This window comes from Triticum aestivum, chromosome 6B (assembly GCF_018294505.1).
Source record: "Triticum aestivum cultivar Chinese Spring chromosome 6B, IWGSC CS RefSeq v2.1, whole genome shotgun sequence".
NCBI classification, from domain to species: Eukaryota; Viridiplantae; Streptophyta; class Magnoliopsida; order Poales; family Poaceae; genus Triticum; species Triticum aestivum.
In genome coordinates, this window is record NC_057810.1 from 109350683 (window position 1) to 109422771 (window position 72089).

General features: G+C 46.2%; 2 protein-coding genes across 7 annotated transcripts; one reads left to right on the forward strand and one right to left on the reverse strand.

The window, feature by feature from the left end:
- Nucleotides 1-37603: 37603 nt before the first annotated feature.
- Nucleotides 37604-51469, forward strand: LOC123136047 (cell division cycle 20.5, cofactor of APC complex). The gene is made up of 5 exons (XM_044555338.1): nt 37604-38036; nt 49235-49300; nt 49403-49681; nt 49780-50238; nt 50329-51469. Exons 1-5 carry the CDS (start codon nt 37962-37964, stop codon nt 50461-50463), a joined length of 1014 nt encoding a protein of 337 aa, XP_044411273.1. The 5' UTR covers nt 37604-37961; the 3' UTR covers nt 50464-51469.
- A 711-nt stretch (nt 51470-52180) lies between these two features.
- On the reverse strand, nt 52181-59710 carry LOC123136046 (disease resistance protein RGA5). Of its 6 annotated transcripts, XM_044555336.1 has the most exons (8): nt 59353-59710; nt 58192-58349; nt 56785-57659; nt 55077-56200; nt 54878-54983; nt 54176-54783; nt 53753-54036; nt 52181-53585 (listed from the first exon to the last, which is right to left on the reverse strand). In XM_044555336.1, exons 3-4 carry the CDS (start codon nt 57600-57602, stop codon nt 55612-55614), a joined length of 1407 nt encoding a protein of 468 aa, XP_044411271.1. In that variant the 5' UTR covers nt 57603-57659; nt 58192-58349; nt 59353-59710; the 3' UTR covers nt 52181-53585; nt 53753-54036; nt 54176-54783; nt 54878-54983; nt 55077-55611. The 6 variants fall into 6 exon arrangements, with proteins under 6 accessions (XP_044411271.1, XP_044411270.1, XP_044411269.1 ...); XM_044555335.1 differs by having other exon boundaries at nt 54176-54983; XM_044555334.1 differs by having other exon boundaries at nt 54176-55005.
- Nucleotides 59711-72089: the final 12379 nt, after the last annotated feature.

Genomic DNA, 72089 nt, shown 5'->3' on the forward strand with positions numbered 1-72089 from the left:
ATTTGGGAACATTTTTTTGTGACGAAAATGAAGCATAGCCTAACTATATGATTTTGTCGGGATGAACTTTCTTTAGCCATGTTATTTTTTAGAAGACGTGATTGCTTTTATTAGTATGCTTGAAGTATTACTATTTATTTTGTCAATATGAACTTTTATTTTGAATCATTTGGATCTGAACATTCATGCCACAATAAAGAAAATTACATTGAGAATTATGCTAGGTAGCATTCCACATCAAAAATTCTGTTTTTATCATTTACCTACTTGAGGACGAGCAGGGATTAAGCTTGGGGATGCTTGATACGTCTCCAACGTATCTATAATTTTTGATTGTTCCGTGCTATTATATTACCCGTTTTGGATGTTTATGGGCTTTACTTTGCACTTTTATATCATTTTTGGGACTAACCTACTAACCGGAGGCCCAACCCATATTGTTGTTTTCTTGCCTATTTCAGTGTTTCGAACAATAGGAATATCAAACAGAGTCAAAATGGAATAAAACCTTCGGGAGCGTAATTTTTGGAACGAACATGATCCGGGAGACTTGGAGAACAAGCCAGGGAAGCTTCGAGGAGGCCAAGAGATAGGCGGGCGTGCCCACCCCTCCTGGGCGCGCCCCCTGTCTCGTGGGCCCCTTGTGGCTCCCCCGACCGAGTTCTTTCACCTATATATTCCCATATACCCTAAAACCATCGAATAAGAAGATAGATCGTGAGTTCCGCCGCCACAAGCCTCTGTAGCCACCAAAAACCTCTCTAGAGCCTGTTCCGGCACCCTGCCGGAGGGGGGGATCCCTCACTGGTGGCCATCTTCATCATCCCGGCACTCTCCATGACGAGGAGGGAGTAGTTCACCCTTGGGGCTGAGGGTATGTACCAGTAGCTATGTGTTTAATCTCTCTCTCTCTCTCTCTCTCGTGTTCTCTCTATGGCACGATCTTGATGTATCGCGAGCTTTGCTATTATAGTTGAATCTTATGATGTTTCTCCCCCCTCTACTCCCTTGTGATGAATTGAGTTTTCCCTTTGAAATTATCTTATCGGATTGAGTCTTTAAGGATTTGAGAACACTTGATGTATGTCTTGTCGTGCTTATCTGTGGTGACAATGGGATATCACGTGATCCACTTGATGTATGTTTTGGTGATCAACTTGCGGGTTCCGCCCATGAACCTATGCATAGGGGTTGGCACACGTTTTCGTCTTGACTTTCCGGTAGAAACTTTGGGGCACTCTTTGAAGTACTTTGTGTTGGTTGAATGGATGAATCTGAGATTATGTGATGCATATCGTATAATCATGCCCACAGATACTTGAGGTGACAATGGAGTATCTAGGTGACATTAGGGTTTTGGTTGATTTTTGTCTTAAGGTGTTATTCTAGTATGAACTCTATGATAGATTGAACGGAAAGAATAGCTTCATGTTATTTTACTACGGACTCTTGAATATATAGAACAGAAAGGATAACTTTGAGGTGGTTTCATACCCTACCATAATCTCTTCATTTGTTCTTCGCTATTAGTGGCTTTGGAGTGACTCTTTGTTGCATGTTGAGGGATAGTTATGTGATCCAATTATGTTATTATTGTTGAGATAACTTGCACTAGTGAAAGTATGAACCTTAGGCCTTGTTTCCTACCATTGCAATACCGTTTACGCTCACTTTTATCATTAGTTACCTTGCTGTTTTTATATTTTCAGATTACAAAAACTTTTATCTACCATCCATATTGCACCTGTATCACCATCTCTTGGCCGAACTAGTGCACCTATACAATTTGCCATTGTATTTGGTGTGTTGGAGACACAAGAGAATCTTTGTTATTTGGTTGCAGGGTTGCTTGAGAGAGACCATCTTCATCCTACGCCTCCCATGGATTGATAAACTTAGGTCATCCACTTGAGGGAAATTTTCTACTGTCCTACAAACCTCTGCACTTGGAGGCCCAACAACATCTACAAGGAGAAGGTTGCGTAGTAGACATCATTGGCCCATGAGTAAACGGCCATGGAGGTCCTCGGCCCAATCCGACTGATCGGGAGACGACGTGGTGAGTACCCCATAGTCCAGGACACCGTCAGCCTCCTTCGTCAAGAAGGAGGACATCAAGAAGCTTCGGGAGGCCGGATACTTGTCCGCAGACATCGCGCATCGGCTTCCGGCCGAAGGGCAGATCATTCCTACCCCGAAGCCCCGAGAAAGGGCGGTGTTCCTACCCCATTTTGTCCGCGGGTTGGGATTCCCCCTCCACCCGTTCATTCGTGGACTAATGTTCTACTATGGGCTGGACTTCCATGATTTGGCCCCCAACCCCATTCTCAACATCTCGGCGTTTATCGTCATGTGCGAGGCCTTTCTCCGCATCACACCTCACTTCGGCCTATGGCTGAAGACCTTCAATGTGAAGCCAAAGGTGGTGAGCGGCCAACAAGCGGAGTGCGGAGGCGCCATGGTGGGCAAGATGCCCAATGTCACCTGGCCCGAAGGTTCTTTTGTGGAAACCGTGAAGGGGTGGCAATCAGGGTGGTTCTACATCACCGAGCCACGCGACGCCAACTGGGCGGCGACCCCCGAATTCTGATCCGGCGTCCCCATGCGGCTCACCTCCTGGAAAGAGAAGGGCGCAGCCTGGGGCTCAGCCAAAGAACTAATCGGACTTCATACGTGCGTCAAAAATATGATCAGCAAGAAAATCAAGCTGGTCAACATGGTCCAAGTTATGCTCTTCCGCTAGATTCTTCCGTGCCAGAGACGGACTTGCAATCTGTGGGAGTTCGACCCGGCCGTACACCGGACGCTGCGAGAGCTCTTCGACATGACGCACAAAGACGTCTGGAAGGTGTTGTTCAAGGCCAACGAGGTACCACCGCCCACAATCGAAGATCGCGGGCTCAACGCAAGATGCCAAGCCAATCCGGTAAGTTTACATATTCGCAAGATATGTCTTTTACTAGCACATCCGCGGGAGGAACCTAAGCCTCCATGCCAATATTTCAAGCCTGGGTAACGGTAGCGGAGCGGATTAACTGTCCGGCTCCGCTTCCAGAAGATCCAGAATCGCCTCTTCTAACGAAGATGTTGTTTCCGGCGCCCTGTGAGGTGCTGGAGAAGAAGGCCAAGAAGATGGCCGCGGGGACCAGAGACGGTCTCCGGCGCAAGGTGGTATCGGACACGACGTCCGAAGACACCATGTAACATCCCAAATTTTCAATTTGGAATGTTATTCAATAGATCATCATTGCATATCATATTTTATTGCATTTTGCCTTGATCCTAGAAATTCTACGCAACTCAAGGACCCACGGAGAGATTTGGGGATTTCGTTATTTTCATATTTAAGTTTTCTCAAATTTTGAAAATATGATCATTTGATTTTAATTATTTTATCTTCAAATATTTCTAATATAATAATAAGAGAGAGGGAATAAAATGACTTTCCCGAAATAAAGAAATATTGAGGATTTAATATAAAAAATCAAATAAGATTTTATTTTGGAGTTTATCGCTATTTTATTGAATTTAGGAAAAATGCGCGTTTTTCAAAATTGCATTTAGGCCCCAAATAAATGTCCATCATGTCCGACTTATTTTTAGAGGACGGGGAAATTTTATTTCAGGATTTTTGGAGTCCGTTTAGTATTTCTTTTATTTGTTTTTCTGCGCGTCCGAATTATTTAAAAAAAAGTTACCGACCTAACCAGGCCGTGTCCGACTAGGACTCCTGGCCCGGCCGGCCTTATAAGCCGGGAGGCCCGAGCCGCCAGCCCCCCCCCCCACCCCAAAACCCTAACCCCGGCCGATTCGCCGCCACCGCGAGTCGCCGCCGCCGCCGAGTCCCGCCTCCATCGCCGGAGCCCTGCTCCGCCAACCCTGCGCCGCCGAGCCCCGCCGCCGCCGGCCATCGCCGAAGCCGCCGCCATCCCGCCGCCGCCAGTCCCGCCGTCGAGGTAGCCGCCGGATCCTCCGCCGGTTTTCACCGGTTAACCGCCCAGTTTTTTTATAAAACCTCGGGTTTTTTTTATAGATCGGTTTTATTTTTTTCCCGGTTTAGTTTATTTTGCGGACGTTCGTTCGTACGTTCGTTTTAATGAACGGTTTTGGTCGTTTAGCCGCAGACAGCGAATGTTCGTTCGTTAGCCTGTCGTCCGTTTTTCTTTTTCTTGGATTTTTCCGCGATTATTTCTAATCGCAATTTCTGATCCAATTTTCGTTCTAGTATAACTTTTCGCTCGTTTATCAGAATCAGGTGATTCAAGCGCCTAGAGTTTCGTCTCAAAACCCTCTTTCCGTCTAACCAACTCAAACAAGTTTTTGCTACTGTAAAATTTGACTTAGGTCCAGATTAGTAAAAAAAGCTTGTTTCTTTCGCCGTTTGACTTTCGTTGCTTCGTTGGATTTGATTCTTTTTGCAAACCGGAGTTCTTATGTTGAACTTTCTGGTTAGCTCTCTTATTTGAGTTTTACCTGCGCATTAGATGAGTGCTTATTGTATGCTTGTTTGTTTGCGATAGAGTACCCAGAGTGCGCCGCTTGCTACTACGAGTCTCTAGGTTTCACGGATCATCAGCAAGGCAAGTAACACTTTGATCGTACCTCTTTACTACCCAGTTTTATTGCATTAGATCAATCCTCAAACAATTGCATGGTTAGGATGTAATTAATATGTGGGTTTTGGGAAGTAGATGAGGTAGTACCTATTACCTATTTTATTATCAAACCTTTGGGAGTTACTTTTATGTTTGCTTATATCGCTATGCTATGCTAGTAGACGTGGATTGGGTGAGTGTATCCATGACAGATGTGAGTAATTAATTAATGGTTCAACTTAAGGTGGCAACTTTAATACACACCTGGGTGGATTGAGGCACCTGGGGAACCCAATGTTGCCTGTATTTTTGGAAATCCCGGGGTACCGTGTGATTCTCCTATGGACCGCCACCCAGGCTCAAAGGGATCATAAGATTATTCATGCTAGAAACTTCCGTGTGCAGCCGCAAGCTACTATGGGCTCTAGCATAGTTGATTAAGTCGTGTGAACTCTTACGGTGGTAGACTAGTAGATGTAGAGGAAAGTAGGTGTAACTGTCTACCCATCGTAAGGTGCTAACACTTCTGAAAGACTATGTCTCGGCCACCCATTTCTCAAACATCATGTAGTGCGAGAAATTCAAAGGAGGAGATCAAGTCTTGTGGGGAAAAGTGCGCAAACCTCTGCAGAGTGTACAAACTAATCATGGTTAGCCGTGTCCCCGGTTATGGACGTTTTGAGTATCTAGTACCTGGATTATCATGTGAATCTCATCATGTTCTTTAATTTAATTTTTTGGGTTTAATGATTATACTTAATTGGGATTGAGTTGGGTGAACCTTCTCAATGTTTTACAACCACCATGATAGTTAAATAAAATTTATTCCTTCGTTGTAGGGAAAAATTGGCTTTATGCAAAAACTATAACTGTAGAACTTTACACCAGCCATATATGCATGTAGTATAGCATTATTCCGTTCATTACTCTCTATGTGTTACATTGCCAGCTTATTCCATGTGTTGACCAGTTTTCGGGCTACAATGTTCATGTTGCAGAGTTTCAGACGACGAGTAAGGTGCCTTAGGTCGTGGTCTTATACTCAATGATGCCGTTGGAGTTGATGGACTCGCTTATCTTCCCAGCCTTCCGTTGTTATCGTTATTAGATGGCCTTAAGCCATATTTATTGTAATAAGTTCTCTTTTGAGACATTCGATGTAATAAGTGTGTGATTACTACTCTGTTATAAATCCTTCAAGTACTGTGTGTGTCAGCATTACCGATCCAGGGATGACACTGACGCACAGAGATCAGACTATTTGAGGTCTGGTTGCTACACACCAAGTCACATTCCTCCTCCGAAGACGAGGAGGAGGAAGAGGAAATCCATGCCCCCCTACTGGGAGGAGAAATAAGAGGAAGGCCACCCCGCAGGGGAAGGCCAAGGTGTCCAAGAAGGGGAAAACCTTCCTTTCGGACCATTCCACCGCAGCCACTTATAGCGGCGAGGAGTGGGAACCCAGGGTCAAGCCCCTGGCCAAGTCGTAAGTATCTGAACACAATAGTACTTTCAATATGTTTGTTGTATCGCTTCTCATCATGCAAAACGTGCACCTGCAGTCCGGCCAAATCCAACATCGAGATATCCTCCTCTTTAGAGGGGTCTCTGGACCCGGCGGCGATGAACATCAATTCGCTCCCAACGGCCTCCTCTCCCAAGGCCACTGACGACACCGAGGTGTTGTCTTGAAGGATACCAAGCCAACGGGAGGCCGTTCCAGAGATGCCCCAGGCGAAATCCCGATCGCCGGGCACATGGGGAGAAAGACCCCCACAGACTCCAATAATGGGGGCCACAGCCAGTTTGGCCCCCGGTCGGATACGGCTTCGGAAACCCGAGTGGTTCTGGATTCAGGCAGGCAGCCTCTCCCTAAAGGAGGCGAGCCGCCTGTATCGATGACCTCTGTCCATCCAGAGGCATCGGACAGTTTGCTGGAAACGCTTCGTGGAGCTTCCATTGATGAAGAACACCGTACTCTTATGAGTACGGTGATTGAGAAAGTTTGGTCCGCCAAAAACGGATTGACCGAAGCCTACACTAGCCTTCTAACAGGCTTTGAGGTAAGTAATAAATTTGTGAGAAAATATCACAGTGTAAACAGTAGCCCCTGGTGCTCTGTTTGGGGTTCGGAAAGAAAAGCCGAACAGAGGATCAAATAATCAAGAGTCTAATCATAAGGTGTCTGTGTAAATAACCAGGCGTCACTGCTGGCCGCTGCCGCTCGTACTGCGGAGGTCTCTGGACTAAAGTAGGACATGGAGCGGACCGAGGGGGAGCTCGGCCTCGTGAAGAGGCAGCTCGAGGAAAGTCAAGGTACACTATACCTCATCTATATATTTATAAAGGATAGATGCTTTTTACTTAATAGAAGTGTCATGAACTTTTTATAGGGGCCACGACTGAAGTGGCGGCCCTGAAGAAGGCGCTTGCCGAGGCCGAAGACAAAGCGGCCAAGGAACGCACCGAGCGCGAGAAACAAGAGGCTCGGGTCAATGAGGTCCAGCAAGAGCTCTAGGATTTCGTCCAGAAGTACGAGTCCTTGGAGTGTGACTCTAAGACGCAAGAGTTCGAACTTGCTAAGGCCCTCCAGAGTGCACAAGGCGCCAAGGCCGAAGCCCAGAAGGCCCTCCAAGAGATCCAGGCGGCCAAGAAGATTACTGCGGGTAAGGCATTCATTATGCAAAGCAAGCATGTGAGGGAGACATTCCTTTTACTTACCCAAATTTGGAGTCCTCCAAGAGCATCGTGGATCTGTCGTGCAGCATATCTGATGCCGCGGAGTTCTACCGAGTCGAAGAAGGGAGCTCAACAGAGAAGTTGTTCTGGTCTCAATATATTGGGACGGAACATCCGATGCCCTTGAGCGACCAGTTGAAGAAACTGGTCGAGTTGCACAAGGCAGCCGAACTGGCCATGAAGGACCTCATAGTCCGGTTGTGGCCTGCCGAGCCAATGCCCAGCAGCTACTTCGGTCTCGTGAAGCGGCTCGTGAGTGCCTGCCCCCAACTGGAGGTCGTAAAGCAGTCGGTTTGCATTGAAGGTGCGCCGATGGACTTCGCCCATGCAAAAGTGCACTGGGTGAAGATGGATGCCCGAGAAGCTGATGACTGAGGGGCCATCGGAGGGCAAGTAGCACCGCCGACCCAAAAAATATTATGACCGCGTCCTAAAGGGGTCCCGCCTTGTGGAGGAGCAATCTACAAAGGATGTGATCTTCGAACGAATACATTCATTTTATCTTGTAATATGAAACAAGTTCATTTGTGCAATATAATGCTAGTTGATTTAAAATTTTACCTCATGTGCGGCCGTTTACAAAATCTGAGAGTTGGCAAGTCGTCAGCTTCTGCCCGCCATGTAACTAGCACAGGGGTGTTCGGGATAAATCTAAACACTCTTTATCCAAGTTTTTGGTCCTTTAAGGAGGTGTTTAGCACAACGAACAAGGCAATCGGACTTATAAAGCTTTATCACCCTCACTTAGCCATAGAAGTTCTTTAATTTCAAATTTTGGCATAGCCCCTTGTATTCGGAAGGCCGAACTTGGGGCGCTATACACGCCTAAACCAGACAAAGACCGATTCCTTGCATAAAGCGGAAAAAATCTTTAAGGATTTGTAACCTTTTGAACAGCGACCAGCTCTCGCCGCATCATGATAGTCAGTTTTCGGCTTTCTCTACTGAGGTGCTCGTCCGGGAGAACCGGGACACAATCACAGTAGTTCTCCTTGTGTCGCCTTAGCCGATATAGTGGAACGTAAGGTAGCAAAACATGGGAGCTGGGGAAACCCAACATTTGACCCAAGACATGATTCGGAGCTGATGCATATAATGCTATAAGTTTGGGGTGCAGCACTATCAAAAGTGTTTGGACTTTCCTGCCGTGTTATGGGGTACACTGAAGCCCCTGGCGAACTAAACATACCAGAATGTATGGGTGCAATTTTGTAATAAATAGATAGTCAAGGAAAATGAATGAAATAATAAGCTGATGCTGTAAATTGTTTTCAATTGTCATTTGAATGATACGTCAAGGCGTATGTATACAAGTAGTGCGATAAGCAAGTAGGGCTATTTGACATGCCTTTACCAAGAGCGAGCTGCATGTGGGTATGTAAAACAGGTATAACGATCGTTAGCAGAGATCACCTGGGGATTCCCTTGTATGTCAAAGCTCATTAATTCCTTCGTATATCCGTCCCACGATGGGTCCGATGATCAGGTTACCAGAAGAGCCTCACGAAGAGAAGAACCTGAAAGAGAGAAAAAGGTGAAAGAATGCAGATCCCGGGGCGGTTGAGCCGCATTGTGGACCGCTGTCTAGATGTGCCTCCGTCTGTGACCATGGTATTTTGAGTGCGTAATTATGTACGCGCAGCACAAACTTCACATCTTAACTGGGACTAGGACAGAGGCCGAATTGCTAGACAAGCTCTGCACGGGCCGGACGATCCTGTTGTAGAGTACTCCGGACTCACTTAACCGTGTTCGGGGGCTTTATCACCGAATTAGAGGTCTGCCTAAGGAGGCCGCTCTGTACTTCTCCTGCAAGGGCCGCAGTGTGCTCTTCCGTACGAAGAGAGCACTCTATATTTCCATTGACTGTTATAACACCACGGGGTCCGGGCATCTTGAGCTTGAGGTATGCGTAGTGTGGCACCGCATTGAATCGAGTGAATGCAGTTCGTCCTAGCAGTGCATGATAACCACTACGGAAGGGGACGATATAGAAGATTAACTCCTCGCTTCGGAAGTTATCCAGGGATCCGAAGACCACTTCCAGTGTGATTGAGCCTGTACAACAGGCCTCTACACCTGGTATGACACCTTTGAAGGTGGTTTTGGTGGGTTTGATCCTTGAGGGATCGATACCCATTTTACGCATTGTATCCTGATAAAGCAGGTTCAGGCTGCTGCCACCGTCCATAAGGACTCTTGTGAGGTGGAATCCGTTGATGATGGGGTCAAGGACTAGTGCGGCTGAGCCGCCGTGACGGATACTGGTCGGATGATCCCTGCGGTCAAAGGTGATCGGGCAGGAAGACCATGGGTTGAACTTCGGGGCGACTGGCTCCATCGCGTAGACATCCCTTAGTGCATGCTTCCGCTCCCGCTTGGGAATATGGGTGGCGTATATCATATTTACCATTTTCACTTGGGGAGGAAATTTCTTTTGTCCTCCTGTGTTCGGCGGCCGGGGCTCCTCGTCGTCATCACTATTCGACCCCTTTTCCTTGTTTTCGGCATTTAGCTTGTCGTCATGTTTAAATACCCAACATTCTCTGTTGGTGTGGTTGGCTGGTTTATCGGGGGTGCCGTGGATTTGGCATGAACGATCAAGTAGGCGGTCCAGACTGGACCGGCCCGGATTGTTTCTTTTAAATGATTTTTTCCGTTGATCGGATTTGGAGCCGCTGAATCTGGCATTGACGGTTGTGTCTTCGGTGTTATCGTTGTTATTGCGACGCTTATGTCTGTTGCATTGGGGCTTGCCGTTGCTATCTCTGGTGTCTGAGGTGCCAGGATGTCTTGATGTGTTGTTGCTACGAGCCAACGAGCTATCCTCGCCCGCACAAAAGCAGGTCATGAGTGTCGTGAGGGCTGCCATGGACTTCGGCTTCTCTTGACCGAGGTGTCGGGCGAGCCACTCATCATGGATGTTATGCTTAAAGGCCTCTAGGGCTTCAGCGTCCGGACAGTCGACAATTTGATTCTTTTTAGTTAAGAACCGAGTCCAGAATTTCCTGGCTGACTCTCCGGGCTATTGGGTTATGTGACTTAACTCGTCAGCATCCGATGGTCGCACATAAGTGCCCTGGAAGTTATCAAGGAATGCGTCTTCTAGGTTCTCCCAACTGCCAATGGAGTTTGCCGGTAGGCTATTCAGCCAATGTCGAGATGGTCCTTTGAGTTTTAGTGGGAGGTACTTGATGGCGTGTAGATCATCGCCGCGGGCCATGTGAATGTGGAGAAGGAAATCTTCGATCCACACCGTGGGGTCTGTTGTTCCATCATATGGTTCGATGTTTACGGGTTTAAACCCTTCTGGGAATTCATGTTCTATTACTTCATCAGTGAAACATAGGGGGTGTGCGGCGCCTCTTTGCCGGGCTACATCGCGATGCAGTTCGGATGAATCTGGTCTGCTGTATTCGGCCCGAATGGATTTGTATTTAGTATATCCGGCGTGGCGATCATCGTCACGCGTTAGGGTGCGCCCCCGCGATCCATAGATCGATCTTGACTGTCCTGCTTTGTTTTCTAGTTCGTCTCGCAGGTCATGCGTGTAGCCCCGGGCCCTGGAAATTTTAGTTGTTCGGCGACATGGTGCGGGCTGGTGTTCGGGCCGCATCCGTGCTGGTAGTATAGGCTCTAGTGCCTCATCCTCGAATTTAGGTAACAACCTGCGCCTCAAGTAGCTTTTGTTTGTGCACTCGAGTCCGCATTCCTCGGCTGCCAGGACTTCAGTCCATCTGTTAGTGAGCTGATCTTGATCAGCTTGAAGCTGCTGCTATTTTTTCTTCAGGCTCTTTGCAGTGGCTATAAGCTGGCGCTTGAAGTGCTTCTGCTCAACAGGATCCTCAGACACGATAAATTCTTTGTTGCCGAGGCTCACCTCGTCTTCGGAGAGGGGCATGTAATTGTCATCCTCTGAATCTTCATCCATTGCCTATTCATCGGGGCTAGCTTGCCTGTTCTCCCGTCCATTCTTCTCGAAGCTTGGTTCGGTGGGATTGTTTTCGTCTTCGGCATCATCCAGAGTGCTATTGTCTCTGGTGCCGGCATCGCTGTTTTTGCTATGGTGGGTTTAGAGCGGCACCGCTGACGCTGGCGCTTAGGTTGCTTCTCCAGAGGGTCACCCTCCGTTGCATCCTTTTGATCCTTGCCATCGTTTTCTTTGGGTGTGTCCACCATATATATGTTGTATGATGAGGTGGCTGTCTAGCGCCCTGTGGGTGGTGGTTCTTGTTCTTCTCCGGCATCGTCGTCCATACTATCGATGTCTTCGGAGTCGAAATCAAGCATGTCGGTTAAGTCCTCGACAGTGGCTATTAAGTGGGTGGTGGTTGGACAGTGAATTCCTTCGTCATCCGCTTCCCACTCAAGCCGGGCATACTTCGGCCAAGAGTCCTCTGATAGGGAGAGAGACTTTAATGATTTTAGCATGTCTCCCAAGAGCGAGTGCTGAAAGATATCCGCGAAGCTAAACTCCATAATCGGCGCCCAGTTAGGTACGATGGGCATGGATGTACACGGTTTTGAGCCTATGGCTGGAGACGAGTCCGAGGGTCCGATGACACAGACCTCCTTGGAAGTGGGATTGGTGTACGACTCTATCGCCACTGAGTGTGCGGCCTCCGTGGCGGGGTCCATCCACCCGTCCTCGGATGGCACGATCTGTTCCGGATTTAAAGCCGGGGCAGCTGCAGGTGTGATCTCCTGATCATCGCCCGATGGCAGATCTAAGTCATCGCAGCCGTAGGGTGCACCTGTCATGGGCTCGAATCCATCGAAGATCAAGTCTCCGCGGATGTCGGCAGTGTAGTTCAGGCTTCCAAACCTGACATGATGGCCAAGGGCGTAGCTATTGATCTTCTCCAGATGGCCAAGCGAGTTGGCCCGCAGTGCGAAGCCGCCGAATATGGAGATCTGTCTGAGGAGGAAAACCTCACCCTGGACCTCGACGTTGTGGACGATTGAAGGAGCCATCAAGCCTTATGGTGACGACACAGTGGAACTCTCAATGAAAGCACCAATGTCGGTGTCAAAACTGGCGGATCTCGGGTAGGGGGCCCCGAACTGTGCATCTAAGGCTAATGGTAACAGGAGGCAGGGGACATGATGTTTACCCAGGTTCGGGCCCTCTCTATGGAGGTAATACCCTACTTCCTGCTTGATTGATCTTGATGATATGAGTGTTACAAGAGTTGATCTACCACGAGATCGTAGAGGCTAAACCCTAGAAGCTAGCCTATGATTATGATTGTTGTTGACCTACGGACTAAACCCTCCAGTTTATATAGACACTGGAGGGGGCTAGGGTTACACAGAGTCGGTTACAGAGAAGGAAATCTACATATCCGAATCGCCAAGCTTGCCTTCCATGCAAAGGAGAGTCCCACCCGGACACAGGACGAAGTCTTCAATCTTGTATCTTCATAGTCCAATAGTCCGGCATAAGCATATAGTCCGGTTGTCCGAGGACCCCCTAATCCAGGACTCCCTCAGGGGTTATCACATATCAATTGGGGGGAGGAAAAAATAAAAAAGAAACAATGAAAGGGATGTTTTGGAATGTTAGAGGGATCAAGCAGGATATGAAAAGAAATTTTATTAGGGAAAGTATATGGAAAAACATTTGGATTTTGTGGGTTTACAAGAAACTATCAAAGGGGAATACTCAAAGAATGAACTCCATAACCTTTCTGGAGGAAACAATTTCCTATGGGAATTGATTGCTTCTAGGGGCAAATCTGTTGGTATACTTCTTGGGGTCAACAGTGACAACTTTGATTTGCTGCAAGTAGAAAAAGTTACTTACTTTGTAAGGGTGCTCTTATTTGACAGAAAAGCTAAATTTAGCTGGAATTTGGTGACTGTTTATGGTGATGCTCAAAAAAGGGGAAAGTTGCCTTTCTTGCTGAATTATCCAAATTATATCAAGATAATCCTCTTCCTTGTGTCATTGGAGGAGACTTCAATATCATTGAAATAGTTCAGAGAAAAGTAAACCAGGTGGGATTGATCATTTTAGTTTTGTTTTTAATGCTATAATAGAACATGCTGGGTTGGGAGACATTCCTATAAGTGGGAGAAAATACACTTGGGCAAATAATCTGCTAGAACTCACTTATGAGAAACTAGATAGAGTACTAATATGCCCAGATTGGGAAGATAGATATCCTATGACCATGGTTACTGCTTTAGAGAGAGAAATCTCTAATCACACCCCTTTGCTATTGGACTTGGGGGAACAAAAAACTGCTCCACCCATTTTTAGATTTGAAAATGCCTGGATGCATATGGGGGGATTTAAAGAATTTGTTGAAAAGAATTGGGAGGTTAACTGCAATGGGTCCAGTATGGACACCTGGCAAAAAAGCTTAGGAATATCAGATAGAAAATAAAAGGGTGGATCTTAAATGCAAATGCAATGTATAGAAAAAGGAAAAAAGAACTGCTGAGTATGTTAGATGTGATGGACAAAAATGTTGAATCTAGAGGTATTAATGCTTAGGAAAGAGACATTCAAAAAGAACTACGGAGAGAACTAAAAGAGATACTTAAGCTGGAAGAAAATTAGGTGGTTGCAAAGATATAAGGACAAGTAAATTAAAGATGGAGACTCTAACACTAGATATTATCATGCCAAAGTGAATGGGAGGAGAAGAAAAAATAGAATTATCAAATTAGAACAGGATGGGGAAGTGATTGAAGGGGAAAAAACTTATGGATTACATCACTGCATTCTATAAATTGGACAAGATGAGACTTCCAGTATAAATCTTAACATCCAAGGGGCTGAGGGGATTTCTCCTCAGACACAAGATGTAACATCCCAAATTTTCAATTTGGAATGTTATACCTTAGATCATCATTGCATATCATATTTTGTTGTATTTTGGCTCGATCCTAGAAATTCTACGCAACTCAAGGACCCGCGGAGAGAGTTGGGGATTTCGTTATTTTCATATTTGAGTTTTCTCAAATTTTGAAATAAGGATCATTTGGTTTTACTTATTTTTCTTTCCTAATATTTGAAAAATAAAAATATATGAAGGGAGATAATATGACTTCTCCAAAATAAATGAAATATTAGAGGAAAAAATTAAAATCAAATAAGTAGTTTTATTTGGATTTGCTTGCAATTTTATTTGAATTAGAAAAATTGCACGTTTTCAAAACTGCATTTTTAGGCCAAGAAAATGTTCATCTTGTTCTAAATATTTCATTTAGATGGTGAAAATTTGTTTTGACATTTGTAGGTTTTTATTTTATTTTTCTAGGATTTGTTTTCGGTGAAATCTTATTTAAAAAAAAATCTTCTGTTCAGACCGACCGGGCCGAAGCCCAGCCGGCCCAAGCCGCTCGCCGACTCCGAGCAGGAGTCCTGCCTCGCGCCGCCGCTTGCCATGGCCGAGCCGGCCCGCCCCACCGCCCAGCCTCCTCCCCCAAGCCGCCAGCCGCCCCCCTCCTTAAATAACGCCGGGCTGACCCCCACCACCACACCAACCCGCGCCGCCAACCCCGCCGCCTAGCGCCGCCGCTGCTGCTGCCTGCACCGTCGCCGCCGCTTCCCGCTGCCGCGCTGCCGTTGTCGTGCCTCGCCGGAGCGGCCGCCGATCCGATCCGGATCCGCCATTTTTTTTGGTTTAGGTAAAAACCGACCGGTTTTTATTTAAACACTAGTTTAGTTTTTTTAGAATAGATCGGTTTTAGTTTTTTATTCCCGATTTAACTATTTAGCGAACGCCCGTTCGTTCGTTCGTTTTAACAAACACTGTTCACTCGTTAGCCGCAGACAGCAAACGTTTGTTCGTTAGCCTGTTCATTAGTTTTTCTTTTTCCAGGGTTTTTCCACGATTATTTTGATCGTGATTTTAGCCCAGATCTTAGTTTTAGTTTATCTTTTCGCTCGTTTGCCGGAATCAGGCGATTCAAGCGCCTAGATCTTCGTTTAGAAGCCCTCTTTCTGTTTAACCAACTTGAACAAGATTTTGGTACTATAAAATTTTACTTTAGACCAGATTAGTAAATGGAGCTTGCTTCTTTCGCAGTTTGAGTTTCGTTGCTTCGTTTGATTTGATTCTTTTTGCAAACTGGAGTTCTTAAGTTGCTTTCTGGTTAGATCTCTTATTTGAGTTTTACCCGTGCTTCTAGTTGAGTGCTTATTGTATGCTTGTTTGTTTGCGATAGAGTACCTGGAGTGCAAAGCGTGCTACTACGAGTCTCTAGGTTTCACGGATCATCAGCAAGGCAAGTAACACTTTGATCATACCTCTTTACTACCCAGTTTTATTGCATTAGATCAATCCTCAAACAATTGCACGGTTAGGATCTATTTAACAAGTGGGTTTTGGGAAGTAGAAGAGGTAGTACCTATTTACCTATTTATTATCAAACCTTTAGGAGTTACTTCTACGTATTGCTTGTCATGCTATGCTATGCTAGTAGACGTGGATTGGGTGAGTGTATCCATGACAGATGTGATTATTGTTATTTAATGGTTAACTTAAGGTGTCTACTTAAATACACATCTGGGGTGGATTGAGGCACCTGGGGAACACAGTGTTGCCTATTTTTTTTGGGAAATCCCGGGGTTACCGTGTGATTATCCTATGGACTGCCACCCAGGCTCAGAGGAATCATAAGATTATTCATGCTAGAAACTTTCGTGTGCATCCACAAGCTATTATGGGCTCTAGCATAGTTGAGTAAGTTGCAAGACCTCTTTCAGTGGTGGGCTAGAAGATGTAGGGGAAAGTAGGTGGAACTGTCCACCCAGAGTAAAGAGTTATTGTTTTAGAAAGACTGTGTCTCGATTCTCCGATCATGGGTGTATTTGAGTCTTGTGGGGAAAAGTGTGCAAACCTCTGTAGAGTGTATAAACTAATCATGGTTAGCCGTGTCCCCAGTTATGGAAATCTTGAGTATCTAGTTCTTGGATTATCATGTTGATCTCATCACTCTTAATATAATTTGGTTGGGTTTAATGATGATGCTTAATTGGGATTGAGTTGGACAAACCTTCTCTATGTTTAACAACCACCATAATAGTTGAATAAAATTTTATTCCTTTGTTGTAGGGAAAAATTGGCTTTATGCAAAACAGTAACCATAGAGCTTTCCACCAGCCATATATGCATGTAGTGATAGAAATTATTATGTTCATTACTCTATGTGTTACATTGCCAGCATATTCCATGTGCTGACCCATTTTGGGCTGCAATGTTCCTGTTGTAGACTTTTCAGACGACGAGTAAGGTGCCTTAGGTCATGATCTTTCACTCAGTGATGTCGTTGGGGTTGATGGACTCACTTTATCTTCCAAGCCTTCCGCTGTTATCGATTTTAGATGGCCTTAAGCCATATTTATTGTAATAAGTTTTCTTTTGAGACTATTCGATGTAATAAGTGTGTGATTGCTACTCTGTTATAAATCCTCAAGTATTGTGCATGTCAGCATTACCGATCCAGGGATGACACTGATGCACAGAGATCAGACTATTTGAGGTCTGGTCGCTACAAGATGGTATCAGAGCACACGCTGACTGTAGGACACGACCACTAAGCTAAAGCCCTAGATCACTACTCTCTTCTCATTCCTGACTCCTCTCCCTTTTCTACTCTTTAGGATGGCGGATGCAAGGAACAAGTTCATGCAACCGGATGAAGATGCACCTTTTGGACGCCACTTGAAGGAAGTTACTAGGCACCTGAACATCGGAATACCAAGCTTCATCGGGACCTACATCGCCACTCTACCAGAGGATGAGCGTTGGATGATTCAAGTTCAAGTTCCAGGAAGGACGTTCATGCCAGTCACTGAGCCCATAGAGTTTTCCTTTGATGCACCAACCTGGAGTCTAGGAAAGAGCATGGCAGCTCACATCACCATGGGACGCATTGGAGAAGTTTACCACAAGGATCTCAAGGATACTATCTACCAGATTTGTGGCGCCGAGATGAGCAAAGGGAGATAATCAGCACCAGAAAGGATAGATCCATTGCAGCTTTCATCCAGGAGTTAAACCAACACATTCGTCGCTAGGAGACCAGATGTGTGCAGGCATGATGGATCTGAAGAAGGCAATGCCCAAGATCACGGAGCTGGAGGAAGAACTCAAGTCTACACGCGATGGATATGAGGAGGAAATGACGATACTCATGGAGAAGAATGACGATCTGATAAGGAAACTAGGAGTATTCATGGGAGACCCCGCGCTAGGAGGAGAAGACGACAATTCCATTCATTCATCGGAGGACTACATCATCATCGACGACACCGACTCAGACCCAGACGATAGTGATGATGACTATGTTGATGAAGCTGGAGCAGATATCATGGAGTCTTCCACCGATCAAGATTTCTAGTCGACCACCATAACAGTAGTAGCATTCCCCCATGTATATAGTATAGTCCAAGCACTTTTGTAACGATAGTTAGACCGATGTATGCCCTTGTTTGATTTGATTGAAGTTATTTGTTTGTGTTTGTCTCATGAGCATATGGGTAGTGTTTTCCCCTAGACCTCTTTCTGTTCTATTTTCTCATCTTTTCTAAACCCATCAGATGCCTCCGAGACGCGACAATGGTTTTGCTTTCCCACTGGAGCTCACTCAGTTGATCCAGTAGCAGAATACCCTGATGCAGCTACTAGTCCACTCAGAATCAGGGGAACAACAACAACAATAACCCGCCACCACCACCTTTTGATCACTTAGCCTGTTTCCTAAGGCTAAATCCGCCGGTGTTCTCCAGTAGCACTGAGCCGATAGTTTCAGATGATTGGCTCCACAAGATTGGAAGGGAGTTGACCACTACAGGATGCACAGATGCGGAGAGAGTGTGTTTTGCCGCACATCAGCTTGATGGACCCGCATCATCATGGTGGGAGAATTTCACAGCCACTTACCCTGTCGACACTGTCACATGGGATCAGTTTCAGCAGGCTTTCCGCACTGCCCATGTTTCAGCAGGACCTATGGCCATGAAGAAGCGCGAGTTTCACAACTTGCGCCAAGGAGGATGCTCAGTAGTCCAGTATGTGGATGATTTTAGTAAGTTAGCATGTTATGCCCCAAATGACGGATCTACGGATGCAGCAAAGCAGGAGAAGTTTTTGGAAGGACTGAATGATGAGCTGAGCATGCAGTTGATGGTGGCAACCTTCAACAACTACCAGGAGTTGGTAGATAGATCTCTCATGATTGAAGGGAAGCAGCAGCATATTGACAACCGCAAGAGGAAGTATGGACAAGGGAAGTACAATTCTGGAGCTCAGCAGAGGCCTCGTTTTACCCCGAACTCGGGGGGACCCCTTCACCATAACCATGGAGGTCACAATCACAATGGAGGGAGTTCGCACCACCATAGTGGCCCCAAGAATGGGAATGGGAATGGAGGAAGCAACGACCAGAGCCGTTCCAACCCAGCAACGCCCGCCAAGAAGGATCTAAGTCACATTACTTGCTACAAGTGCCAGAAGACTAGACATTATGCCAATGAATATCCTGAAGCTAAGAATGGAAACAATAATGGAAGCTCTGGGAAGAAGCCTAACCCTTTCAATAGGGGACAAGTGGACCACATTAACGTGGAGGAGGTTGAAGCACAGCCGAAGGCAGTAATAGGTAAGTTTTTGGTTAAGACATTTACTGCAATTGTTCTTTTTGATACTGGTGCATCACATTCATACATATCAAGGGGATTTGTGGATAAGTATAAACTGCCCACCAAAGTTCTTAGAACACCTATGTTAGTAAGCTCGCTAGGAGCGGAGCATATGGCAAGCCAAGGATGTTTTCAGATGCCATTGACCATAGGTAGGCATGTTTTCCTCTCAGACCTGATAATTCTGGAGTCGCAAGGTTTGGATGTGATTTTGGGTATGGATTGGCTATTGATGTATGGAGGAAACATAGATTTCCCCAGTAAGTCAATTATGCTTACCACCCCAGAAGGTAGGAGGATGAAGTATGTATCCCGGCATGTACCGAAGAGGACTCAAGTGAATTCCTTATCAGGAGTTGTACAGGAGGAAGTACCAGTGGTGAAGGATTTCCCTAATGTATTCCCAGAAGAGTTTCCAGGCATGCCACCGGATAGAGAATTGACTTTTTGATTGAGATTTTCCCAGGCACAGGGCCAATATCTAAGAGACGGTACAGGATGCCCGCAAAGGATTTGGAGGAAATTAAGAAGCAGATTAACGAGTTACTGGATAAAGGATATATTCACCCAAGTTCGTCACCTTGGGGATCACCAATACTTCTAGTGGAGAAGAAGGATGGGACGTTGAGGATGGTTGTTGATTATCGTGGATTGAATGAAGTAACAATCAAGAACAAGTACCCACTGCCAATGATCAATGATTTGTTTGACCAGTTACAAGGAGCTAAAGTATTTTCCAAGATCGATCTGCGATCAGGATACCACCAGCTGAAGATTCGAGAGCAGGATATACCTAAGATAGCTTTTACCACAAGGTACGGGCTATATGAGTATACCGTTATGTCATTTGGTATGATTAACGAACCTGCGTATTTCATGAATATGATGAACAAGGTGTTTATGGAGTTTTTGGATAAGTTTGTCGTGGTGTTCATTGATGATATTTTGGTCTACTCGAAGAATGAAGAGGAGCATAAGGAGCATTTGTGTTTGGTACTTGGAAAGCTCAAAGAACATCAGTTATATGCCAAATTCAGTAAGTGTGAGTTTTGGTTGAATGAAGTTGGATTCCTCGGACATGTTATATCCGGAGAGAAGGAATAGCAGTAGACCCCACCAAGGTTGTCACTGTGAAAAATTGGGAAGCACCCACGTCAGTTGGAGAGATCCGGAGTTTCCTTGGACTCGCAAGATACTACTGAAGGTTCATTGAGAATTTCTCAAAGATTGCAAAGCCCATGACGGAGTTGTTGAAGAAGGACACCAAGTTCTAATGGACTGAGGAATGTGAGTCCAATTTTCAGGAGTTGAAGAAACGTTTGGTTACAGCCCCAGTGTTGATTCTTCAAAATCAACGCAAGGATTATCAAGTGTGTTGCGATGCTTCTCGTTGAGGACTTGGAGCAGTACTTATGTAGGAGGGAAGGGTTGTTTCATATGTCTCACGACAGCTTAAACCCCATGAGTTAAATTATGCTACCCATGATTTGGAGTTAGCAGCAGTAGTGCATGCATTGAAGACTTGGAGACACTTTCTCATCGGAAACCATTGTGAGGTGTACACGGATCACAAGAGTTTGAAGTATATCTTCATGCAGAAGGAGTTGAATCTCAGGCAAAGGAGATGGTTGGAGCTCATCAAGGATTATGATATGAGATTTCATTATCATCCCGGAAATGCTAATGTAGTAGCTGATGTAGGGGAACGTTGCATAAAATAAAATTTTCCTACGTTCACCAAGATCAATCTATGAGTTCATTTAGCAACGAGAGAGAGAGATGCATCTACATACCACTTGTAGATCGCGTGCGGAAGCATTCAAGAGAACGGGGCTGAGGGAGTCGTTCTCGTCGTGATCCTATCACCGGAGATCCTAGCGCCGAACGGACGGCACCTCCGCGTTCAACACACGTACGGTCAGCATGACGTCTCCTCCGTCTTGATCCAGCAAGGGGGAAGGAGAGGTTGATGAAGATCCAGCAGCATGACAGCGTGGTGGTGGATGCAGCAGGACTCCGACAGGGCTTCGCCAAGCAACTGCGGGAGGAGGAAGAGGTGTAGCAGGGGGAGGGAGGCGCCCAGACTCAGGTGCGGCTGCCCTCCCTCCCCCCTCCTTTATATAGGCCCCCTGGGGGGGCGCCGGCCCTGGAGATGGGAATCTCCCAAGGGGGCGGCGGCCAGGGGGGTGGAGTGCCCCCCAAGGCCAGTGGTGCGCCCCCACCCTAGGGTTTCCAACCCTAGGCGCAGGGGGGGCCCAAGGGGGGCGCACCAGCCCACTAGGGGCTGGTTTCCCTCCCACCTCAGCCCACGGGGCCCTCCGGGATAGGTGGCCCCACCCGGTGGAACCCCGGGACCCTTCCGGTGGTCCCGGTACAATACCGGGTGACCCCGAAACTTTCCCGATGGCCGAAACAGCACTTCCTATATATAATTCTTTACCTCCGGACCATTCCAGAACTCCTCGTGACGTCCGGGATCTCATCCGGGACTCCGAACAACATTCGATTTGCTGCATACTCATATTCATACAACCCTAGCGTCACTGAACCTTAAGTGTGTAGACCCTACGGGTTCGGGAGACATGTAGACATGACCGAGACGGCTCTCTGGTCAATAACCAACAGCGGGATCTGGATACCCATGTTGGCTCCCACATACTCCTCGATGATCTCATCGGATGAACCACGATGTCGAGGATTCAAGCAACCCCGTATACTATTCCCTTTGTCAGACGGTATGTTACTTGCCCGAGATTCGATCGTCGGTATCCCAATACCTCGTTCAATCTCGTTGCCGGCAAGTCACTTTACTCATACCGTAATGCATGATCCCGTGACCAGACACTTGGTCACTTTGAGCTCATTATGATGATGCACTACCGAGTGGGCCCAGTGATACCTCTCCGTAATACGGAGTGACAAATCCCAGTCTCGATCCGTGTCAACCCAACAGACACTTTCGGAGATACCTGTAGTGCACCTTTATAGTCACCCAGTTACGTTGTGACGTTTGGTACACCCAAAGCACTCCTACGGTATCCGGGAGTTACACGATCTCATGGTCTAAGGAAGAGATACTTGACATTGGAAAAGCTCTAGCAAAACGAACTACACGATCTTGTGCTATGCTTAGGATTGGGTCTTGTCCATCACATCATTCTCCTAATGATGTGATCCCGTTATCAACGACATCCAATGTCCATAGTCAGGAAACCATGACTATCTGTTGATCAACGAGCTAGTCAACTAGAGGCTCACTAGGGACATGTTGTGGTCTAAGTATTCACACGTGTATTACGATTTCCGGATAATACAATTATAGCATGAATAAAAGACAACTATCATGAACAAAGAAATATAATAATAATCCTTTTATTATTGCCTCTAGGGCATATTTCCAACAGTCTCCCACTTGCACTAGAGTCAATAATCTAGTTACATTGTGATGAATCGAACACCCATAGAGTTCTGGTGTTGATCATGTTTTGCTCGCGGAAGAGGTTTAGTCAACGGATCTGCGACATTCAGATCCGTATGTACTTTGCAAATATCTATGTCTCCATCTTGAACATTTTCACGGATGGAGTTGAAACGACGCTTGATGTGCCTGGTCTTCTTGTGAAACCTGGGCTCCTTGGCAAGGGCAATAGCTCCAGTGTTGTCACAGAAGAGAGTGATTGGCCCCGACGCATTGGGTATGACTCCTAGGTCGGTGATGAACTCCTTCATCCATATTGCTTCATGCGCTGCCTCCGAGGCTGCCATGTACTCCGCTTCACATGTAGATCCCGCCACGACGCTCTGCTTGCAACTGCACCAGCTCACTGCTCCACGATTCAACATATACACGTATCCGGTTTGTGACTTAGAGTCATCCAGATCTGTGTCGAAGCTAGCGTCGACGTAACCCTTTACGACGAGCTCTTCGTCACCTCCATAAACGAGAAACATGTCCTTTGTCCTTTTCAGGTACTTCAGGATATTCTTGACCGCTGTCCAGTGTTCCTTGCCGGGATTACTTTGGTACCTTCCTACCAAACTTACGGCAAGGTTTACATCAGGTCTGGTACACAGCATGGCATACATAATAGATCCTATGGCTGAGGCATAGGGGATGACACTCATCTCTTCTTTATCTTTTGCCGTGGTCGGGCATTGAGCCGAGCTCAATCTCACACCTTGCAATACAGGCAAGAACCCTTTCTTGGACTGATCCATTTTGAACTTCTTCAAAATCTTATCAAGGTATGTGCTTTGTGAAAGACCTATGAGGCGTCTCGATCTATCCCTATAGATCTTGATGCCTAATATGTAAGCAGCTTCTCCAAGGTCCTTCATTGAAAAACACTTATTCAAGTAGGCCTTAATGCTGTCCAAGAATTCTATATCATTTCCCATCAAAAGTATGTCATCTACATATAATATGAGAAATGCTACAGAGCTCCCACTCACTTTCTTGTAAACGCAGGCTTCTCCATAAGTCTGCATAAACCCAAACGCTTTGATCATCTCATCAAAGCGAATGTTCCAACTCCGAGATGCTTGCACCAGCCCATAAATGGATCGCTGGAGCTTGCATACTTTGTTAGCATTCTTAGGATCGACAAAACCTTCCGGCTGCATCATATACAGCTCTTCCTTAAGATAACCGTTAAGGAATGCCGTTTTGACGTCCATCTGCCATATCTCATAATCATAGTATGCGGCAATTGCTAACATGATTCGGACGGACTTAAGCTTCGCTACGGGAGAGAAAGTCTCATCGTAGTCAACCCCTTGAACTTGTCGATAACCCTTAGCAACAAGTCGAGCTTTATAGATGGTGACATTACCATCCGCGTCCGTCTTCTTCTTAAAGATCCATTTGTTTTCTATCGCTCGCCGATCATCGGGCAAGTCAGTCAAAGTCCATACTTTGTTTTCATACATGGATTCTATCTCGGATTGCATGGCTTCTAGCCATTTGTTGGAATCTGGGCCCGCCATCGCTTCTTCATAGTTCGAAGGTTCACCGTTGTCTAACAACATGATTTCCAGGACAGGGTTGCCATACCACTCTGGTGTGGAACGTGTCCTCGTGGACCTACGAAGTTCAGTAGCAACTTGATCCGAAGTACCTTGATCATCATCATTAATTTCCTCTCCAGTCGGTGTAGGCACCACAGGAACATTTTCCTGAGCTGCACTACTTTCCGGTTCAAGAGGTAGTACTTCATCGAGTTCTACTTTCCTCCCACTTACTCCTTTCGAGAGAAACTCTTTTTCCAGAAAGGATCCGTTCTTGGCAACAAAGATCTTGCCTTCGGATCTAAGGTAGAAGGTATACCCAATGGTTTCCTTGGGGTATCCTATGAAGACGCATTTTTCCGACTTGGGTTCGAGCTTTTCAGGTTGAAGTTTCTTGACATAAGCATCGCATCCCCAAACTTTTAGAAACGACAGCTTAGGTTTCTTCCCAAACCATAATTCATACGGTGTCGTCTCAACGGATTTAGACGGTGCCCTATTTAAAGTGAATGTAGCTGTCTCTAGAGCGTATCCCCAAAATGATAGCGGTAAATCGGTAAGAGACATCATAGATCGCACCATATCCAATAGAGTGCGATTACGACGTTCGGACACACCGTTACGCTGAGGTGTTCCAGGCGGCGTGAGTTGTGAAACGATTCCACATTTTCTTAAGTGCGTACCAAATTCGTGACTTAAATATTCTCCTCCACGATCCGATCGTAAGAATTTTATCTTTCGGTCACGTTGATTCTCTACTTCATTCTGAAATTCCTTGAACTTTTCAAAGGTCTCAGACTTGTGTTTCATCAAGTAGACATACCCATATCTACTTAAGTCATCAGTGAGAGTGAGAACATAACGATATCCTCCGCGAGCCTCAACGCTCATTGGACCACACACATCAGTATGTATGATTTCCAATAAGTTGGTTGCTCGCTCCATTGTTCCGGAGAACGGAGTCTTGGTCATTTTGCCCATGAGGCATGGTTCGCATGTGTCAAATGATTCATAATCGAGAGACTCTAAAAGTCCATCAGCATGGAGCTTCTTCATGCGCTTGACACCAATGTGACCAAGGCGGCAGTGCCACAAGTATGTGGGACTATCGTTATCAACTTTACATCTTTTGGTATTCACACTATGAATATGTGTAACATTACGTTCGAGATTCATTAAGAATAAACCATTGACCATCGGGGCATGACCATAAAACATATCTCTCATATAAATAGAACAACCATTATTCTCGGATTTAAATGAGTAGCCATCTCGTATTAAACGAGATCCAGATACAATGTTCATGCTCAAACTTGGCACTAAATAACAATTATTGAGGTTTAAAACTAATCCCGTAGGTAAATGTAGAGGTAGCGTGCCGACGGCGATCACATCGACCTTGGAACCATTCCCGACGCGCATCGTCACCTCGTCCTTCGCCAGTCTCCGCTTATTCCGCAGCTCCTGCTGTGAGTTACAAATGTGAGCAACGGCACCGGTATCAAATACCCAGGAGTTACTACGAGTACTGGTAAGGTACACATCAATTACATGTATATCACATATACCTTTAGTGTTGCCGGCCTTCTTGTCCGCTAAGTATTTGGGGCAGTTCCGCTTCCAGTGACCCTTCCCTTTGCAATAAAAGCACTCAGTCTCAGGCTTGGGTCCATTCTTTGACTTCTTCCCGGCAACTGGCTTACCGGGCGCGGCAACATCTTTGCCGTCCTTCTTGAAGTTCTTCTTACCCTTGCCCTTCTTGAACTTAGTGGTCTTATTGACCATCAACACTTGATGTTCTTTCTTGATTTCAACCTCTGCTGACTTCAGCATTGAAAATACTTCAGGAATGGTCTTCACCATCCCCTGCATATTGTAGTTCATCACAAAGCTCTTGTAGCTCGGTGGGAGCGACTGAAGGATTCTGTCAATGACCGCCTCGTCCGGGAGGTTGATCTCCAGCTGGGACAGGCGGTTGTGCAACCCAGACATTTTGAGTATGTGCTCACTGACAGAACTGTTTTCCTCCATCTTACAACTATAGAACTTGTCGGAGACTTCATATCTCTCGACCCGGGCATGAGCTTGAAAAACCATTTTCAGCTCCTCGAACATCTCATATGCTCCGTGTTGCTCAAAACGCTTTTGGAGCCCCGGTTCTAAGCTGTAAAGCATGCCGCACTGAACGAGGGAGTAATCATCAGCACGTGACTGCCAAGCGTTCATAACGTCTTGGTTCTCTGGGATGGGTGCTTCACCTAGCGGTCCTTCTAGGACATATGCTTTCTTGGCTGCTATGAGGATGATCCTCAGGTTCCGGACCCAGTCCGAATAGTTGCTGCCATCATCTTTCAGCTTGGTTTTCTCTAGGAACGCGTTGAAGTTCATGTTGACATGAGCGTTGGCCATTTGATCTACAAGACATATTTTGCAAAGATTTTAGACTAAGTTCATGATAATTAAGTTCATCTAATCAAATTATTTAATGAACTCCCACTCAGATTTGACATCCCTCTAGTCATCTAAGTGTTACACGATCCGAGTCGACTAGGCCGTGTCCGATCATCACGTGAGACGGACTAGTCATCATCGGTGAACATCTCCATGTTGATCGTATCTTCCATACGACTCATGTTCGACCTTTCGGTCTCTTGTGTTCCGAGGCCATGTCTGTACATGCTAGGCTCGTCAAGTTAACCCTAAGTGTTTATGCATGTGTAAAACTGTCTTACACCCGTTGTATGTGAACGTAAGGATCTATCACACCCGATCATCACGTGGTGCTTCGAAACGACGAACTTTAGCAACGGTGCACAGTTAGGGGGAACACTTTCTTGAAATTATTATAAGGGATCATCTTATTTACTACCGCCGTTCTAAGTAAACAAGATGCATAAAACATAATAAACATCACATGCAATTATATAAAGTAGTGACATGATATGGCCAATATCATATAGCTCCTTCGATCTCCATCTTCGGGGCTCCATGATCATCTTCGTCACCGGCATGACACCATGATCTCCATCATCATGATCTCCATCATCGTGCCTCCATGAAGTTGCTCGCCAACTATTACTTCTACTACTATAGCTAACGGTTTAGCAATAAAGTAAAGTAATTACATGGCGTTAAATCATTGACACGCAGGTCATACAATAATTAAGACAACTCCTATGGCTCCTGCCGGTTGTCATACTCATCGACATGCAAGTCGTGATTCCTATTACAAGAACATGATCTCATACATCACAATATATCATTCATCATTCATCACAACTTCTGGCCATATCACATCACATGACAATTGCTGCAAAAACAAGTTAGACGTCCTCTAATTGTTGTTGCATCTTTTACGTGGCTGCAATTGGGTTCTAGCAAGAACGTTTTCTTACCTACGAATAACCACAACGTGATTTTGTCAACTTCTATTTACCCTTCATAAGGACCCTTTTCATCGAATCCGCTCCAACTAAAGTAGGAGAGACAGACACCCGCTAGCCACCTTATGCAACTAGTGCATGTCAGTCGGTGGAACCTGTCTCACGTAAGCGTACGTGTAAGGTCGGTCCGGGCCGCTTCATCCCACAATACCGCTGAAGCAAGAAAAGACTAGTAGTGGCAAGCAAGTTGACAAGATCTACGCCCACAACAGATTTGTGTTCTACTCGTGCAATAGAGAACTACGCATAGACCTAGCTCATGATGCCACTGTTGGGGAACGTTGCATAAAATAAAAATTTTCCTACGTTCACCAAGATCAATCTATGAGTTCATCTAGCAACGAGAGAGAGAGATGCATCTACATACCACTTGTAGATCGCGTGCGGAAGCGTTCAAGAGAACGGGGTTGAGGGAGTCGTTCTCGTCGTGATCCTATCACCGGAGATCCTAGCGCCGAACGGACGGCACCTCCGCGTTCAACACACGTACGGTCAGCGTGACGTCTCCTCCGTCTTGATCCAGCAAGGGGGAAGGAGAGGTTGATGAAGATCCAGCAGCACGACGGCGTGGTGGTGGATGCAGCAGGACTCCGGCAGGGCTTCGCCAAGCAACTGCGGGAGGAGGAAGAGGTGTAGCAGGGGGAGGGAGGCGCCAAGACTCAGGGTGCGGCTGCCCTCCCTCCCCCCTCCTTTATATAGGCCCCCAGGGGGGCGCCGGCCCTGGAGATCAAATCTCCCAAGGGGGGGGGGCGGCGGCCAGGGGGGTGGAGTGCCCCCCAAGGCAAGTGGTGCGCCCCCCCACCCTAGGGTTTCCAACCCTAGGCGCAGGGGGGCCCAAGGGGGGGCGCACCAGCCCACTAGGGGCTGGTTCCCTCCCACTTCAGCCCACGGGGCCCTCCGGGATAGGTGGCCCCACCCGGTGGACCCCCGGGACCCTTCCGGTGGTCCCGGTACAATACCGGGTGACCCCGAAACTTTCCCGATGGCCGAAACAGCACTTCCTATATATAATTCTTTACCTCCGGACCATTCCGGAACTCCTCGTGACGTCCGGGATCTCATCCGGGACTCCGAACAACATTCGGTTTGCTGCATACTCATATTCATACAACCCTAGCGTCACCGAACCTTAAGTGTGTAGACCCTACGGGTTCGGGAGACATGCAGACATGACCGAGACGGCTCTCCGGTCAATAACCAACAGCGGGATCTGGATACCCATGTTGGCTCCCACATACTCCTCGATGATCTCATCGGATGAACCACGATGTCGAGGATTCAAGCAACCCCGTATACTATTCCCTTTGTCAGACGGTATGTTACTTGCCCGAGATTCGATCGTCGGTATCCCAATACCTCGTTCAATCTCGTTGCCGGCAAGTCACTTTACTCGTACCGTAATGCATGATCCCGTGACCAGACACTTGGTCACTTTGAGCTCATTATGATGATGCACTACCGAGTGGGCCCAGTGACACCTCTCCGTAATACGGAGTGACAAATCCCAGTCTCGATCCGTGTCAACCCAACAGACACTTTCAGAGATACCTGTAGTGCACCTTTATAGTCACCCAGTTACGTTGTGACGTTTGGTACACCCAAAGCACTCCTACGGTATCCGGGAGTTACACGATCTCATGGTCTAAGGAAGATATACTTGACATTGGAAAAGCTCTAGCAAAATGAACTACACGATCTTTGTGCTATGCTTAGGATTGGGTCTTGTCCATCGCATCATTCTCCTAATGATGTGATCCCGTTATCAACGACACCCAATGTCCATAGTCAGGAAACCATGACTATCTGTTGATCAACGAGCTAGTCAACTAGAGGCTCGCTAGGGACGTGTTGTGGTCTAAGTATTCACACGTGTATTATGATTTCCGGATAATACAATTATAGCATGAATAAAAGACAACTATCATGAACAAAGAAATATAATAATAATCCTTTTATTATTGCCTCTAGGGCATATTTCCAACAGCTGATGCATTGAGTCACAAGAGACATGTCAATACATTAATGACCGGAGAGTTGCCCAAGGAGTTAGCAGAGGATCTTCGCAAGATAAGTTTGGAAATAGTTCCGAGAGGCTATGTAGCAGCATTGGAAATTCAGTCTACTTTGATGGATAAGATCAGGGAAGCTTAGAAGACGGACAAGGAGATCGCCAAGATAAAGGAAAGGATAAGCAAGGGAAAGGCCAAAGGATTTCTTGAGGATGAGAACGATACTTATGGTTTGAGGATCGAGTATATGTGCCTAATGACCCGAGATCAGGAAGTTGATTCTGCAAGGAGGCCCATGATTCACCGTATTCGATTCACCCAGGAAACACCAAGATGTATCTGGATTTGAAGGAAAGTTTTGGGAGGACCGGAATGAAGAAGGATATTGTGGAATATGTAGCAGTATGTGATGTATGTCAGAGAGTGAAGGCAGAGCATCAGAAGCCAGCATGATTATTACATCCATTGCCGATACCCGAATGGAAGTGGGACCAGCTAGGCATGGACTTTATCACGGGATTTCTAGGACTCGTTCAGGCTATGACTCGATATGGGTTGTAGTCGATCGTTTGACGAAGGTAGCTCATTTCATCCCAGTCAATACCACTTACACCAGTGCTCAGTTGGCAAAGATATACATGACCAGGATCATATGTCTGCATGGAGTTCCGAGGACCATTGTATCAGATAGAGGAACCTAGTTTACCCCAAAGTTCTGGAATCAGTTGCATGAAACCCTAGGTACCAGGCTAGAGTCCAGTACATCTTTTCATCCAAAGACAGATGGACAGACCAAGAGAGTCAATCAGATTCTGGAGGACATGTTGAGAGCTTGTGTGCTAGATTATGGATCTAGTTGGGACGACAATTTGCCGTATGCAGAGTTCTCTTACAACAACAGCTATCAAGCCAGTTTGAAGATGGTCCCTTTTGAAGCCCTATACGGAAGGAGGTGCGGGACACCATTATTGTGGGATGAAGTAGGAGATCGTCAGTTGTTTGGACCAGATTTGATTAAGGAATCAGAAGAGAAAGTTAAACTTATCCGCGACAGACTCAAAGTAGCCCAGTCCAGGCAGAAGAGCTATGCGGATTCTAAACGCAAGGAGACAATTACGAAGTTGGAGATAGAGTATATCATCGTGTGTCCCCACTTCGAGGAGTTAAACATTTTAGAGTTAAGGGAAAGTTAGCACCATGTTTTGTGGGACCATACAAAGTTTTGGAACGTATGGGAGAAGTTGCTTACAAATTGGAATTGCCCAAAGGATTGTTAGGAGTTCATGATGTGTTCCATGTTTCCTAGTTGAAGAAGTGCCACACAGAGATGGTTGATATCCCTCTGAGAGACACAGTGCCACTAGAAGCGATTCAGTTGGATAGTGATTTGACCTATGAGGAGAAACCAATGAAGATTTTCGAGTTTGCCAGCTGAGTCACACGCAGCAAGGTTATCAAGTTCTGCAAAGTTCAGTGCAGCCACCATATCAAAGATGAAGCCACCTGGGAACAAGAGGAAGCTACAGAAGGACCACCCTCACCTATTTTCTAGCCAACCCGAATCTCGGGCGAGATTCATCTTAAGGGGGGTAGGTTTTTAACATCCCAAATTTTCAATTTGGAATGTTATACCTTAGATCATCATTGCATATCATATTTTGTTGTATTTTGGCTAGATCCTAGAAATTCTACGCAATTCAAGGACCAGCGGAGAGATTGGGCATTTCATTATTTTCATATTTGAGTTTTCTCAAATTTTGAAATAAGGATCATTTGGTTTTACTTATTTTTCTTTCCTAATATTTCGAAAATAAAAATATATGAAGGGCGATAATATGACTTCTCCAAAATAAATGAAATATTAGAGGAAAAATATTAAAATCAAATAAGTAGTTTTATTTGGATTTGCTTCCAATTTTATTTGACTTAGAAAAATTGCACGTTTTGAAAACTGCATTTTTAGGCCAAGAAAATGTTCATCTTGTTCTAAATATTTCATTTAAACGGTTGAAATTTTGTTTTGGCATTTGTAGGTTTTTATTTTATTTTTCTAGGATTTGTTTTCGGCGGAATCTTATTTAAAAAAATCTTCCGTTCGGAATGACCGGGCCGAAGCCCAGCCGGCCCAAGCCGCTCGCCAAATCTGAGCAGGAGTCCTGCCCCGCGCCGCCGCTTGCCGTGGCTGAGCCGGCCAGCCTCGCCGCCCTGCCTCCTTCCCCAAGCCACCAGCCCCTCCTCCTTAAATAGCGCCGCCGCCGACCCCCACCACCACACGACCAACCCGCGCCGCCAGCCCCACAGCCTAGCGCTGCCGCTCGCCGCTGCGGCTGCCGTGTCTCGCCAGAGCCGCCGCCGATCCGATCCGGATCCGCCGATTTTTTTCGGTTTAGGTAAAAACCGACCGGTTTTTATTTAAACCCTAGTTTCTTTTTTTTCAGATTAGATCGAATTTTTTTCGGTTTAGTTATTTAGCGAATGCCTGTTCGTTCGTCCGTTTTAACGAATAGTGTTCACTCATTAGCCGTAGACAGCGAACGTTCGTTGGTTAGCATGTTCGTCAGTTTTTCTTTTTCCAGGGTTTTTCCGTGATTATTTTGATCACGATTTCAGCCCAGATCTTAGTTTTAGTTTATCTTTTCACTCATTTGTCGGAATTAGGCGATTCAAGTGCCTAGATCTTCGTCTCGAAGCCTTCTTTCTATACAACCAACTTCAACAAGATTTTGGTACTGTAAAATTTGACATTAGTCCAGATTAGTAATCATATCTTGTTTCTTTCGCAGTTTGAGTTTCGTTGCTCCGTTTGATTTGATTCTTTTTGCAAATCGAAGTTCTTCAGTTGAACTTTATGGTTAGATCTTCTTATTTGAGTTTTACCCATGCATTTAGTTGAGTACTTATGTATGATATTGCTTGATTGTGATAGAATTTCTGGAGTGCGAAGCATTCTATGACGAGTCTCTAGGTTTTGTGGATCATCAGCAAGGCAAGTAATACTTTGATCATACCCCTTTATTACCCAGTTTTTATGCATTAGTTTCAATCCTCAAACAAATTCATGATTAGGATCCGAATAACATGTGGGTTTGGGAAGTAGTTGATGAGGTAGAACCTATTGCCATGTTTATTATCAAACCTTTGGGAGTTACATCTATGTTATGCTTAGGATTGTCATCCTATGCTCGTAGACATGGATTGGGTGAGTGTATCCATGACAGATGTGAGTATTGTTATTTAATGGTTAACTTAAGGTGGCTACTTAAATACACATCTGGGTGGATTGAGGCACCTGGGGAACACAGTGTTGCCTTTTTTTGGAAATCCCGGGGTTACCGTGTGATTATCCTATGGACTGCCACCCAAGCTCAAAGGGATCATAAGATTATTCATGCTAGAAACTTCCGTGTGCAGCCACAAGCTATTATGGGCTCTAGCATAGTTAAGTAAGTTGCAAGACCTCTTTCAGTGGTGGGCTAGCAGATGTAGGGGAAAGTAGGTGTAACTGTCCAACCAGAGTAAAGAGTTATTGTTTCAGAAAGACTGTGTCTCGATTCTCCGATCATGGGTGTATTCGAGTCTTGTGGGGAAAAGTGCGCAAACCTCTATAGAGTGTATAAACTAATCATGGTTAGCCGTGTCCCTGGTTATGGACATCTTGAGTATCTAGTTCTTGGATTATCATGTTGATCTCATCACTCTTAATATAATTTGATTGGGTTTAATGATGATGCTTAATTGGGATTGAGTTGGAGAAACCTTCTCAATGTTTAACAACCACCATGATAGTTGAACAAAATTTTATTCCTTTGTTGTAGGGAAAATTGGCTTTATGCAAAACAGTAACCATAGAGCTTTCCACCAGCCATATATGCATGTAGTGATAGCAATTATTATGTTCATTACTCTAGGTGTTACATTGCCAGCATATTCAATGTGCTGACCCGTTTTGGGCTCCAATGTTCCTTTGCAGACTTTTCAAACGACGAGTAAGGTGCCTTAGGTCGTGATCTTTCACTCAGTGATGCCGTTGGAGTTGATGGACTCACTTTATCTTCCAAGCCTTTCGTTGTTATCGATTTTAGATGGCCTTAAGCCATATTTATTGTAATAAGTTTTCTTTTGAGACTATTCGATGTAATAAGTGTGTGATTGCTACTCTGTTATAAATCCTCAAGTACCGTGTGTGTAAGCATTATCGATCCAGGGATGACACTGATGCACATAGATCAGACTGTTTGAGGTCTAGTCACTACACAAGAAGAACTGATCAAAAACTTCTCTATGGACGAGATTAAAGAGGATGTCTTTTCCATGGAAAGGAATAAAAGTCCAGGGCCTGATGGGTTTGCTATTGAATTTTATCAGAACTTCTGGGATATGGTTAAAAATGATCTAAAAAGAATTCTAGATGATTTTCACAGGGGTGTGGTTGATTTAGCTATGCTTAACTATGGAATTATTACTCTGGTTCCTAAAGTTAAGGATGCTAAACAGATTAAAAATTCAGACCTATATGTGTGTTAAATGTTAGTTTCAAAATCATTACTAAAGTCTTAATGAACAAACTTAGTAAGGTAGTCAATCCTATAATATCACCCATTCAAACTGCCTTTGTTAAAGGTAGATATATCATGGAGGGAGTGGTTACTTTGCATGAGGCCTTGAATTCAATTCATACAAAAAACAGAATGCTATGCTGTTTAAAGTTGATTTTGAAAAAGCATATGACAAAATTAAGTGGCCTTTTGTCCACAAAATGCTCAAGTTGAAAAACTTCCCTGATAAGTGGTGTGACTGGGTGATGCACACCATGAGGGGGGTCAGGTGGGGTGAAAGTTAATGATAATGTGTGCCATTTTTTCAAAACTTTTAAAGGACTTAGGCAAGGGGATTCTCTCTCCCCTTCGTTGTTTGACCTAGCTCTGGATGCCCTAGCTATAATAATGGATAAGGCTAGAACAGAAGGTTGCATTAAAGGGGTACTTACTAAAATTCATGAGAATGGGGTTAATATGTTGCAATATGCTGATGATACTATATTCCTGATACAAGATGATGAGGAATCAGCCAGAAAAACTTAAAATTCATATTGACTGCCTTTGAACAAATGTCAGGGTTGACAATTAATTTTCATAAAAGTGACATTTACCTTTTTGGGGAAGCTAAAAGTAAGAGAAATTTATATCAAGAGATCTTCACATGTGCCCCGGGAGAAATGCCTTTGAAATATTTAGGTTTACCAATACATAATAAAAGAATTAGGAATAGTATGTGGAGAAATGTGACTGAAAATTTTGAAAAAAGATGTGCCTGCTGCCAGGGCAGATTGCTCAATATTGCTAGCAGAGTCACACTGGTGCAATCATGTTTAACAAATATTCCCATTTATATGATGCCTTTTTACCTACTCCCTGCTGGAGTTAGGAAAAAAGTTGACTTTTACAGAGCTAGATTAGTGTGGCAAGCAGAACAAGATAAAAAGAAGTATCATCTAGTTAACTGGAAAACTTGTTGTTTTGTAAAACAACAAGGTGGGCTGGGAATAACAAATCTTGAGACCTTTAATATTGCTTTGCTTACTAAATGGATTTGGAAACTTGAGGCTGAAAAAGGGCTCTGGCAAGATATTATTAAATCTAAATATCTCATAGACAAATGCCTTTCTGGAGTCAAAAACATAAAAGGAGATTCACAATTCTGGTCTAGCCTACTAAAAATTAGGGGGTTGCTCTTCCCTCATCAAGAAAAAACTTGGTGATGGTAGAAATTCAAGGTTCTGCGAAGACTGGTGGGTGGATGATAAACCTTTGAAGGAGGCTTATCCCTATATTCCATTAGTAATGATAGGGAAATTACTGTCAGAGGAGTGATAGATAAAGGTTGGGGGGTTATGTCTTTCAGAAGAACAATTTGTGGAGAATATGAAAATCTCTGGGATAGCTTAAAGAGGATATGTGAGGAAATAATAACGCATGGAGGGAGAGACAAACCCATGTGGATGCTGACTGCTAATAGGGAATTTTCTGTAAAATCTTTATATCTACATTTAGTTAAATCTGATGTTGGCTTTCCACATAAATTTCTGTGGAAAGTTAAAGTGCCTGCAAAAATCAAGTTTTTTCTTTGGCTCTTGAACAAGAAGAGTATTCTAACCAGAGATAACCTGTTGAAAAGGGGGTGGAAAGGAGACAAACACTGTGTGTTCTATGGAAAAGAAGAGAATATTGATCACTTGTTCTTTTCTTGCTCTGCTGCTAGACTTATTTGGAGTCTGGTAGGGTGTGCTTTTGACCTTAAAAAATTTCCAAAAGACATGGATAATTGTTTTGGAAACTAGTTAAACAATTTCAGCAAAAATGACAAGAAAATGGCCTTGATTGGTACATTTGCCCTCCTTTGGGTAATTTGGAATAGTAGGAATGATATTGTGTTTGGTAGAAAAAATATAAACGACCCGATTGGGATCGTTAAAAGAATGTGCAATTGGATCGCTGACTGGGCTATTTTGCAGAAAAAGGACCCAGGGGAAAGAACGCTGATGCTGGGGGCAAGGCTCATCGAACAGGTGGCAAGTGAAATTTATAAAGCTTCGCAGGGCTGGCGCTTCGGAGTTCCAAGGCTGCAAATGTGAAGCTTCGGGGAGAAGAATCTTCAGATTTTGTCATTTGTTGCATGTGTCTTCAGCTCGCCTCCTTTTGGATGGATTGTAATAAACTTTAGCGATGTCCTCGTAGTTGGTCTGGTCATTAGTTTATGTAGGGAGAGTTTACTCGCTGGCTAGGCTCTCTCCTCTATTTGCGTCATTTTATTTTGTTTGGCTTGTATCAGACTATTAGACTTGAATTTGGCTTTGGCTTGGTTTCTCTAACATTGTGTTTGGATGTCTATATTGGGGTCCTGAATTGGATTTCGTATTCCTCAACCACCAATTCGAGTGTTTGGCATGCCAGCGGAAATAATAGCCTGAAATCGATCCAATACAGCAATGAAATCAATCCCACGCGCCCAGGCCTCGCACGGTACTGAGCCCAACCCCTCCGATTTGGCTTGTACTCATGCCTCCCGCAAAAGAAAATGTTTCGCGGCCCGTCTTTTCTCCCCCGCTCGACTGAAGCAGCCACTCCCCACCCCGAGCGACGAGAGGAGGCGGCGCCGACAGGAAGCACCCGATGGCGGTCGTCCTCCTCACCCCCGCCGCAATTTCTCCTTCTCATGCCCTCCGCCGGCCCTTCTCCTCATCCCCTCGTCATCTCCTCTGCACATGGCTGCCACGACCTGGCTCTCCCCATCCGCCGCATCTCCTCTACCCATGGCTTCCACGGCCTGGCTCTCCCCATCCGCCACTGCTCCTTCTCCTCTTCCCGTGCTCCAGGGTGCGTCCCACTGGACCCCCTCTTCCTATGCCGCTGGTTCCCCATCTTCTTCGTGGTCAGCCGCCAATCGCGAGATCCCCTCGTCTGCCCTCTGTTCTTCCCCTCCCTGGGTCTTCCCTTGGGTCATTTTTTGCAGACTTTGCTTTACTGTAATCTTGTAAGTTTTTTCCGTTGTTGCGGTGTAATAGTTCTTGTAAATCCGAATCTTGTAAGTTTATCTGATAGTTACTTACTTGTAATCTGCCCTAGTAGAAAATTTCATGTATTTACAGCCATTCTTCTCATGAATTCTAGCCTTATGTAACAGTGTTATAATTTCTTCATGGAAGATAAATGTTAATGCTACATAATCAATTATACTCACACATTGTATAAATTTTGATTTGATGCATAATGAAAATGCAATTCCATAGCTTGCCATCCAAACCGAATTTGGTATTGAAACCTCCTTGTCATTCCATGAGCCAATTCCATGAGCATCCAAACAAGCGAATTCGTATTCGTGTCCATTACAATTTCCTCGTTGAATTGGAATTGAAATCAATTCAATACGGAGGTCTTCAATACAGACATCCAAACGCAACGTAATGGAAATTGGAGGGAAACCCTCTTTTGCTCAAAAATAATAATATTCCATTGGCCCAGAACGCTCTGTGAATAGGAAACCCGACACGATTCCCTAAAAAAAATCGATTCGCGTGCGCGTTACGCGGTGGCGGTGCTAGCGAGAGAAAACGCGGGAACGGGGTACCCAACGGCTATTTCTCGCGCCCTTTCTTCTTCTTCGCCTCCCTCACTCCTCCTTCCGTACCAGAATTTACTCTGCCGCCAAGCAATCCACATCCGCCCTCCGGTCTCGCGAGCCAACGGATCCAACGCCCGCTGGAACGCCGTCTCGATCGCCCGCGAAGCTCTCCGGGATCCGCCTCACGCTCAACGCCCGTTTGGTTGCTGGTACCCTGTCTCGTTTCTTGAATCTTGTCCGCGCGCGTGCTAGTCTCCAGGATCTCGTTTCTTGAATCGATTTGACTTACGGTTTCTTGTCGATTTCTGGTCGATTTCCGGGTGGAATTGAATCGCTCTGTTTGCCCTAATCCTGTTTTTAACAATACGATTGCTATTTCTTGCCGTTCTTGATGATGCTGACCGACATGTCGTCACCAGAGAGGAGCAGCGGGCGATGTTCACCACCGTGGCCGCCGCTCCAGGAGGCCGGTGTCGTGGTTCTAAGCCTGACAGTAGAGTGGGGGGTAGGTATGGAGAGGCAAGGTCCTAGCTATGGAGAGGTTGTAAGCACAAAGGATGTACGAGTTCAGGCCCTTCTCGGAAGAAGTAACAGCCCTACGTCTCGGAGCCCGGAGGCGGTCGAGTGGATTATGAATGTATGGATTACAAGGTGCCGAACCCTTCTGCCTGTGGAGGGGGGTGGCTTATATAGAGTGCGCCAGGACCCCAGCCAGCCCACGTAGGAGAGGGTTTAAGGTGAGTTAAGTCTGGGGCGTTACTGGTAACGCCCCACATAAAGTGCCTTTACTATCATAAAGTCTACTTAATTACAGACCGTTGCGGTGCAGAGTGCCTCTTGACCTCCTGGTGGTCGAGTGAGTCTTCGTGGTCGAGTCCTTCAGGCCAGTCGAGTGTGTCCTCGTTGGTCGACTGGAAGGCGACCTCTTCTAGGGATGTCCTAGGGTAAGTTACTTGGGACAGGTCCGTGACCCTACCCTAGGTACATAACCCCATCATTAGCCCCCGAATGGATTGAGGCTTCGAGTGAAGAAGGAGTTGATGTCGTTTCCGATTAACCTTTGCGCTCTAGTTGTGCGCTGTTCTGGATCAAAGAATCTCTTCGTTGACAGGGAGCAATCTGTCTTCGGTCGACTCGATCCGTTCTATTTTTGCGTCGAGTGATCTTTCGAGCTTCGTCGATCTCCGAGCGACGGATCGCCGGAATCACCGCGTCTGACAGGCTGATTTGTTGCTCGCGGATTCTGCGGGGTGCGAAATTTGGGGGCGCGCGCGAAGCGGGGCAGACCGCGGCGTTCGGATGGGACGGGGCGTAGACGCCTCGATCTCCGCGCCGCCTTTTTCGCCACGTATCCAGTCCTCATAACTGCTCACAGATATGATTAGATCGATCGGGCCCACATGTCAGCCACTCGGAAGGGACCTTATAAATGTGCCCGGCGAGGATTTCTGTGCTGCGCCTCAGCATTCTCCCTCTCTCCCTCTGCTTCCTTCCTCCCTGCTCAGCGTGCTCGCCCTCGCCCCCGCACCACTTCACTTCGTGCATCTCACCGGCGACCATGGCCAAGGAGAAGACGGCGGCGCTGGAGCGTGCCAAGAAGGCGTCGGCATCGGAGAAGGCGAAGGGGAGATCCACCAGCCGCAGAGGGTCCTCGTCCAGATCCCGCCTGCCGAAAGGCTGGGTCCAAGGAGACTGGATCCAGTCGACCATCACGGAGAAGGACCTCCTCGACATGGCCAACGAGGGCTTGATCCCTCACGGAGCTGCGAGGTTGCCGGGGAAGGAGTGGCAGCCACAAGCCAGAAGAGGGTGAGTGTGTGCTTCTGGCCACTCATGTTGACCGCGGGTTTTCCTTGCCGCCAAGCATTTTCTTCCGTGGCTTCTTGAATTTCTTTGGAGCGCAGCTCCACCACTTTACCCCAAACTCCATTGCCTATCTTGCTGCATTCGTGTCCATGTGTGAGGGTTTTTTGGGCTGTCGACCGCACTGGGGCTTGTTCAAACGTATCTTCACGTGTCGCTCTCAGACCGTGAAGAAGGCGAGCCCAGGTGACGAGAAGACCCGAGTCGTCCAAATGTGTGGGGGCCTGGGGATTCAGGTGAGGAATAATAGCACCTTCCCGCCCATGTCCTTTCCCGAGTCCGTCAGAGGCTGGCAGTCGACTTGGTTCTACTGCCAGGTCCAGTCGACGCCAGGGCAGTCGAGTGGACTCCCTCCGTTTACCATGGACCGAGTGAACAAGCCCTCCCCTCTGAAGCTGATTCCGGAGGAGAAAGCCGACGTGAAGATGTTGATGGAGCGCGTGGTGCAGCTGGTTCGGGAGGGTGTGACAGGCATGGACCTCTTGGAGGTTTTCCTCAAGCGTCGCATCCAGCCTCTCCAGTTCCGGAGCCACTGCATGTGGTTGTACTGTGGGCCCGAAGACGAGACTAGAGTCCATCCAGAAGAAGTCGACGACGCCACTCTGGAAAGGTGGATGGTAGCCGTTACTGGGAACAGGGACAACCCGCGCGGAGCCAGAAGGATTCCTCCACTCGACCACGACAGCGTCCCAAACAAGGTACACTTGCTCTGCTTTCCATTGTGTCCTTGTTGTATTCATTTCTGCTAACCCTGCCGACTGGTCGACTGACCCTTGTTTGGGCATCTGCTAGGCCTTCACCGAGCTGTACTCGATGCCCAATGGGGCGCAAGCTCCGACTGAAGAAGGCGAGGCGAGCGGGGGCGAGGCGAGCGGGGGCGAGGCGAGCGGGGGCGAGAGCCAGGAAGAGGAGGAATGGGACTCGGATGCTGCAGGGGATGACGACGACGATGATGATGAAGGTGATGAAGATGACATCGAGGACGAGGAAGAAGAGGAGGAGGAGGTCGTTCCACCGCGCTCAGAAAGGCGGTCGAAGCTTGTCCACGACCCCTCGACCGAACGTGGTAAGGGGGTTGCGACTGCCGCTCAGTCGACCAAGCGCCCTCGGACCACCTCTCCGGCGCCGACTGAAAAGGCGCCGAAGCAGCCCAGGGCGGCCTCCTCGAAGCCGACCAAGCTCCTGCCGAAGATGAAGGTGTCCATCCCCACCATATCAGGGTAATTGTGTTGCTCATATTTTCTTATCCTTGTGCGAACTTTATCTCTGGTCGACGCTGAGGTTAGTCGACTGATCCTTTGGAGTTGCAGTGCTGCTACTTCTGAGACCTCGGCCCGGGCCGATGACCACGAGATGGAGGATGCAGCAACTTCGAATCCAGGTACTGTGTTCTTAATACCATTCTTAGTCGACTGACTCGCTATCTCTGATCCTGACCCTTCTCCGCAGCTCCACCCAACACTGTTATCGATCTTCCTGATGATGATGAGGATGAAGAGCCGCTGAAGCACAGGAGGAGTCGAAAAGCGTCCGTCAGTAAGGTGTCTCAGGATGTGTCAGCGCCTGAAATTCTGACTGTGGAGGAAGAGAACACCACTCGACACACGGTGACCTTCGCGACCCCACTGACGAGTGCTCAGCAGCCCTCCCTCTTCACGACTCACCACGTCCCAGAGGACCAAGCTGGTGCAGCGAAGGAGGCAATACGCCAGGCGGGACTCATGATGGAGCAGCTGAAGACCATCCGGGATGCGAGCCAGGCAGCTTATGACGCCAGCTCTGCCCTCCAAAGCAATGTCCAGGTCAGTCGACTGCTGTTTGTTCTGTTGGATATGCTACCAAAAACTTTTCTTTTCCGGGATTTATATTAGTCACCCAGTGGGTGTGTCGAATAAACTCCGTGTTAGCGGGGGCACGCTGAGTGCACCCGCTGGGTGTAGTCCCCAAGGCTAAGGTCGACTGCTGGCAGTCGGCCTTAGGCTTTATAATGTCAATCTTTCTGTCAGTCGACTGGTCGACTGGATTTCGCAAACCAGTGGGGGCACGCTGAGTGCACCCACTGGGTGTAGTCCCCGAGACTGTGGTCGACTGCTTGCAGTTGATCACAGTCTTAGAGAATGCGTCTCGCACACTGTTTTTTTTTTGAGGTCGACTGGTCGACTTTGTCTTCAACAGGATTAGTGGGGGCACGCTGAGTGCACCCACTGGGTGTAGTCCCCGAGGCTACGGTCGAATGCTTGTATTCGGCTGTAGTCTTAGAAACTTGTGTTTTTCCCTTTTTCACTCGGAAGTGAGTTACATTTGACGTTTAGTCGATTGGTTCTTCGCAGAACTCCTGTGATCTCGTGGCTCGCTACTCAGAGCTGGAACAAAAACATACTCAAGTCGAGCTGAGCTTGAAGCTGGTTCAGGAGAAGCTGACAAAGGCAAAGGAGGAGACCGAAGGTATGTTTGGTGAGACCCTGACGACTGCTTTTCCCCTTGCTTGTTTCGGCATCTGATCTCGCTGTAACTTGCAGGTAAGGTAAGGGAGGCCCAGCAGAAGAAAGACCTTGAGCTAGCTGATAAGATCAAGCTTGCTGACGAAAAGTTGGCTTCAGTCACCAAGCTCGAACAAGACAATACCAATCTGAAAACTGCTCTTGGGATTGCCAACAAGGAAGTCAGTCGACTGAGAACTGACAAAGCTGCCTTGACCGACCAAGTCAGCAAATTGACTGAGAAGAAGACTGAACTGGAGGCTTTCCTGAGTGGCCTTGCCAAGAAGCTGTTTCTTATGCTTGAAGGTAAACCTCCATGTTTGGCAAATATTTCCAACTGTGGCTTCTTCCATTCGACTATTCCCTTGACTTAGTGATCACCCTTGCAGAATTTTGTCAAAACTTTGAAGAGGAAACCAGCCGACTGGAGCCGAACCTTGACCCCGTCAATTCTCCGGTGAACGACGAAGTTGCCATGGATGTTTTCCGACTGGAGTCTCGTGTCGCAGCTGTCGTGGACTATCTCGCAAGGCTGAAGGCCGCCACATCTCGCATCGACTCGACGCTCTGGCCTGAGGAGACACTTCAGAATGACCTTGAGTCGCTGATGGCCCGCTTGAACGCGATTCCTGGTCGAGTGCAGGAGTGGAAGAAGTCCTCGGCTCGGTGTGGTGCAGATGTCGCTCTGTGTCTGGCCCGAGTCCACTGCAAAGATGCACGAGAAGAGAAGCTGGCGGCCCTTCGGGTGGCCAATACCAAGAAGCATGACTTCAGGTCCTTTATGGAGACTTTCCTTGCAGCTGCCACTCGGATCGCCGACGGAATTGACCTTGATGAATTCGTTGCACCTTCCAGCCCTCCACAGGAGGGGTAAAAAACTTCTTCTGGCTCGACACTTTAAATTTGCCTCGGTATGCCGAGTGGAATTGTAACCGACAAACCTTAACAGGCTTGACGCCTGAGCACTTTCGGTTCCTTTAGATATCGATTCAAACTTGAATTTGGCGCTTGAATATGATTGCCTTCGGCTCAAAATGTCTTTTGCAGGTTCAAAGCAAGGTGCCTGTGCTTAGGCGAGCAGTTGGACTGCAGCTAAGCCTCCGAGTGAGAGGATCGCTCTTCACTCGGTAGGATTTTTGTAACTTAGGCGAGTGCTTGGACTGCAGCTAAGCCCCCGAGTGGAAGGCTGGCTTACCACTCGGTAGGATTTTGATAACTTAGGCGAGCACGAAGCTGCAGCTAAGCCCCCGAGTGAGAGGATTGCTCTTCACTCGGTAGGATTTTTATAAACTTAGGCGAGCACGAAGCTGCAGCTAAGCCCCCGAGTGAGAGGATTGCTCTTCACTCGGTAGGATTTTTATAACTTAGGCGAGTGCTTGGACTGCAGCTAAGCCTCCGAGTGGAAGGCTGGCTTACCACTCGGTAGGATTTTGATAAACTTAGGCGAGTGCTTGGACTGCAGCTAAGCCCCCGAGTGAGAGGATTGCTCTTCACTCGGTAGGATTTTTATAACTTAGGCGAGTGCTTGGACTGCAGCTAAGCCTCCGAGTGGAAGGCTGGCTTACCACTCGGTAGGATTTTGATAAACTTAGGCGAGTGCTTGGACTGCAGCTAAGCCCCCGAGTGAGAGGATTGCTCTTCACTCGGTAGGATTTTTATAACTTAGGCGAGTGCTTGGACTGCAGCTAAGCCCCCGAGTGAGAGGATTGCTCTTCACTCGGTAGGATTTTTATAACTTAGGCGAGTGCTTGGACTGCAGCTAAGCCTCCGAGTGGAAGGCTGGCTTACCACTCGGTAGGATTTTGATAAACTTAGGCGAGTGCTTGGACTGCAGCTAAGCCCCCGAGTGAGAGGATTGCTCTTCACTCGGTAGGATTTTTATAACTTAGGCGAGTGCTTGGACTGCAGCTAAGCCTCCGAGTGGAAGGCTGGCTTACCACTCGGTAGGATTTTGATAAACTTAGGCGAGTCCTTGGACTGCAGCTAAGCCCCCGAGTGAGAGGGTTGCTCTTCACTCAGTAGGATTTTGATAACTTAGGCGAAACGGATTCGCAGCTAAGCCTCCGAGTGGGAGTCTGGCTCACCACTCGGTGGGATTTTTATAACTTAGGCGAGTGCTTGGACTGCAGCTAAGCCTCCGAGTGGAAGGCTGGCTTACCACTCGGTAGGATTTTGATAAACTTAGGCGAGTCCTTGGACTGCAGCTAAGCCCCCGAGTGAGAGGGTTGCTCTTCACTCGGTAGGATTTTGATAACTTAGGCGAAACGGATTCGCAGTTAAGCCTCCGAGTGGGAGTCTGGCTCACCACTCGGTAGGATTTTTACAAACTTAGGCGAAACGGATTCGCGGCTAAGCCACCCACTGAGGGGGAGTTTTTATGTGGGCAAAAATAAAAAGTGATGACACAATTATTTCTAAACCCATGAACTACAGAAGTACTTTATTGCAACTCATCCGAGTGATAAAACTTAAGTGTAAAATGGGCGGAGTAGCTCCGCGTTCCAAGCTCGGGGCTCATCGATATTATGCTCGACGTTGTAAAGACGGTACGCCCCGTTGTGAAGAACCTTGGTGACGATGAAGGGGCCTTCCCAAGAAGGAGCAAGCTTGTGTGGTTTGTGCTGATCCACTCGGAGAACCAAATCCCCTTCCTGGAAGGCTCGACCTCTCACATTTCGGGCGTGGAAACGGCGCAGATCTTGTTGGTAGATGGTCGACCGGATCAGAGCCATCTCCCTTTCTTCCTCTAAAAGGTCGACTGCGTCCTGCCGCGCTTGTTCAGCTTCTGCTTCGTTGTAGATTTCGACTCGAGGAGCATTGTGGAGAAGATCACTCGGCAAGACTGCTTCGGCTCCATAGACCAAGAAGAATGGAGTTCTTCCGGTCGACCGATTGGGCGTGGTCCGCAGTCCCCAGAGTACAGATGGAAGTTCGTCGACCCAAGCTCCAGCCGCGTGTTTGAGATCACGCATTAGTCGCGGCTTCAGTCCCTTGAGAATCAGTCCATTAGCTCGCTCTGCTTGTCCATTCGACTGCGGATGGGCGACTGATGCGTAGTCGACCCGTGTGCCCTGGGAGTTGCAGAAGGTTCTGAATTCCTCTGAGTCAAAGTTCGACCCATTATCCGTAATGATGCTGTGCGGGACTCCATATCTGAATATTAGTTCCCTGACGAAGCTAACAGTAGTACCGGTGTCGAGGCTCTTGATTGGTTTAGCTTCGATCCACTTGGTGAACTTGTCGACTGCCACCAGTACATGCGTAAAGCCACTTCGTCCTGTTCTCAAAGGACCGATCATGTCCAGCCCCCAAACTGCAAAAGGCCAGACGAGTGGGATGGTCTTCAAAGCTGACGCAGGCTTGTGCGACATATTCGAGTAGAACTGACATCCCTCGCACTTATCCACTATCTCCTTTGCCATCTCATTCGCCTTGGGCCAGTAAAATCCGGCTCGGTATGCTTTGGCCACGATGGTCCGGGAGGACGCATGATGACCACAGGTCCCCGAGTGAATATCATTGAGGATGAGTCGACCTTCTTCTGGTGTTATGCACTTCTGACCGACTCCAGTCGTGCTCTCTCTGTATAATTGTCCTTTGATGACGGTAAAGGCCTTAGATCTACGGACGATCTGTCGAGCCTCTTCCTCATCCTCCGGAAGCTCTTTCCTCAAGATATATGCGACATACGGAATCGTCCAGTCGGGAATGACTACCAAAACCTCCATGATCAAGTCGACCACCGCTGGGACTTCAACTTCAGTCGGATCTGTGGCACTCTTGGGCTGCGGAGTTTCTTCGGTGAAAGGATCTTCTTTGACTGACGGAGTATGTATATGCTCCAAGAACACACCACTCGGAATGGCTTCTCTCTTGGAACCTATCTTTGCTAGGTCATCAGCTGCTTGATTTTTCAGTCGGGGTATATGATGGAGCTCCAACCCCTCGAACTTTTTCTCCAGCTTCCTCACTGCACTGCAGTATCCAGTCATGGCTGGGCTTCTCACGTCCCACTCTTTCATCACCTGATTGACCACTAAATCTGAGTCGCCGTAGACCATTAGGCGACGGACGCCGAGTGAAATGGCCATGCGCAACCCATACAGGAGGGCCTCATATTCTGCCTCATTGTTGGAGGAATCAAAGTGAATCTGGAGCACATATCTGAGCTTATCTCCTCTGGGGGAAACCAGGACAACCCCAGTACCGGAACCATTCAACATCTTAGAACCATCGAAAAACATGGTCCAATGCTCCGAGTGAACTTCAGTCGGCTGCTGTTGTTCGATCCACTCGGCGAGGAAATCTGCGATTGCCTGGGACTTAATGGCTTTCTTTGCCTCAAACTTGATATCAAGGGGAAGAAGTTCAATCGCCCATTTGGCCACTCGACCAGTTGCATCTCTGTTATGCAAAATCTCTGATAGTGGAGCGTCGCTGACGACTGTGATTGAATGGTCAGAGAAATAATGAGCAACCTTCTTTGTGGTCATGTATATTTCATACACAAGCTTCTGATAATGAGGATATCTCTGCTTGGATGGAGTCAAGACTTCAGACAAATAATACACTGGGCGCTGAACTTTGAGAGCTTTTCCTTCTTCTTCCCGCTCGACCGTTAGCACAGTACTGACGACTTGTCCTGTGGCTGCGATGTAGAGCAACAGAGGCTCTTTGCTGATTGGAGCAGCAAGCACCGGCTGGGTGGAGAGCAGAGCTTTTAGCTCGGCAAACGCTGCATCAGCTTCCGGAGTCCACTCGAACTTGTCAGCCTTCTTCATCAGTCGGTAAAGAGGCAATGCCTTTTCACCGAGTCGTGAGATGAATCGACTTAATGCGGCCAAGCATCCAGTAAGCTTCTGGACATCGTGCACTCGCACAGGGCGTTTCATTCGGAGAATAGTGCCAATCTTTTCTGGGTTGGCGTCGATTCCCCGTTCGGAAACGAGGAAACCGAGTAACTTGCCACCAGGAACTCCAAATGTGCACTTTGATGGATTGAGCTTGATATCATACCTTCTGAGGTTGGCAAATGTTTCGGCGAGGTCAGCGAGCAGGTCGGAACCTTTTCGTGACTTGACAACAATATCATCCATATAAGCTTCCACATTCCGACTGATTTGAGTGAGTAGACACTTCTGAATCATTCGCATAAACGTGGCTCCGGCATTCTTGAGGCCGAACGGCATGGTGATATAGCAGAAGCACCCGAATGGAGTGATGAAAGCTGTTTTTACTTCATCGGGTCCATACAGACGGATCTGGTGGTACCCGGAGTAAGCATCTAAAAAAGACAACCTCTCGCATCCCGTGGTCGAGTCAACAATTTGATCTATGCGAGGGAGAGGAAAGTGATCTTTCGGGCAGGCCCGGTTTATGTGCTTGAAATCAATGCACATTCGGAGCGACTTGTCCTTCTTAGGAACCATGACGACATTAGCGAGCCACTCGGAGTGGAATATCTCTCGGATAAATCCTGCCGCCAACAGTCGAGCCACTTCTTCACCAATGGCCTTTCTCTTCTGGACGGCGGACCGCCGAAGATGTTCTTTGACTGGCTTTGCAGACTTGTCGACTCTTAGGCGATGCTCAGCCAGTCCCCTGGGAACACCTGGCATGTCAGCGGGCTTCCATGCAAAAATGTCCCAGTTCTCACGGAGGAACTGGATGAGCGCTTCTTCCTATTTTGGGTCGAGTGTTGTGGAGATGCGGGTCGGAGCTGCTTCGGGGTCGGTCGGGTGAATGTGAACAGGCTTCGTCTCACCGGACGACTGGAATGCAGACTCTGTGGCGGGCTTCTTGGATCGCAGCAAGTCACTCGGATCTGCGTTTTGCTTGTATTCTTCGAACTCGACCGCTGTCACTTGGGAATCGGCAATTTTGGAGCCCTTCTGAAAGCACTCCTCTGCCTGCTTCTGACTGCGAAGGCTGAATGGACTCTGCTATACGGGTCGCAGCTGCTAAATTCTGAATTGGGGTTCGATATACCTGAGTCGGCGGGAAGAGTTGACGTCGACTGGTGTCGGGAACTCGTTGCCGCGCGCGCTCGTCGAGTGCTCGCTGAAGGTTCTCCAGTCGAGTGCGCTCGGCCAAATTGGCCAGACGCGCCTCCTCCAAGGCACGAGCCTCGGGGGTTTCTCCTGCGATGGGAATACGCAGGGGATCCTCGTTCCTGCGGCGAAGCTCTTCTCTTTGCAGAGAGTCGAGTGGCTCGGGCTGGTACTCTTCGTAGCCTCGAGCAGGGTCGCCGCCGTCACCTGCTCCACCACCGCGGGCGAAGCCAGGAGGGCTGTGGGGCCCGTCGACCATCAAGATTTCCGCCGCTGGATCACTGCTTCCGCACTCGGATGCAGTCTCTCCGGAGCCAGTCGACTGATCGAACAAGCCGTAGAGAGATTCGTTGGGCTCGATTGCCGCAACTTGTGTAGTGGTCGACTGGCGAGCCACCGCGTGACTCACCCATCGCTGAAGCCTCGACCGGCCTGAGCGCTTGCGCTGGCGGGAGACTGGGAGGGTGGAAGACGGAGGAGCCGACCGATACTGGGTCGATGGTTGCCGCAGCAGAACGCCGCGGACACATGCGCGAAAATGCGTCGCACCGCGGACGGGGAGCGCATCTACGTCGAGTGGAGCCTCTTGGAGCCATGCGGAGTCGTCAGCGATGAAGGTGAGAGTGCCGAGACGGATCTCTTGACCCTCGATCAAAACTCCAGCAGACACCATGATGAAAATAATCGGAAGAATCGCAACTTCTCCACAAAATCGCTAAAACACCTGCCCCATGGTGGGCGCCAACTGTCGTGGTTCTAAGCCTGACAGTAGAGTGGGGGGTAGGTATGGAGAGGCAAGGTCCTAGCTATGGAGAGGTTGTAAGCACAAAGGATGTACGAGTTCAGGCCCTTCTCGGAAGAAGTAACAGCCCTACGTCTCGGAGCCCGGAGGCGGTCGAGTGGATTATGAATGTATGGATTACAAGGTGCCGAACCCTTCTGCCTGTGGAGGGGGTGGCTTATATAGAGTGCGCCAGGACCCCAGCCAGCCCACGTAGGAGAGGGTTTAAGGTGAGTTAAGTCTGGGGCGTTACTGGTAACGCCCCAGATAAAGTGCCTTTACTATCATAAAGTCTACTTAATTACAGACCGTTGCGGTGCAGAGTGCCTCTTGACCTCCTGGTGGTCGAGTGAGTCTTCGTGGTCGAGTCCTTCAGGCCAGTCGAGTGTGTCCTCGTTGGTCGACTGGAAGGCGACCTCTTCTAGGGATGTCCTAGGGTAAGTTACTTGGGACAGGTCCGTGACCCTACCCTAGGTACATAACCCCATCAGCCGGCTCGAGCCCCTACATGCCGTCGCTCTGCTCGCCGTCCGGCAGCCCTGCCGTCAAGCGCTATGTGAGTTCTCCATCGCGTGCCCCCCCTTCGCCTGCGTCCTGTGCGTGGAGGCCGTTCGACGAAATGCCTGACTGAACGGGTTTAAATCTTCTTGCTTTCCAGGGCGACAGGTTCATCCCCAACAGGTCCGCGATGGACATGGACATGGCGCACTACCTTCTGACGGAGCCGAGGAAGGACAAGGAGAACGCGGCGATGGCGTCGCCGGCCAAGGAGGCGTATCGGAGACTGCTACCCGAGAAGCTGCTCAACAACCGCACCAGGATCCTCGCATTCCAGAACAGGCTGCCCGAGCCTGCGAACAGCTTCCTCGCAGAGCTGCATGCTGATGTGGCTTCCATCCAGGACAAACCGGTGAAGCCGCGTCGATACATCCCTCAGGTACGGCACGCTTTGTTCTGGTGGCGCTCATTGATGTTGGTGATATGGACGGCAAGATTGTGAACAATGATATGAGGATCAGGAACCATGCTGTGCAGACTTACAATGGGCACGAGCGGGAGGTGTGTGGACTTAAGTGGTCAGAATCAGGCCAGAAGCTGGCCAGCGGTGGGAATGACAACCTCCTCCACATATGGGATGTGTCTATGGCATCATCTGCACAGTCTACAGGTCGCACCCAATGGTTACACAGGCTTGACGACCACTTGGCTGCTGTGAAGGCGCTTGCATGGTGCCCATTCCAGAGCAACCTGCTGGCATCCGGCGCTGGCGTAAATGACCGATGCATCAAGTTTTGGAACACACAAACTGGCGCATGCCTTAACTCTGTCGACACTGGGTCACAAGTGTGTGCACTGCTCTGGAACAAGAATGACAGAGAGCTGTTGAGCTCGCATGGATTCATGCAGTATCAGCTCACCCTATGGAAGTATCCGTCGATGGTTAAGATGGCTGAACTCAATGGCCATACTTACCCTGTCCTCTACATGGCCCAGGTAATCTTTGCTCCCTATGCTTGTAGCTAAGTTGACACATATTGTGTGCACAGATGGCTTATTATGGTTGTCTTTTGTTGACCTTTGCAGAGCCCTGATGGTTGCACAGTGGCATCTGCTGCGACAGATGAGGAACTGCGGATCTGGAACGTTTTCGGGACTTCTGATGCTCCAAAGGCTACAGTCTACAGGGGAACAATTAATAGTTACAATCACATCCGCTAGAGAGAAGTCCATATCATAACTCTGAACTACCACCAAAGTCTAATATCCAAACCCCAAACTTCAAAACCGTCCACTTTAGTATGCTGGTAAATTATATTAGTTGCTACTTTTACATTGATCCAGATGAACGTCAAGACCAGTTTGATGTATTATACATATAGATGTCGGTGATATATAGTATTTTTTTGTAATGAATTGTGCAGGCATGTGCCGTCCGAGAGTATTCAAACTGTTGCCTCTCAAACTATCTTGTGATTTTCCTATTGACTCTGGTTTTGCTGTTGACATATGAGAGGCCTGGAGGCGCTTCTCTTTTGGTTGCCTTCTTTATGCAAGTTCAAGCCATCATGATCTGTGACCACTATTTGATTATGTTATTCTTTACAGGAAATACAACTTGCTTCTGCAATGGAACTTGGATATTTCCACCAGAAATCTAGCTCAGCAAAATTGGAGCAGAGCTTTACCTTCAGGTTAGATGTTTTCAGCTTCAAATGTTGGAGGATCTGATCTGATCAAGAACTCTGGCTGAACTGCCTCGAAGAAGTATGGATCTTGGGCTTTGTAGGAACTGAGCATGAAATCGCTCTTTTGAAACGGTTATTCAGTTGGGCAACAGTTCTAAAAAGGATGATGGTAACAGTCCATGGCTCCATCACTGAGAGCAAGGGCAAAGAGCTACGCCAGTTGTTACTAAGCTTGTCCAAATATATATGCATGTTAGCATGCAACGGTCCATCTTGACAAAGGTTTTATACTGTATGTTCTAAGACAAGGCACCAACTTTGTTCGCTTGCACTAGTTGTCAAGTGGAGCAACGGTAGTTTTGCGAGAGCAGACTCTTTTATTGCCTGATTGGATTGTCGTTTTCCACACTTTTTTACACCAGTAAAATATACAGACATCAATCCTTCATTTTTTTCCAGTTGGAAATCACATATTCTCCAAGCATGATTATTTTTTATTGAAAAATACAATTGACTCTCCAAGAATTAACACATATTATGATGGTAAGATCTCGATGAGCTCAGGCAATGTTCCCTTGCACTCCAGTTTGGGGGACAAGCTCCAGCAATGAACTCCAGTGCGTCTCACTTGCTTGATGTTCCTAGAGAAGGAACTGATGAAATTCCCCTCTTTCGCTCGTGATCAACATCATGTTGGAAGTTGGTACTCCTGTTTTTAGTGTGATCCACTATGAAAAGAAAAAGTTGTTTATGGTGTGTCCATTTTTTGATTGATATTCTGCCAGGTTGCTTAGGACAAATCTGCAAAGCATGTGGTTGTATTTTGTAGTTGTGTATTTTTTGCTTTAGTGATGGCTCAACTTGCAGATTGGTTACAAAATTGGTATCAATTCTTTAATGCTTCATGTTGCTCTACTTGGAGATGCATATCTGGGTTGGTGGGTCAAATGAACTCAGTATACTGTTATAGATCATGGGTATCAAACTCTGCACAACTATGAGTGATCTTGCTGCAACCAGTATAATAATATATGTAGGTAAACATTAAGTCCATGCAACATTACTTCGTTGAGTGGCTTATAATGTTATACTCCCACATGGTAATGAACATAACACGAGTGCAACTGTTACATCTTACTTTGCTATTTTGAAACATGTTCTGAAATCTTCGAAAAAGATTTAATAATCCTAAAAATAGAAAAGATTGCAAAATTTTGAAGTTCAAAATGTTGCAATATTTGGTGAGCCTGAACAGGTGAGACATACGCCAAATACCTTTTTAATGAGACATACAGCCAAATACAACTGTTACACAAATACCTTTTTAACGAGACATATGCCAAACATGTACTCGTAACAGGTGAGCCTGAACAGTTTTCTTCGTGTATGAGCAGAGAACTCCCATATTATTCATAAACCATGTCACAATATACAAACATCACTACGAACATATACACACCGACATTATTCATACACCGGGTCACAATACAAACATACACATATTGACACCTCACACCTCGCGAACATATCAGTATTTGGTTCACGTACAGAACTTCTTACACCAAGGAGAGATCCTGCCCAATGAGTATTTATGAGCCTCCATGGATTGGCGGGCAGTTTTGCTGAATCTCAGCTGCCACAAATGATGAACAAAAACAAGTAGCTAGAGTAATAACTTAATTTTAGGCATTAAAAATATCTTGTGTTTATGCAAAAACAGCAGCTTACGCCTGTTGACGCATCTGGATGGTCAGGATGCCACCAACAAAAACCAGTAATACAAGGAGGATCAGCATCAGCCAAACCAAGGCTGAATAGTTCTTTGCCATTGTCGCCTGCTGGCTAAGATGTCTGCTTCCTGGGGTATTTGGATTGGCAAACTAACTAGGAAGCCTGGGTATTTGGATTGGCAAACTAGCTAGGAAGCCTAACAGTTTGTGCAACGGGAGGGTGCTCAAATTTGCAATGCTAACTCAAGCACTTATATAGAGCGCGTAATTCTGAAAGTAGGTTAGGTGCGAATGTGGGAGAAGAGATGCTTTTGAGGGTATAAACCAAAGGGCGATGGCTTTCGCTACACCACAAGCCAGCAAGGGTATTGGTTAATTTGCGTGTGTGTGTGTGTGTGTCAATGACTAGGGGTTTTCGTCAAGTTCCTTCCAAAAAAACTTGTCACCCATGTACATGACCCGTCTATTTTCTTCTTCTATATGAAAAGGCAGTGCTCCTGCCGATTTCTCGTAGAAATAAAACCAGGCACTGGAACTTGGTACAGCGCAAATGTCCAAACAGCAACAATAAAGATTATAACGAAACATCAGCAATCGAACGACAAGACGCCAACCTACTGTCGGAATACATTTGCATGGCCATTTTCAATGATCAGTGGAGGAAAGGTATAAGCATTAATTGGATGAACATTGTTGGGGGACCTAATTGAACACACGACTAGTGTAGCTGATTACCTGTTTACAAAGTGCAAATTAATACGGCCGATACAGACCTGTTCAACCAAAAAGAACACCAAACAAATCGGCTCACAGAAGGTGCAACTAAGAAGAGTAATCTCTCAGCACATATACTTATACGGGGCTTCGGTCCCCTCCAAACTATGAGTTCTCTAACCTCCAGCAAGTTGCCACACAAGAAAACCGCCTGAATCCGAGAGTGGTCATGAGGAGAAGAATCAGTAGCATCTTGTTAGTGACTGACATGGACAAAAGTGTCGTTTCTTTTTTAAGTGCAAAGCAAAATACTACAGCATGTTGAAACAATTGCAGGCAACAACTCAAGTGAGACAGGAAAACTTGGGGAATTAGTACCTGAAGTGGCAGTGTGCCCCGGACCTAGTGTGCACCCAACAAGCAACTCTGCTCATACAATGCTTATAACTAAGAGAGATGTTGTGTGGCCTGTACCGGGACTGTTGATGCCAGCCACAGAAGACTCCCCGCTAATATCGAGCAGAACCCCTCAACCACATCATGAAGTGCAGCAGCATATTCTTGAGTCCATTCAATGAGAGACTAGTGTGGCTGTCAAATATCAGCCAGGACACTGAAATAAATACCCAATCTGCTACCGAAACATCTTGAGGACGGTACCGCTGCAAATGATTGGGACAGTTAGAAGCTAAAAGACTTTATGAGCTATTTAGTTCAAGACAGAGATATGTAGGAGTACTCTGAACTTTCTGGTAAAGTATATATATTATAAAAAAATCTAGAGAAGGAGAAGATACAGACATGTACGCCTGGTCTTAATTCATGACTGAACAGGGCCATGCTCAAAGATCAGATTAAGGCGGTTGTTGGGATGCGTGCTGACTAATCTCTCCACGGAAGCCTTTACAGCGTCAGCATTGCTCCTTTTCGTACCAAAGCAACGTATGGCAAATTTGTAAGTACGGAGGCCAGGGAGGTTTTCAATCCCGAAATACAAAGCACCAGCACTCCTGTGAGACTCATCTGTAAAACTGCCGAGAAAGACAGTCTTCAGTTTTTCTAACTTGGGCATACATCTTGATGCAAAGATGAGATCCATCCTGTCTCCCTCCACGAAATAAGTAAACACTCTCAGGCATCGGAATCCAGCTTCACGACTGACTGCCAGCCTTCTATCTAAAGATTCATTCTCCCCATTCTCCTTGTTTTCGAGACACAAAATGAGCAGACTGGGTAATGCTCCAAGAATGCAGAGATCTTCATGCCGGATTCTCTTCACTTGCAACCGTAACTTCTGCAGGTTGACAAGATATCCTACCCAATCCGGAACCTTTGGAAGGACACAAGACCGGGTAGAAAGTTTCTGGATGTTAAGCGACGGAGAAGTGCACAATGTATTCAGTAAGATGCTGTCATTATCATTCCAAATAGTTAGAGAACAAAGATTCTGTGTGCATAGATTATGGAGAGAAGAAGCAATAACTTCTTTGTGTTCTTGCGCACCATCATGATTAAGGTCCAGCTTTCTTAGATTCTTAAGCTGTCCAAGCTCTTGCCAGAAGATATATGACTGCCAGGCACACCATTTCAACGTCTCGAGTGCTTGCATCTTTGTAATTCCAACCGGAAATCTAACACCTTGGTTAACAAGTAAATGTGCTAATTTTTGAAGATTGACAATACATGCTGGTAAATCTTTTACCTTGGTGGACCTTATGTCCAACATCTCTAGGCACCGTAGACATCCGATTTCTTCTGGGAGCTCGCTTACCTTTGTCCTTCTAATGTTGAGGTACCTTAGCTGAAACAGCCTCCCTACATTTGCAAGATGGTGGTTTTCCAATTGGTGGCATCCACCAAAGTCCATAATACGCAAATGTCTGAACTCCATCATTGAAGGGATTTCCACTGCAACCCCAAACACATTGAGTGATCGGACATGATATAATGTAAGGCTCAGCGGCACGATAGAGTTTCCTTCCCCTTCAACTTGCATTGAGAGCCGACGTACTTTGCTTTGTGTCCCAATAGTTAAGCTGGGGACACCAACGAAAGTAACAAAGTTCTCTTCAATGGACTTGGATACTATGATCAAGAATTGTGTCATGAACTCGGCAAGTAAGCACTTTAGCATATTTGTTCAGCTTCACAGGTTGGATCAAACTCCTATTGATGAGCTCATTAAAACACCTCTCTCCTAACTCATATGACGAATATATGCTATCTTTCTGAATGAATCATTCGGCAATCCATCTCCATATTAAGACTTTCTTCTGAATAATAGAATCCTCTGGAAATATACTGAGATACAGGAGACAGGTTTTCAGATGAGAAGGAAGATCAAAGTAACTAAGTGACAGTATCTTTATCATTCCTTCAATGCTAGGATTCCTTTCAAGTGCGCGGCCAATTGAATCTTTCACTTGGTTCCATAGTTGCTCTGATCTCTCTTTATTAGCCAACAAACTAGATATAGCAATGATTGCCAAAGGTAAACCATCACATTTTTTCAGAATTTCTTCAGAAATTTTCTCAAGGTGGGAAGGGAGGTCTTCTTTGGAGTCAAATAATCTTTTGTGAAATAGTTGCCTTGAGTGCACCATACTAAGCGGACTCATATTATAGATATGGCCACCAATTGATAAACAACATGAACAAGCGACATCACCCATACGAGTAGTGGTGATTATTATAAAGGGCAACCTGGTGCATGTAGCTCCCGCTTGCGCAGGGTCCAGGGAAGGGTCACAATTTGTCATGGGGAACACGTGCTTAATAACATCCCATGTTTTAGTGTCCCATATATCGTCAATCACTAGAAAATACCTGCACATGATTTATGAGTGATTAGTTTGTATGGCTTAAAATCACAGCAAAATAAAAAGAAAGAGAAACTTACAAATTCCCATTGATAGCATATAAAATGTAAATGGGAGCTCTATGCAACATAAAGAGGCCACCTGGCTAAAAAAAACAACAGAGGCATATGCATTTAAAAGGGTGCTAACAAAATTTTATTTCCTAGGTAGGTCATATAAGATGGTACATATTAATAGCATAGATGCTTGATTACAGAATCGATGATGCTAATTATTGTGATAAGGAAGGTTCCCTTTTGGTGCATGCATTCTGAGAAGCATGGACCAAAGGCCTATGCTAATTTTATGCTCTTACCACTTATACATGCCTTAAATTGCCCCCAAATGCAACAATCTAGTTAACTAGTTAAGTACTTACAAAGAAGGGTTTGCATACAATTGACCATTATATATTTTTTCTTCCCCAAAAAACATAAAATACCATTATGGGACTATTTTGGTGATAAATTTGTCGGTGTAGTTTTCATGTGACAAAAACTTAATAGTTATTTATACACAAAAGGTGAAAAGTAAATAAAAATACAATATTACCTTTTGTCCACTAGATAATCACTAATCTTGCTTATCAATTGTTGTATGCTTCCTGCTTCTGTATGAGCATAACCTTGGCAGCTTACTTCACTGAGAATGGTTCTCAATATATTTGTCATGTCTGGGTTTCGTGACACTGATACGAAAGCCTTACACTTGAATTTCTCTTTAAGCTCTTGATACACTAGGTTTGCAAGAGTTGTCTTGCCCAATCCTCCGGACCCAACAATGGACACCATTTTCGGTTGCACTTGTGTTGACGCACATCCATTCTCTTCGGTCAATAGTTTGATTAGTTCGGCCTTGGGTTCATCAATTCCAACAAGCTTTGATGCGTGCTCAAAGATAGCAAGAGCTCTAGGGTCAACAGTTCCATTTTTGGTGTTCGAGAAGACCTGACGAGTCTTGTACCTTTCACTCCTCTCGCCCACCTCAATGGCTCGTTTCTTCAAGTCTAGGAACATCTGATGGTGACGCTTCCTCTTTCCCCACATCCCCATCATGTGCATCATTTTCTTAATGAAGCCATCTGGCTTAGCGTCTTCGTCTTGCATGAAGTCGTCGATGGAGTCCTCTATATCATAGGACAGCTCACGCACCGCCGTCATCCAAACCATATCTTGCACATCAGGATCCTCAACCTCCGTCATTTTCAGGAGAAACGCATGCATGAACGTGAGTTCATCTGTGAGCAATTTGATCTCACTGCCCATCACCTTGCAAAGCTTGTACTCATCGACCACTAGAGTGGCCAGCTTCTCCAGGACGGAGTTCAGGGCCCCCATCGCTGCACTCACTGGAATACCTTCCATGGTCATGAACTAGAAGAACACACCAGAGGATTCGGTGCTACCTGTGCACCCGATCTCCTTAATCTGCTTTAGAAGCATGGAAAAAACACGAATTTTTGTAGGATGTAAGTATTGTAAGTATAATATATGTGCATCGTAGTTTAATTTTTTACTCCAATTCAGACTGATCTCAGGCCATTTTATTTATCATCGATGAATTTGTCATTTTTGTTTCTCGTGCTATGTTTCGAATATGAATCTAAAATTTTGTGGTATGGTAGATTCTTATTACTATTACAACATAATGCCTTTTCAGAATTTTCCAACATTAGTAAAAAGGATTATTTTTTTAACTGGGTGCACTGGTGGCACCAATTGGTTAGGTGCATTGGATACTTTAGTTCAGTATATAAGTCAATGAAGTGAGCCAGTAACAATAATAAACAGCTAGGTTTGTGTCGTCAATCTAATCTAAACCCTGAAAACATAATTAATCGAAGTACCGTGTTAGCCACTAAGCTAAAAACCGACCCTGTGGCAGCTCAAGCCACCACCCGGAGGTGGGACGGCAGGAGGAGATGGGGTTGTAACCCAGGGGTGGGGGGTGAGGTGGCACCTGGGTTTTCCTTCACTAGTGGCGGCTCAGACCCCACGTCGTTCGTAGCTCAATGGCTGGCACGAGCTCAACATCGTTCCTAGTAAACCGACAAGTTAGAGCAGTGTCGGGTTGATCTCGAACTCAACGCATTACATCATCATTGAGAATCTGCAAAACTGAAGCATTTGGGGAGAAATAAGGAAGCATACAATTAAGTGGCTGATGCAAATTCACTAAAAGAAGCAAAATGGTTGTATAATATAAATATACGAACAGAAGCAACACTCGCAATGGTTGAAGCAGACACTGATATCTGATAATGGTTGAAGCAAAAAAGTTTGTACATTAAAAGTAGCACACACTTACAATGGTTCAAGCAAAAATTCATTACCATGGAATCATATGGAAGAAACTAGAGAAAACATGGTTGACAGGAGGCAATAGCTTCATTTTCTCACAACATAAATATTTGATTGCTAGCATAATCAGATGCATAAAGTTGTGCTTCATGAATAAATTAAGATTTCAATTGTATGGAAAAAAGGTATCAGCAGCAAGAAGCTTATTTGTTAAACAAACTATGACAAATTTTAGGAAGCATAAAACATGTCAGTTAGAGAGTACAGTGCTATTCTTGGTTGGAAGATAAAACATTGATAATGGAAAAAAAACTAATATTGTGGCCAACAAAAGGATGCTTATCTTGTGTCGCATGCATACAACTTTAATCTATTTTCTGTTGTCCAGAGGATGCAATTATCTAGCCCAAAAGAAACAAAAATATTAAAATCTAGATGCATCATGGTAAGAAGCACAAAAAAGTGCACTCATATCATTAGTGTTACTTGGAACCTTGGAAATTAAAAAGCGGAAGAAAAGCTAAAATTGCTACCAACTAGGGGGGCATATTTGAGTGCTGTACATGCTCCCTCCGTCCGAAAATACTTGTCATCAAAATGGATAAAGTATTTTCGGACGGAGGTATTACCAATTTCACAGGAATTGAACGACAGACTTAGTGATCCAACAGTACGACACAAAATAAATTCACACTGACTAACAGGGAATAAATCAAAATATTAACATAGACAGATATCACATAAATCTCAGAAAGAAATTATGTTAGGAATCAACTAGCGACCAATGACTTAAAAAGCATCAAATGGAGATTATCCAAACCTAGATCTGACGAGGATGGGGCGGGGAATCCTGCGGTACTCCACTAGTGCTGGCCTCTTTCTCCAACCAAGACGGCGCTCCAGCAAGGTTCGTTCTCGGAGGCCAAATCTGCAGGTGTAGCAGGGCCCGGTCCTGGTGGAGATAGACACGACGGCGAGGGAGGTTACGAGCTCGTCGGTGAGCAGGTGGTGAGCAAGTCTCCACGCGGCCGCCGGATGGGATGGAGCACCGGAGAAGTACATGGGTGGCTCAGGAACTCATGTTGGGGGAGAGAGCAGAGGCGGCGAGGGGCATGGAGAGATCGACACTGAGCACGAGCGGGACAGGAGAGAGTTACTAGCTCGGGTGATTAATTCGGGAAGAGATTATGGGGGTGTGGGCCAGAAAACCGGATGGAGATAGAGCATCTTTCAGCCGTGAGATCAAGATACAAATCGATGGCGTCTGATGAATAGTTCTGATCATGCGTATGTACCCAAGTGTTTCCAAAAAAAATTGATAATGCTCACGTGTGTGGCACGAAGTAATTTCACCCACATGTTTTTGATGACAACTTTAGTTACAAAAGATGGCAAGTTTAGTTATATAGCATGGCAAATTCGGGAAAAGATGGCAAGTTTCAGCTTTTTTTAAGATTTTTTTTTCAGGATGGCAACTTTGGTGTCAAAAACGTGTGGGCGGTGTTACTACATGCCACATGTGTGAAAATTATCGGCGTATAGAAACCCTATTTGGCGTTATTTGTGAAAATCCCACGGACAGGTTGCCGCTTATTTGAAGGAACACAACAAATGTCTTCCATCTTTCAAGGCACTCTTCAACTTCATTTTTCTCCCAAACCAATGCACCACCTCCTTTACTCCCTCCCTCCTTTCCTCTCGTTTGTCCGCGCGTGTGATCCAATCGACACATTGGCTCTCGCTCGTCTCACACGAATCGGGCTTCCATCCGAGATGTCTCTCCGTGTTCCTTGCTGGCTCCTATCCTGTTGCGCCTCTCCCTGTAAATGGGCTTGCTCTCTATCCAATCCCTCCCCTCTTGCTCCTCCTTTCTCCTCGATCCAACGTCCCCCATATCACCCCATGGACAGATAATCTCAATCAATCCATCCATATGTTTCCATTCATCCATGAAGACATGCGATTTGCAATTTGGCAAAGGGAACTGCCTCCAAGAAGATCCCCTCCGACGAGATGGCAGGCGGCCTCTTCTCCCTCACTCCATTAATCTCCACCGACTACTACTGCTCGCAAGGTACTTATTATTTCCTTCTCTGTCAAATCTCTATGTATGCATCCTTTTTCTACTCTATCCTATAAAAAGTGTCCGACCGTCTTAAAATATTGGAAACCCACCTTTCTCTATATCTCATCACTCTACAATGTATTCTCATCTTAGATTACCAAGGAACCATTTTGTCTTTTCTTTTTCTTTCTAATCTTCAGTGAGTATTGCTTGATAATCTTTTTTCGTTTCCTTGGTAGAGTGCCAATAGAGTTAGCTGGTGTTGTGTATGGTACTCCCTCCGTTCCTAAATATTTGTCTTTCTAGAGATTTCAACAAATGACTACATACGAAGCAAAATGAGTGAATCTACTCTAAAATATGTCTATAACTCTATATACATCCGTATGTGGTAGTCCATTTGAAATCTCTAAAATGACAAATATTTAGCAATGGAGGGAGTACAAGGGAAGATGGTGTGCTTCTGTTTTCCTTTTTTCACCTCCTTGGTGCCTTATAGAGTTAGCTAAAGGTGTGAACTATAAACCACAAAACTAGCAAGTAAACTGTTCTGTTTTACAAGAGTGGGTAGTAGAAGCTGTCGTGATAAAAATAATGATAACATGATGTTTCCGCACTACTGCATGGGCCTAGGATAACTACAGGGTTACAACAAATTCCTCCGTTGAGTTGTAGATATCATGATGTGTTATGTTGATGATTCAGTAGTAGACATCATGATGTGTTATGTTGATGATTCAACAGTAGTAGATATCATGGTGTGTTATGTTCATGATTCAATAGTAGTAGATATCATGATGTGTTATGTTGATGATTCAGTAGTAGTAGATATCATGATGTGTTATGTTCATGATTCAGTAGGATGTCGAGGGTCTGCACTAATAATCCAGAAATTATTTATTTGTTATGTATTTGTTCTAGGAAACTGAAACTCAATTTACTTGTTATGTACAAAATTGCATTAATAATCTGAAAATCAAGTGTCTGTCACTTTTGCAAGTATATATATTGATCCTTGCTTTCTTAGATTAAGAAATCGCTAATATTAATTAGATATTTTATAAAATATAATACATTTTGAAATCAGAAGAATATTTTTTATAAAGTAAATCAATAATTTTCAAATTATATTATAACTTTTTAAAGCTGTGAATCCTTTTAAAAAATACATGAATATTTTTTTACAAATATGTGCAAACACTATTCATATTATATTACACGATCTTTCTAAAAGTGTGAACTGTTGGAAATATGCCCTAGAGGCAATAATAAAATGATTATTATTATATTTTCTTGTTCGTGATAATTGTCTATTATTCATGCTATAATTGTGTTACCCGGAAATCATAATACATGTGTGAATATATAGACCATAACATGTCCCTAGTGAGCCTCTAGTTGACTACCTCGTTGATCAACAGATAGTCATGGTTTCCTGACTATGGACATTGGATGTCATTGATAACGGGATCATATCATTAGGAGAATGATGTGATGGACAAGACCCAATCCTAAGCATTGTTGGGGAACGTAGTAATTTCAAAAAAATTCCTACACACACGCAAGATCATGGTGATGCATAGCAACGAGAGGGAGAGTGTATCTTCATACCCTTGAAGATCGCTAAGCGGAAGTGTTTATCAACGCGGTTGATGTAGCCGTACGTCTTCACCATCCGACCGATCCAAGTACCAAACGCACGGCACCTCCGAGTTCTGCACACGTTCAGCTCGATGACGTCCTCGCTTTCTCGATCCAGCAAGACGGGCGAAGTAGTAGATGAGTTCCGGCAGCACGACGGCGTGGTGACGGTGTTGGTGAAGAACAATCTCCGCAGGGCTTCGCCTAAGCACTACGGAAACTATGACAGAGGATAAACTAGAGGGGACGGGGTTGCCGGCACACGGCTTGGTGTTTCTTGATGTGTCTTTGGTGCTAGCCCTCCCCCTCTATTTATATGTTGAGCCTTGGGGTCAAAACTTGGAGTAAAAGCCTCCACAAAGTCGGTTTCACCCGAAAGGCAAGAGTCCTTCTCGGACTCCAGGGCCAGACGCCAGGGTTCCCGGCGTCTGGACCCAGACGCCAGGGACCCTGGCGTCTGTCCCCTGGACTCCGCAAAACTTCCTTTTGCGCTTTCCAAAAACCTTGTGGGCTTTCCCCTTTGGCCCAAATAACGTGTTCTCGTACCCAAACATTTCGGGAAACATCCGGAACACCTTCCGGTGAATTCCAGAACCCTTCCGGAGACCAAACAACATTATCCCATATATTAAACTTCATCTTCGGACCATTCCGGAGTTCCTCGTCATGTTCGTGGTCTCATTCGGGACTCCGAACAATATTCGGTTACCAACATACATAACTCATATAATACTATATCGTCAACGAACGTTAAGCGTGCGGACCCTACGGGTTCGAGAACTATGTAGACATGACCGAGACATCTCTCTGGTCAATAACCAATAGCGGAACCTAGATGCTCATATTGGCTCCTACATATTGTACGAAGATCTTTATCGGTCAAACCGCATAACAACATATGTTCGTTCCCTTTGTCATCGGTATGTTACTTGCCCGAGATTCGATCGTCGGTATCTCAATACCTAGTTCAATCTCGTTACCGGCAAGTCTCTTTACTCGTTCCGTAATACATCATCTCGCAACTAACTCATTAGTTGCAATGCTTGCAAGGTTAAGTGATGTGCATTACCGAGAGGGCCCAGAGATACCTCTCCGACAATCAGAGTGACAAATCCTAATCTTGAAATACGCCAACCCAACAAGTACCTTCGGAGACACCTATAGAGTACCTTTATAATCACCCAGTTACGTTGTGACGTTTGGTAGCACACAAAGTGTTCCTCTGGTAAACGGGAGTTGCATAATCTCATAGTCATAGGAACATGTATAAGTCATGAAGAAAGCAATAGCAACATACTAAATGATCGTGTGCTAAGCTAACGGAATGGGTCATGTCAATCACATCATTCTCCTAATGATGTGATCCTATTAATCAAATGACAACTCATGTCTATGGCTAGGAAACATAACCATCTTTGATCAACGAGCTAGTCAAGTAGAGGCATACTAGTGACAATCTGTTTGTCTATGTATTCACACATGTATTATGTTTCCGATTAATACAATTCTAGCATGAATAATAAACATTTATCATGAAATAAGGAAATAAATAATAACTTTATTATTGCCTCTAGGGCATATTTCCTTCAGTCTCCCACTTGCACTAGAGTCAATAATCTAGTTCACATCACCATGTGATTTAACACTAATATTCACATCTGCATGTGATTAACACCCATAGTTCACATCGTCATATGACCAGCGCCCAAAGGGTTTACTAGAGTCAATAATCTAGTTCACATCGATATGTGATTAACACCCAAAGAGTACTAAGGTGTGATCATGTTTTGCTCGTGAGAGAAGTTTAGTCAACGGGTCTGTCACATTCGGAGCTGTATGTATTTTGCAAATATTCTATGTCTACAATGCTCTGCACGGAGCTACTCTAGCTAATTGCTCCCACTTTCAATATGTATCCAGATTGAGACTTAGAGTCATCTGGATTGGTGAAAAAACTTGCATCGATGTAACTCTTTACGATGAACTCTTTTTATCACCTCCATAATCGAGAAACATCTCCTTAGTGTTGGGGAACGTTGCAGAAAATTAAAATTTTTCCTACGGTTTCACCAAGATCCATCTATGAGTTCATCTAAGCAACAAGTCAAGGGAGAGAGTTAGCATCTACATACCACTTGTAGATCGCGTGCGGAAGCTTGCAAGGTGATGATGGAGTCGTACTCCACGTGATTCGAATCACCGATGACCAAGTGCTGAACGGACAGCACCTCCGCGTTCAACACACGTACGGGACGGGAGACGTCTCCTCCTTCTTGATCCAGCAAGGAGGAAGGAGAGGTTGAGGAAGACAGCTCCACCGGCAGCACAACGGCGTGGTGATGGTGGAGAGGCAGTACTCCGACAGGGCTTCGCCAAGCACACAACGAAGGAGGAGAGGTGTTGGGGAGGGGAGGGCTGCGCCTTGGAGGGTGGTGCGGCTGCCCTCCCCTCACCCCTCTATTTATAGGGGGAAGGGAGAAGGGGGCCGGCCCCCTAGAACCCATCTAGGGGGGGTGTGGCGGCCAAGGGGAGAGGGGGAGAGGGTGGCTTGCCCCCCAAGCCAAGGGGGGCGCCCCCTCTAGGGTTCCCCCCTCAACCCTAGGCGCATGGGCCCAAGGGAGGGGGTGCGGCCAGCCCACCAGGGGCTGGCTCCCTGCCCCACGCAGCCCATGTGGCCCCCCGGGAGGGGTGGCCCCTCCCGGTGGACCCCCGGAACTCTTCCGGTGGCCCCGGTACAATACCGGTATGACCCCGAAACTTCCCGGTGTCCGTTTGACAACTTCCCATATATAAATCTTTACCTCCGGACCCTTCCGGAGCTCCTCGTGACGTCCAGGATCCCATCCGGGACTCTGAACAACATTCGGTAGTCACATACTAGTCTTCCTAATAACCCTAGCATCACCGAACCTTAAGTGTGTAGACCCTACGGGTTCGGGAGACATGCAGACATGACTTAGACGCTCTCAGGTCAATAACCAACAGCAGGATCTGGATACCCATGATGGCTCCCGCATGCTCCTCGATGTTGTCATCGGATGAACCACGATGTCGAGGATTCGATCAAACCCTGTATGCAATTCCCTTTGTCAATCGGTACGTTACTTGCCCGAGACTCGATCGTCGGTATCCCAATACCTTGTTCAGTCTTGTTACCGGCAAGTCACTTTACTCGTACCGTAATGCATGATCCCGTGTCCAACACCTTGGTCACATTGAGCTCATTATGATGATGCATTACCGAGTGGGCCCAGAGATACCTCTCCGTCATACGGAGTGACAAATCCCAGTCTCGATCCGTGTCAACCCAACAGATACTTTCGGAGATACCTGTAATGCACCTTTATAGTCACCCAGTTACATTGTGACGTTTGATACACCCAAGGCACTCTTACGGTATGCGGGAGTTACACGATCTCATGGTCGAAGGAAGAGATACTTGACATTGGCAAAGCTCTAGCAAAACGAACTACACGATCTTTTATGCTATGCTTAGGATTGGGTCTTGTCCATCACATCATTCTCCTAATGATGTGATCCCGTTATCAACGACATCCAATGTCCATAGTCAGGAAACCATGACTATCTGTTGATCACAACGAGCTAGTCAACTAGAGGCTCACCAGGGACATATTGTGGTCTAAGTATTCACACGTGTATTACGATTTCCGGATAATACAGTTATAGCATGAATAAAAGACATTTATCATGAACATTGAAATATAATAATACTTTTATTATTGCCTCTAGGGCATATTTCCAATAGTCTCCCACTTGCACTAGAGTCACCAATCTAGTTACATTGTGATGAATCGAACACCCATAGAGTTCTGGTGTTGATCATGTTTTGCACGCGAGAGAGGTTTAGTCAGCGGATCTGCGACATTCAGATCCGTGTGCACTTTGCAAATCTCTATGTCTCCATCTTGAACATTTTCACGGATGGAGTTGAAACGACGCTTGATGTGCCTGGTCTTCTTGTGAAACCTGGGCTCCTTGGCGAGGGCAATAGCTCCAGTGTTGTCACAGAAGAGTTTGATCGGCCCCGACGCATTGGGTATGACTCCTAGGTCGGTGATGAACTCCTTCACCAAAATCGCTTCATGCGCTGCCTCCGAGGCTGCCATGTACTCCGCTTCACATGTAGATCCCGCCACGACGCTCTGCTTGCAGCTGCACCAGCTTACTGCTCCACCATTCAACATATACACGTATCCGGTTTGTGACTTAGAGTCATCCAGATCTGAGTCGAAGCTAGCGTCGACGTAACCCTTTACGACGAGCTCTTCGTCTCCTCCATAAACGAGAAACATGTCCTTCGTCCTTTTCAGGTACTTCAGGATATTCTTGACCGCTGTCCAGTGTTCCTTGCCGGGATTACTTTGGTATCTTGCTACCAAACTTACGGCAAGGTTTACATCGGGTCTGGTACACAGCATGGCATACATAATAGATCCTATGGCTGAAGCATAGGGGATGACACTCATCTCTTCTTTATCTTTTGCCGTGGTCGATGACTGAGCCGAGCTCAGTCTCACACCTTGTAACATAGGCAAGAACCCCTTCTTGGACTGATCCATTTTGAACCTCTTCAAAATCTTATCAAGGTATGTGCTTTGTGAAAGACCTATGAGGCGTCTCGATCTATCTCTATAGATCTTGATGCCTAATATATAAGCAGCTTCTCCAAGGTCCTTCATTGAAAAACACTTATTCAAGTAGGCCTTAATGCTGTCCAGAAATTCTATATTATTTCCCATCAAGAGTATGTCATCTACATATAATATGAGAAATGCTACAGAGCTCCCACTCACTTTCTTGTAAACGCAGGCTTCTCCATAAGTCTGCATAAACCCAAACGCTTTGATCATCTCATCAAAGCGAATGTTCCAACTCCGAGATGCTTGCACCAGTCCATAAATGGATCGCTGGAGCTTGCATACTTTGTTAGCGTTCCGAGGATCGACAAAACCTTCCGGCTGCATCATATACAGTTCTTCCTTAAGATGCCCGTTAAGGAATGCCGTTTTGACGTCCATTTGCCATATCTCATAATCATAGTATGCGGCAATTGCTAACATGATTCAGACGGACTTTAGCTTCGCTACGGGAGAGAAAGTCTCGTCGTAGTCAATCCCTTGAACTTGTCGATAACCCTTAGCGACAAGTCGAGCCTTATAGATTGTAACATTACCATCCGCGTCCGTCTTCTTCTTAAAAATCCATTTGTTTTCTATCGCTCGCCGATCATCGGGCAAGTCTGTCAAAGTCCATACTTTGTTTTTATACATGGATTCTATCTCGGATTTCATGGCTTCAAGCCATTTGTTGGAATCCGGGCCCGCCATCGCTTCTTCATAGTTCGAAGGTTCATTGTTGTCTAACAACATGATTTCCAGGACAGGGTTGCCGTACCACTCTGGTGCGGAACGTGTCCTTGTGGACCTACGAAGTTCAGCAGTAACTTGATCCGAAGTACCTTGATCATCATCATTGTTTTCCTCTTCAGTTGGTGTGGGCATCACAGGAACGGTTTCCTGCTCTGCGCCACTTTCCCGCTCAAGAGGTAGTACTTCATCGAGTTCTACTTTCCTCCCACTTACTTCTTTCGAGAGAAACTCTTTTTCCAGAAAGAATCCGTTCTTGGCAACAAAGATCTTGCCTTCGGATCTTAAGTAGAAGGTATACCCGACAGTTTCCTTAGGGTATCCTATGAATACACATTTTTCCGACTTGGGTTCGAGCTTTTCAGGTTGAAGTTTCTTGACATAAGCATCGCATCCCCAAACTTTTAGAAACGACAGCTTAGGTTTCTTTCCAAACCATAATTCATACGGTGTCGTCTCAACGGATTTAGACGATGCCCTATTTAAAGTGAATGTAGCTGTCTCTAGAGCGTATCCCCAAAATGATAGCGGTAAATCGGTAAGAGACATCATAGACCGCACCATATCCAATAGGGTGCGATTACGACGTTCGGACACACCGTTTCGCTGAGGTGTTCCGGGCGGCGTGAGCTGTGAAACGATTCCACATTTCCTTAAGTGTGTACCAAATTCGTGACTTAAGTATTCTCCTCCACGATCTGATCGTAAGAATTTTATCTTTCGGTCACGTTGATTCTCTACCTCATTCTGAAATTCCTTGAACTTTTCAAAGTTCTCAGACTTGTGTTTCATTAAGTAGACATACCCATATCTACTCAAGTCATCTGTGAGAGTGAGAACATAACGATATCCTCCGCGAGCCTCAACGCTCATTGGTCCACACACATCGGTATGTATGATTTCCAACAAGTTGGTTGCTCGCTCCATTGTTCCGGAGAACGGAGTCTTGGTCATTTTGCCCAAGAGGCATGGTTCGCACGTGTCAAACGATTCATAATCAAGAGACTCTAAAAGTCCATCGGCATGGAGCTTCTTCATGCGCTTGACACCAATGTGACCAAGGCGGCAGTGCCACAAGTATGTGGGACTATCGTTATCAACTTTAAATCTTTTGTCATCTACACTATGAACATGTGTAATATTACGCTCGAGATTCATTAAGAATAAACCATTGACCATCGGAGCATGACCATAAAATATATCTCTCATATAAATCGAACAACCATTATTCTTAGACTTAAATGAGTAGCCGTCTCGTATTAAACGAGATCCAGATACAATGTTCATGCTCAAACTTGGCACTAAATAACAATTATTAAGGTTCAAAACTAATCCCGTAGGTAAATGTAGAGGCAGCGTGCCGACGGCGATCACATCGACTCTGGAACCATTCCCGACGCGCATCGTCACCTCATCCTTCGCCAGTCTCCGTTTATTCCGCAGCTCTTGCTGTGAGTTACAAATATGAGCAACGGCACCGGTATCAAATACCCAGGAGTTACTACGAGTACTGGTAAGGTACACATCAATCACATGTATATCAAATATACCTTTGGTGTTGCCGGCCTTCTTATCCGCTAAGTATTTGGGGCAGTTCCGCTTCCAGTGACCCTTCCCCTTGCAATAAAAGCACTCAGTCTCAGGCTTGGGTCCATTCTTTGACTTCTTCCCGGTAACTGGCTTACCAGGCGCGGCAACATCTTTGCCGTCCTTCTTGAAGTTCTTCTTACCCTTGCCCTTCTTGAACTAAGTGGTCTTAACACTTGATGTTCTTTCTTGATTTCAGCCTCTGCTGACTTCAGCATCGAGAACACTTCAGGAATGGTCTTTTCCATCCCCTGCATGTTGTAGTTCATTACAAAGCTCTTGTAGCTTGGTGGGAGCGACTGGAGGATTCTGTCAATGACCGCCTCATCTGGGAGGTTAATGTTCAGCTGGGTCATACGGTTGTGCAACCCAGACATCTTTAGGATGTGCTCACTGACAGAACTGTTTTCCTCCATCTTACAACTGTAGAACTTGTCGGAGACATCATATCTCTCGACCCGGGCATGAGCTTGAAAAACTAGTTTCAGCTCTTCAAACATCTCATATGCTCCGTGGTGCTCAAAACGCTTTTGGAGCCCCGGTTCTAAGCTGTAAAGCATGCCGCACTGAACGAGGGTGTAATCATCAGCACGAGACTGCCAAGCATTCATAATGTCTTGGTTCTCTGGGACGGGAGCGTCACCTAGCGGTCCTTCTAGGACATATTGTTTCCTGGCAGCTATGAGGATGATCCTCAGGTTCCGGACCCAGTCCGTATAGTTGCTGCCATCATCTTTCAGCTTGGTTTTCTCTAGGAACGCGTTGAAGTTCATGTTGACATTAGCGTTGGCCATTGATCTACAAGACATATTTGCAAAGGTTTTAGACTAAGTTCATGATAATAAAGTTCTAATCAAATTATGAACTCCCACTCAGATTAGACATCCCTTTAGTCATCTAAGTGTTTACACGATCCGAGTTGACTAGGCCGTGTCCGATCATCACGTGAGACGGACTAGTCATCGTCGGTGAACATTCTCATGTTGATCGTATCTTCCATACGACTCGTGTTCGACCTTTCGGTCTCCGTGTTCCGAGGCCATGTCTGCACATGCTAGGCTCGTCAAGTTAACCCTAAGTGTTTTCGTTGTGTAAAACTGTCTTACACCCGTAGTATGTGAACGTAAGAATCCATCACACCCGATCATCACGTGGTGCTTAGAAGCGACGAACTGTAGCAACGGTGCACAGTTAGGGGAGAACACTTCTTGAAATTTTATAAGGGATCATCTTATTTACTACCGTCGTCCTAAGTAAACAAGATGCATAAACATAATAAACATCACATGCAATTATATAGTTGTGACATGATATGGCCAATATCATATAGCTCCATTGATCTTCATCTTCGGGGCTCCATGATCATCTTGTCACCGGCTTGACACCATGATCTCCATCATCATGATCTCCATCATCGTGTCTTCATGAAGTTGTCACACCAACGACTACTTCTACTTCTATGACTAATGTTTAGCAATAAAGTAAAGTAGTTTACATGGCGTTATTCAATGACACGCAGGTCATACAAAAAATAAAGACAACTCCTATGGCTCCTGCCGGTTGTCATACTCATCGACATGCAAGTCGTGAATCCTATTACAAAGAACATGATCTCATACATCACAATTCACCATTCATCACAACTTCTGGCCATATCATATCACATGATCAATTGCTGCAAAAACAAGTTAGACGTCCTCTAATTGTTGTTGCATCTTTTACGTGGCTGCAATTGGGTTCTAGCAAGAACGTTTTCATACCTACGAATCACCACAACGTGATTTTGTCAACTTTTATTTACCCTTCATAAGGGCCCTGTTCATCGATTCCGCTCCAACTAAAGTGGGAGAGACAGACACCCGCCAGCCACCTTATGCAACTAGTGCATGTCAGTCGGTGGAACCGGTCTCACGTAAGCGTACGTGTAAGGTTGGTCCGGCCCGCTTCATCCCACAATACCGTTGAGCAAGAAAAGACTAGTAGAGGCAAGTAAGATGACAAAATCCACGCCCACAACAAAATTGTGTTCTACTCGTGCAAAGAGAACTACGCATAGACCTAGCTCATGATGCCACTGTTGGGGAACGTTGCAGAAAATTAAAATTTTTCCTACGGTTTCACCAAGATCCATCTATGAGTTCATCTAAGCAACGAGTCAAGGGAGAGAGTTAGCATCTACATACCACTTGTAGATCGCGTGCGGAAGCTTGCAAGGTGATGATGGAGTCGTACTCGACGTGATTCGAATCACCGATGACCAAGTGCTGAACGGACAGCACCTCCGCATTCAACACACGTACGGGACGGGAGACGTCTCCTCCTTCTTGATCCAGCAAGGGGGAAGGAGAGGTTGAGGAAGACAGCTCCACCGGTAGCACGACGGCGTGGTGATGGTGGAGAGGCAGTACTCCGACAGGGCTTCGCCAAGCACACAACGGAGGAGGAGAGGTGTTGGGGAGGGGAGGGCTGCGCCTTGGAGGGTGGTGCGGCTGCCCTCCCCTCACCCCTCTATTTATAGGGGGAAGGGAGAAGGGGGCCGGCCCCCTAGAACCCATCTAGGGGGGTGCAGCGGCCAAGGGGAGAGGGGGAGAGGGTGGCTTGCCCCCCAAGCCAAGGGGGCGCCCCCTCTAGGGTTCCCCCCTCAACCCTAGGCGCATGGGCCCAAGGGAGGGGGTGCGGCCAGCCCACCAGGGGCTGGCTCCCTGCCCCACGCAGCCCATGTGGCCCCCCGGGAGGGGTGGACCCTCCCGGTGGACCCCCGAAACACTTCCGGTGGCCCCGGTACAATACCGGTATGACCCCAAAACTTCCCGGTGTCCGTTTGACAACTTCCCATATATAAATCTTTACCTCCGGACCCTTACGGAGCTCCTCGTG

Excerpts from the sequence above, each read along its gene's own strand:
- LOC123136047 (XM_044555338.1), top strand. The coding sequence starts at position 37,962 with ATGATGCTGACCGACATGTCGTCACCAGAGAGGAGCAGCGGGCGATGT. Across the intron at positions 38,037-49,234 it reads CGTGGCCGCCGCTCCAGGAG|GCCGGCTCGAGCCCCTACAT; the intron begins GCCGGTGTCGTG and ends ATAACCCCATCA. Across the intron at positions 49,301-49,402 it reads GCCCTGCCGTCAAGCGCTAT|GGCGACAGGTTCATCCCCAA; the intron begins GTGAGTTCTCCA and ends CTTGCTTTCCAG.
- LOC123136046 (XM_044555336.1), bottom strand. The coding sequence starts at position 57,602 with ATGACCATGGAAGGTATTCCAGTGAGTGCAGCGATGGGGGCCCTGAAC. Across the intron at positions 56,201-56,784 it reads GATTATCTAGTGGACAAAAG|GTATTTTCTAGTGATTGACG; the intron begins GTAATATTGTAT and ends AATCATGTGCAG.